We start from the raw sequence: 72,089 nt of genomic DNA, 5'->3' as shown, positions 1-72,089 counted from the left end.
GAGTCGGTAAGATATCCTGGAGAAGGAAATGACAACCCTCTCCAGTATTCTTGCCTGGAGAATCCGATGGACAGAAGTGCCTCGCGGGCTACAGTCCATGGGGTCGCGAAGAGTCCGACATGACTGAAGCGACTTAGCACGCAGGCACGCAACACACTTTCATTCAATTAAAAACTTGAGGATTAAGCCCATCAGTCTGTTCAGAAGTTTTCTAGGTAGTTCTGAACATGTTCAAGTTTGGAAAATGCTGTTAAAAATATATTTATATAGATGCAGGCCACACCAAATTTTGGGAAAATATTTATAAGCAGATAATACATAAATATATGAAAAGAAGTAATAACAGAGTATGATCCCTTGAGAGTTTATGTTTAATGTAAGTAATGGTGAGATCCATTGTATTTCTAAATTGAGGTGGGCTAATTAATAAAGGTATTACTGGAAAAGAGATAAAGAAATCCATATCCCACTGTGTTTTGTGTGATAAATAACTGATGTTTCTTGGTAACATCAACAGTTGGTACAGTAAAGAAATGAGTGATCCAAATACTCCTCAGTGGATGTGGGAAGTAACCAGTATAGGAGAAGATGACAAAGCTGGAGGGAGAGAAGTTAACACTGCAGGTGAACTGAACTTCTGGACGGCAGGGATATTTACCAGAAGTGGGGAGGGCAAAGACTTGGGAGTTGCATTGGGAAGCAAGGAGAACCGCCGTCTATGTGGTGAACTATTTAGAATTTGTATTACAAGTGCTTCAAACTGAGATGGCTTTTAGGAAAAGGTTGATTGAAAAAGACTTAAATGAGGAAAGTTGGATGAAACAATAAAAAATAATGACAATGAAAAATTAAATTTTAATAACCATAAATTCTAATTTCCAGTGGTGTAATACAATTTTTTTATTTAAAAACAAAAAGCAAGGGAGTAGATTATAGGCTGTGTGTAGCACAAGGGAAACCATCGAGTAGAAGATGGAGAAAAAAATGAAGAAGCTTGAAAAGCATGAATGGCATGTTGAGAATCAGAAAAACAAAAATTTGAGTTTATAAAGCTGCTTCTGAAGGAAAAGGAAAACAACTGCATTTATTTTCAGGTGAGGAAGTGAGTCAACAGTTGAAAGAATTGGCTGAAGTGTTCCTTAGTAACTGCAGGCCCTAAAAGTTACAGCAAGTATGCTAACTAGAAGTAAAGAGAAAAGGAGCAGAAGAAGGAGAGTGTTTCAGTGAGGTTAGGAGGGAGGCAGGCACAGAAAGCCTTTGGCAATGGCTAAAGCAAGTCTACACATATTTTCCATAGCATGTTTGGCATTTTTTTAAAATTCACACAGCGTCAACACACTGAACTCCTTCCCAATTGAATTGGTGTCCATGGGGAAAATTTACTTTAAACAAACCAAAAGTAAGATGTATTGAAAACATATGTATGTATTAAAATGTATTAAAATATTGTATGATTGTTATTAGAGTCAGGTTAATGTCCATAGAGCGATGAAGGGATAATACCATAGGCTGTATAATGACTATACGACCTTTTAATTCTAATATATTCCAATATATTAAGCCCTGAATAACAACCATCTCCTCTCCCTGCAACTGTCAACATCTATATTTACTTCTTATGTTGATAGATACAATAATTATAAAATAATTAATCTGTTCATAGACTTAGACTTTAGAATGCAATTTTCATATACGTGTAAGTGTATATATATGTTCTCTTTCTTTTCTTAGAAGTAAAGCTATAATACATAATTTAAATGAAAAAAAAACCCAAGTCCCTCACTTTTGTTATAAATGGTCTATTGCCCCTCTTACACCACACACATTATTTATTACAATAAATTGTACTGTAATTTTTTTTTGCATTATGCACAAATGTTTGAAGAATGAATGAATAAATACCTAAGCAAGCGAATGAATCTTTGCAAATGTGATTTATAACTTAATTGCTGTAATTATAGTGGCTTTGGTCTCTGAATTTCTAATTGGGAATATATATTTTGAAATAAACCTTGAAAATAGGCATTGTGTGGTATATTACTGCCTGGAACGTTCAGTCAATTTAACTTTAATGCCATGGCTGATGATGTAGCTTCCATTTGGTTAAGCAGTTTATTAACTACAATCTCCTTAATTCGAAGGTGTATGCCAAACCTCTCTCTGTCTAGATTTAGGATCGAGTGGGAAAGAGTTAAATGACGTTCAGAAGGAAAAGAAACAAGCTATTCACAATTCAATAAATATTGTTCAGTACAGCTAAAGCAGTTTTTACATGAATGCCTTCAGAATCCACTGTAATAAAAATTATAAAGGATGATTTTAAGTTTGTATGTATTTTCTAACCTAAGGCAGGTCAATATTTTGTAATAAACTTCAGTCACTTGCTTTGTCTTTTAGAAAAAAAAATTCTGAGGATTTTCTAAAACATTATCAGAAAAGTTAGTCACAGAATTAGAACTTTATGTAAACAAAATCTGTAAAAAAAAAAAAACTTTATATAGATCTATTTATAAATTTTAATTATTAATTGTATTAAAAGAATAATTTGAGCATTTGAGCTTTAAAGTCAGGTATTACATTGCCCTTCAAAAAGGGAGGCTTTTTATAAACAAGAGTCTTTGTGAAAAGCAAATTATGTAATACAAACTTACCTTGATTTTTTCTCTTTTTCAGGGGATTGGTGGTATTGCAGTGCTTCCCTGGTGGCTCAGAAGTAAAGAATCTGCCTGCTAATGCAAGAGATGCAGGAGAGGCAGGTTCAATCCCTAGGTCGAGATCACCTGGACGAGGACATGGCAACCCACTCCAGTATTCTTGCCTGGAGAATCCCATGGACAGAGGAGCCTGGCAGGCTAGATATAGTCTATGGGTTGCAAAACAGTACACGACTTAGCGACTAAACAACTTTCTTAAATCAATTATTGACTATTTATAACATACTAAAGTAGTTTAAAAATAATTCTGAAGATTGTTTACTCATTTCTGGCAGGCCACAGTCCATGGGGTCACAAAGAGTCGGACACGACTGAGCGACTAAATCAACCAACCAACCATGGGTTATCACAGTTGGGAAAACAGTCACTCTTCTCCAGAAAACAAGCAATACCTCTTCACTTATTCCGTGTGTTTTATAAAGAACATGACTTATCGGAGAATAGGTGCAGAGGCACAGCAGATGAGATGACTTGCGTGTAGGTAAGGGTTTGAAAAATAAGATGGAACAGAGGAGTCCTGCATCAGTACTGGATCAGAAATGCTGACATAACTCCAGGAGCAGTCTCATGAATTCTACTGTTAGTTCCTTGGAAAAGAGAAATGACTATAATCACTTTTTACCTCATCCAAGAGAGTTTACACCTCTGTCTGTCTTTGACTGTAGCTCCCTGGAGTCAGAGCTCATTATTTCACTGCATGAAAGAAAAAAAAAATGGCTATCTAACTGATGAAATAGGATTCATAATTTATGGCAAAATAAGAAAAAATATAAACCTCAATTTTTCTCTACCCATTTGGGCCTCCTTTTTCCCTTTACTGTGCATTCTGCACCTCCATTAACTAGATTTCTGTAGGAATAGCACTCCTTTGCAATCTTACAAAGGGTCATGATTACCCACTACTCATTTTACACAAGAAGATCTGGATTGTGTAAACTGGAAGTACGTCACTTGATATATAATACTTTGTCTCAAAAACATATGTCACTGTAATTCTACCTGTAATAAGTGAAACAGTCTTCAGAGATTTCTTTTTTTCTTTTTTTTGTAGTTCTAGAGTATAAGATTTTATTTTATTCTTTTTTTTTTTTCCAGAGATTTCTGAAAGACTGTGTCTGGGCTATAATCCACAGGTTACATCAAATAAAATTATCTATATCTTTCTTGGGCTTCCCTGATGGCTCAGTGGTATAGAACACACCTGCTAATGCAGGACATGTGGTTTTGATCCCGGGGTGAGGAAGATCCCCTGGAGAAGGAAGTGGCAACCCACTCCAGTATTCTTGCCTGGGAAATCCCATGGACAGAGGAGCATGGCAGGCTAGATATAGTCTATGGGGTTGCAAAACAGTACACGACTTAGCGACTAAACAACTTTCTTAAATCAATTATTGACTTTATTTATAACATACTAAAGTAGTTTAAAAATAATTCTGAAGATTGTTTACTCATTCCTCAAATATATTTTTCTGATATTGTTTTTTAACATTTTCTAAGAAAAAGTTTTAAGTCAGATTTGGATTTGCCTATCTGGCAATATGATTTAGGCATGCCTATACACAGAAGAACTGTATAAAATAGAACTTCACGACCCAGATAATCATGATAGTGTGATCACTCACCTAGAGTCAGACATCCTGGAATGTGAAGTCAAGTGGGACTTAGGAAGCATCACTACAAACAAAGCTAGTGGAGGTGATGGAATTCCAGTTGAGCTATTTCAAATCCTGAAAGATGATGCTGTGAAGGTGCTGCACTCAATATGCCAGCAAATTTGGAAAACTCAGCAGTGGCCACAGGACTGGAAAAGGTCAGTTTTCATTCCAATCCCAAAGAAAGGCAATACCAAAGAATGCTCAGACTACCACACAATTGCACTCATCTCACATGCTAGTAAAATAATGCTCAAAGTTCTCCAAGCCAGGCTTCAGCAATACGTGAACCATGAACTTCCCGATGTTCAAGCTGGTTTTACAAAAGGCAGAGGAACCAGAGATCAAATTGCCAACATCCACTGGATCATGGAAAAAGCAAGAGAGCTCCAGAAAAACATCTATTTCTGCTTTATTGACTATGCCAAAGCCTTTGACTGTGTGCATCACAATAAACTGTGGAAAATTCTGAAAGAGATGGGAATACCAGATCACCTGACCTACCTCCTGAGAAATCTGTATGCAGGTCAGGAAGCAATAGTTAGAACTGGACATGGAAGAACAGACTGGTTCCAAATAGGAAAAGGAGTATGTCAAGGCTGTATATTGTCACCCTGCTTATTTAACTTATATGCAGAGGACATCATGAGAAATGCTGGACTGGAAGAAGCACAAGCTAGAATCAAGATTGCTGGGAGAAATATCAATAACCTCAGATACGCAGATAACACCACCCTTGTGGCAGAAAGTGAAGAGGAACTAAAAAGCCTCTTGATGAAAGTGAAAGAGAAGAGTGAAAAAGTTGGCTTAAAGCTCAACATTCAGAAAACTAAGATCATGGCATCTGGTCCCATCACTTCATGGCAAATAGATGGGGAAACAGTGTAAACAGTGTCAGACTTAATTTTTTTGGGCTCCAAAATCACTGCAGATGGTGATTGCAGCCATGAAATTTAAAGACACTTACTCCTTGGAAGGAAAGTTATGACCAACATAGACAGAATTTTAAAAAGCAGAGACATTACTTGGCCAAGAAAAGTCCATCTAGTCAAGGCTATGGTTTTTCCAGAGGTCATGTATGGATGTGAGAGTTGGACTGTGAAGAAAGCTGAGCACCAAAAAATTGATGCTTTTGAACTGTGGTGTTGGAGAAGACTCTTGAGAGTCCCTTGGACTGCAAGGAGACCCAGCCAGTCCATCCTAAAGGAGATCAGTCCTGGGTGTTCATTGGAAGGACTGATGCTGAAGCTGAAACTCCAATACTTTGGCCATCTCATGCGAAGAGTTGACTCATTGGAAAAGACCCTGATGCCAGGAGGGATTGGGGCAGGAGGAGAAGGGGACGACAGAGGATGAGATGGCTGGATGGCATCACCAACTTGATTGGCATGAGTTTGAATAAACTCCAGGAGTTGGTGATGGACAGGGAGGCCTGGCGTGCTGCGATTCATGGGGTCACAAAGAGTCTGACATGACTGAGTGACTGAACTGAACTGATGTGCTTTTGCATATAGCATCATTAATTCTTGTAGAATACATATGGAGTGGGTATTGTTAGCACCTGATTTTACAGGCAAAGTAACTAATGCTTAGCGATATTAAGTAAATTGCTTAAAACCAACTTTATTAAAATGTTTTATAAATTCATGTATCTCCATTTTAAACATAAGCCTCATGATTAAGAAGTCTCCCTTTTTCTTTAATATAATTTTGGCTAGTGTTTCACAATTTCATGGAGACAAAGATCTGTGATATTCTGTAAATGAATTTTGATACTTAGAGACAAAATGTATTTATAGTGAGGTGCCAGAGTCATTCAGAGAAGGAAACTACAAGTGTGAAATTAAAATTCAACCCTTTCCTACCCAGGCAAAAACGGTTGAATCACTCTCTACCTGACAGAACACTTAAAAACAGAGTGGCATTGTTCATGACAAAATGATGATGTTTATCTATACTGACTTTGCACATACACATAGTAATTTTTATTTACTCAATGTTTTCCCTTCTGATGATAGAAATTTATTGAAAGTAAAATCACACACATCTTGGTTACTTTTTTTAATTTCACCTAGGTGAAATCTTTGCTGTTTTGCTGTGAATCTCTTCCCATGAGATCCAGTTAAAAAGTACATTATTGCCTAAATGTAAAATATTTTGCATTAAAATAATATCTTTAAAATTTTTTTATTGCTTCTTAAAGACTTTTCAATGTATCCTGTACTAAGCTGTAAACCAGTTTGTTTTAATAAAATGCGTACTTAGTATCATCTGGCAGGACAATTTCTCAGTTGGACCTCTGATTCCTTACATGTTAAGCTCTGCCCAGCTCTGATAACTGCATATTTCCCCACTTTGAAATGCTTTTAATTTTCTTTTCACCAATTTACTTATACTCCCTATTTAACTTCACTTGAAGCTTTACTAATTCAGGCATCCCTTTACTAATTATACCAAATCCATAAACAGTCATTATACTTTACACTACTTGACTCTTGACAAATTAAAGCATTTGTGATTTTTTTTTCTCTTGCTAAACCATATGCTCATTGAAATCAACATGACATCTACATTGTCTTTCTTTGAGGTTACAAAGTTACAAAAGCACTTAATATACAGTAGGGACAAATAACTATTCTCAACAATATGTGTGACCATTATAAATTCTTAATACATGACAGATAATTAATTGGAAACCATATAGATGACATGAATGTGATGTTTAAATATAGGCTCCTGTGTTCATGGAATTTTTCAGGCAAGAATATTGGAGTGGATTGCCATTTCGTATTTCAGGGAATCTTTCTGACCCAGGGATTGAACTCGCGTCTGTTCCATCTCCTGCACTAGCAGATGGATTCTTTACCATGCAACATGGTTGTTCAAATAACTTGGGATTCTGTAGCACTGGGTTACACCCATGGCCTACATTGCATAATTTTTATGATTTACCCATATATTATGTCCAGTTTTTGATCAATAATATAATATTTTCCTCTTTCTTACTATTTCCCCCAAAGTTTCAATCAGACAATATTTATAAAGTGTTTTTCCCAATATAAAAGTAAATTTTCAGTTAATTATTAGTTATTGTCATTGTATTCTAAGAAACATAGATTTATTTTACAATAAGCAGAGAGGAAAGTAGTGCATATGTTATGAAAGTAACTGCATAGATAATAATATCAAAATCTGAAAAAAATTAGTATTAAGGTTTAGCTTATGTTTAAGCAAATTGAGAAGATACTTGGAGCTGATTTTGTCTTGTATTTTTATTTTTGCTCTTTGTTTTTACTTCATTTTGTTTCTTTCGACTCCTTTTTCTCTTTCCCTACTGTCTTGATTTCTTTTAAATCAGAAAAAAATATATATTGATCCTGCAGGGTATCTAAGGAATAAATTATTTGAATTCAATGCATGGCATAGAGAGACCTCCAGCTGATACATGTTATTGCTTCAGGTGAAAAGCTTGATTACTCTCATAAAAAGAATGAAAGGACAATAATGAGGGAATCACTTTCACTGGCAGCCTATGGCTCCCGGGTTTGCATACATAGCATAATATAAAAAAGCAAAAATATAGAAGAATGTTTCAGAATGTGGGTTGGCTTGGAAAGAAGCCAAGGTAAGTGGCAGAAGTAGAACAGAGATGTCAGGCCAGCAGCTTGACCAATTTGCGTCTTCATTTCCCAGTGATATATAGAGTGGATTATAAAGTATATGCTGTGTACACTATACCTACCTTATCTCCCTCACTCACTGTTTTTTAGCTAAGTTAATTAACTTCTTATATTTTCAAACATTAACCAGAAGTATCAAGTTGTTCAAGTACAAGTCACTTGCTCATTTGTAAGTACGGGTTCTTTGACTTACATATTAACTCCTCTTAAGTGGCTTAAGTCACTTAAATTAGCATCATCAGCATGGATATAATGTGTGTGTGTAAGAGAGAGAAAGGTAGATAGAGAGGAAGGGAGAGAGATAAGAAGCTTAGTACCTTGGTTTAGCTGCTGCTGCTGCTAAGTCACTTCAGTTGTGTCCGACTCTGTGCGACCCCATAGAAGGCAGCCCACCAGGCTCCTCTGTCCCTGAGATTCTCCAGGCAAGAACACTGGAGTCGGTTGCCGTTTCCTTCTCCTAGTACCCAATATTTGGCACTACTGGTGAAGAACCTCCTTGCCGATGCAGGAGATGTTTGATCCCTGGAGAATCCCATGGAAAGAGGAGCCTGACAGGCTACAGTCCAAAGGGTTGCATAGTGTCAGACAAAACTGAAGTGAGTTAGCATATATAAAATAGCTCCAAGTTTCATTTAGAAGGCATAATGTAAACATGTTTTCAATTATAATTGCTTTTTAATGGCATAAACTGCTCCAATGTATTACAATAATAAAAATAAATGCTACAAACATATTTATACCAAACAATCCCATTTTTTACACAAGTTAATAGTCACATCTTTTTAAGAGCCTACTACAAAGAGAAACCAATGGACAACTTTGTACAACTTTGTATCCATACAATGATCAAATCTCTACATAAGTGTAGCCTTCACCTTTGATAGAAAGGTAAACTTCAGAAAGATGCTAAAATTACTATTTTTCACTGTGGAACTGAATATTAGCCAGGGCAAACTCACTGAACCTCAACCAACTTGTATATTAGGAAATGAAACTGTCTAAGGCAGTTTTAGGTATTGATAAACAGGCACTGTTACTCTAGGATGAATTTATTGTTCACTCATCTTTTTCCCATTATCCACTGCACACATGTCTCTTATGGCTGTTACTATAGAGTGTCTCAGTTATTTATGCATCTGTATCAACAAAAGTATGATGTGTTCCCCAAGGCTGGAGCTATCATCTGCTTCTGCATCTTCAGTACCTACTTCATTAAGTACCCAGTAAACAGTGCTGTTCAGAGAAAGAGTTTATGTAGATTAGTCAACTAAGAAATTGATTTAGTACATTTCAGGCAATAGACTTGAAGATTGAAAAGTAAGTAAGTAAGTGTTAGTCACTAAGTCGTGCCCGACTCTTTGCGTGCCCATAGACTGCAGCCGACCAGGCTCCTCTGTCCATGAGATTTTCCAGGCAAGGATACTGGAGTGGGTTTCCGTTTCCTTCTTCAGGTATCTTCCAACCCAAGGATCGAACTCAGGTCTCCTACACTGCAGGCAGATTCTTTACCAACTGAGCTACAAGGGAAGCCCCAGGATTTAAAAAAGATGGCCAATTTAGGAAATCAGTCTTGAATATTCAATGGAAGGACTGATGCTGAAGCTGAAGCTCCAATACTTTGGCCACCTGATGCGAAGAATTGACTCATTGGAAAGACCCTGATGCTGGGAAAGATTGAAGACAGGAGGAGGAGACAACAAAGGATGAGATGGTTGGATGACATCATCAACTCAATGGATATGAGTTTGAGCAAGCTCTGGGAGTTGGTGGTGGACAGGGAAGCCTGGTGTGCTGCAGTCCGTGGGGTCGCAAAGCATTGGACATGACTGAGCAACTGAACTGAACTGAGAAGGGAACACTCCATGAGCACTTGCTTTCAGCACTTCCCTCATACTATTACTACTGGGAAACTCAGAAATTAAAGAATAACTGTACCACACACCAACTGGGCTTATTTGATTCTGATGACAAGAAAGATGCACTGTGTAAAACATCTTTGTCAGCATGAGACTGTCTTTTCACAATTTGGCTGTGTTAAGAGTTGTTTCTTTTGAAATGGAAATGAGCTCATTATTTATCAACTCTTGCAGAGTTCTACTTAATTCCAAAAGTTACATCAATGATATTTTCAACTACACTTTGAATTGTCCTTATGAAACCATTTTGTGTTCTTTAGTTCTTTAACCTGAATAATATTTACTCATTTTTCTCTCATGCATAAGTTGCATAAGTTTGTTTCAATTCTGGAAGCAAAAGAGATGCTCAGGTTGAGATTGTTTCCAGGCACCGAATATGTGTCAACTATTGATTAGAATCCATAGATATCTAGTGAAGTTATCTAACTAAGTTTAAAATTTAGTAAGGCATATACATCATTTAAAAGGAGGGCATAGCAACCCACTCCAGTATTCTTGCCTGGGGATCCCCATGGACAGAGGAGACTGGTGGGCTACAGTCCGTGGGGTCACAAAGAGTCGAACACAACCGAGGGACTAAGCACTGCACACATATGTCATTTAAACAACAGTGAAATACATGTGATGCAACCCTAAAGTGATAGATTTAAAGGACTTAGAGTACCACTTCAGGCCAACATGTGATAAAAGGGATTAAATTTATTAATATCCTCCTGACTGATATGAACAAAAATCTAGACAAAATATATGATTACACACTTTTCATGGCATTGGTCTCTGGTTAACAAAGAGTAATGAAACAAACAAGGTGAGCCCTATGATTGGACAGGCACCGATGCTCTGAGAGAATTTGCTAACCATGGCACAGGAGGCGGGACATTAGATGAGCCCAGCCAAGTACCAAATCAGAGTAGATAAAGGTCTGGGGTGACTAAGGTGTATAAAGTCACAAAGCAGAGTAATAAAAAGAAGAAATTTGTACAAAGAGAGAAATCTGGAGATCCATATATGGTCACCCTCCAGAATTCAGTAAAGTACTTGTCATACAATCATATGAAGAAATCACCCAAGACCAAGAGAAGAACATCTAAAATGATTAAAGAACCATCTTATGCATTTGCAAAAGACTACGAACAGCACCTATTCCTCTCAGCCAAAGTAGAGTGGTATATAATTCAAGGCTTATTGAGTAGACTATTTAAACTTAGCCTAGACTAAATTCTTCTCTGTTATTGCCTAACAAAGCTTAATAGCAAGCCCCAGTGTGGGGAAATAACTACTCCCATGCAACTTCCACTGCAGGGGGACACAGGTTTGATCCCTGGTGGGGGAAGTTCCACATGCAATACATTGTGGCCAAAAAAAAAAAAAAGCATAAAGTCCAAATTGAAGTCTGAAGTTACAACTTTAAATTTTAACATATTTGATTGCTTTCTTTGATGTTTTATTTTAATGACCATGTAGACAAAGTAAATTATAGAGTTTAGCTACAGGCTGAGTTTCAGTGGTGACTGAGGAAAAGGGAGACAAGTGACTTCATATAATTGCAGCCAAATAACTGTTGTTATGTTACCAATTTTAGTCTGGACATAGAGGAAAAAAAAGAGTATAATATTAATTTGGGGGGAAAAAAAGGTGTTGGAATCAATGAAAATATATGTTATGATTCTTGTGAGATCTAGTGGTACAATTTTGATAAAGTGACCTGAAAAAAGAGACCTGATAACAGAGCTGACAAAGTGACCCAAAAAGAATAGTATAAACAGTGAGATATTTCAAAGCATACTGTTAAAGAGAGTTTGATTTATTTGATGACAAGATTCATAGTGGAACTATGAAAGAACTGATGAAGTGAACAGAAGAAATAGTCATTAGTTAAGAGGGCAGTTAGCAAAAGAACAGCTGATCCAATTACATGGTTGATGTTACGTGGAAATAACCCATTTGTGGATGAATTTTGAATGGAGATGATTGTGAATGGTTGGAGCTTCTATAGAAGGCAAGTTTTATCTAGTTGAATCGCATGATGGAATTCACTGAGATTGTTGTACAACTAGTCCTCCAGGTTCAAAGTTGAATATTTTTCTCTGGGTGTGTGTATGTGCTCAATCACAGTGCCTCTGCAGCCCCATGGATTGTAGCCCACCAAGCTCCTCTGCTCATGGAATTTTCCAGGCAAGAAAAATTTTATGTTAATTTTATTATTAATTTTAATAATTTATATTATTTATTAATATTATTAATTAATATCATATTGATATTAATATCATTTTAAATAATTTATATTACTATATTGGTTTTTATTCCAACTGCGATTAATCTCTTTTTCCTCTCAGACTTTAAGGATAGCACATAGTGAACTCACTTGCAAATCTACAAACAATTCAAAAGTTGATAAAAACTTTCCAGATGAAATTCCTATGTGATCTGCCAGCACTCAGTGTGAAAGAGCGTTAGTGGCATTTATATGAAAAGTCTTTCAAGTCAATGACAGAACTAGGCCAGAAGCAATGAGAATAAATTAAGTGATAGAGGATGTTCAATGGTCATCTGAAACTATGGTATAAAAGCTGCTAGCAGTTCTTTTCTCTTTCACATGGAGAAACAGAAAACAAAAATCTACTCTTCATTTTTTGAGGATGCAAAACTGTTACATTTGTGCTTTTATCCTATCAGAGTTGATACAGACAAAAATGTGCTTCATATATTTTATTTGATACAAATAAAAGTCTCAAGTTAGATTACAATCATTTGAACATAGTGAAAACTAATGCATAGAAAATAAAACTTGAGATGGTATTCAATATACTTAATTTTTTACTGTTTTATTCTATTGAATAGTTCTAAACTTGGCATCTGAATGTATCCACTCCTTTAGATAGATAGAAACATAGATAAACAGATAAAGTAAAAAAAAAACAAAAACAAAAAACAGATAAAGTATAATGGATCTGACCCAACCCTGAAAAAGCCCACTTAATAACTCATTTATTTGCTTTATGTTTTCCATATATCTTACCCTTTTGCCTTAAGAAAATCCCCTTTTCAGGGAGCTCATTATATAGGGGTTATCCTATCCCTTATGCCTTGTTCCCAACAAATTCTACTACCCTTACATAATTTCTCAAATGTAATTATGCAATTATGTCATCATTTTTCCTTAATTGTTGTAACTGTGAGTTAGATTTCCATCAGCTGGTCCTCTACTTCAGGTTCACAAAATTTTTATACTTTCTTTTTCCTTTATCAATTAGGCATCCATATCTGATATTCACTATATTTTAGCACCTTATCTCACATATTTTTATGCCTTTATGGCCCAATAACCTACATTTACTTTAGTACCAGAGTATTTTCAGGAATTTTTGAGTCATAAATTGGATTGTAACACCAAGTAGTTTGATTTTGATGATATCTGCTTGCTATCTTTGATTATGAAGGCATCAATAAAATATTTTACAACTAATAGTGGCTACAATTTTAGTAAGCTTGTACATGTTTTATGATACATTTCCTAAATATTGCAACATAAGAAAGAAAGGAAATGTTTTATTTTGAATTTTCACATATTAAGGATCACAGGCTCAGAGATATTAAATAATACAATATGCCTAAGTTTATATATATAGCAAGTAGTGGAAAGCAGAGTTGACTCCGATTCATTACTTATGGCCTATGCTTATTTCATGTCTTCATATTGCCTATGAAAATATTTTCAGAAAAGATCATAAAATAGGCACAAAATGTTTTGTTTGCTGATATTCAAAAAATTCATTTTGATTTTTGCTAATGGCTTTTCTAGCACACATTGTGAGTTTATATTATTTATTTATTTATATACCTTTGTCTGTCTTGATTGTGAGCCAACCAAGAGTATTAGATAACCATCAAACAAAACTAAAAAATAATTACTGAAATCATTTCACGGCATTATGCATTTTCTCTGTGTCATATGTTTCTGGTGACTCCCCCTGCCACAGTTTTGCTGAGAGTAATTGCATATAACATTGTATAAGTTTAAGGTGATTTGATACAAATTTGTATAGTGAAATGATTACCACAACAGTGTTAATTAAAGATCACCTCACATAATTACATAATTTTATGTGTGTGTGGTAGGAATATTTAAGATATACTCTCAGCAACTTTCAAGTATATAATACAGTATTATTAATTATAATCACTATGCTATTGATTAAGCCATAAATTTCATTTTTCTTATAACTGGAAACCTCTATTCTTTGACCAATATTTTTCCATTTCCTTCACCTTCCAGTCCCCGATAACCAGTCATTGACTGTTTCTATGAGTCTGGCTACTTTTTATGTTCCCTGTAAAAGAGAGATCACATACACTTCCTCTTTCTGACTGACAACACTGTCTAATGCCCTCAAGATTTATCTATGTTGCTGCAAATGACAGCATTTCTTTCATTTTATGTCGGAATAATTTTTTTTGAAGAACTTTTATATTTTTCATGGTGGTTGCACCAATTTACATTCTCACCAACAATGCACACATTTTTTCTTTCCTCTATATCCTTGCCCACACTTGCTGTAACTTTTCATTTTGATTATAGCCATTCTAATGGGTGTGATGCAAAATGATATGCCATTTGATTTGGATTTGTATTTCCCTGATGATTAGTGATGGTGAGCATTTTATCATGTACCTGTTAGCTATTTGTATATTTTCCTTGGAAAAAATGTCTCTTCATGTTCTCTGCTGGGGGCATTTTTGAATGATGCCACCATCAAGTATGATTATCTGAGGTCTCATCAGTCAATTAAAAAGTCACTTTTCTCCATTATCCTCTATATGTTTAAAATTAACAAAAGACAGTTGTACTGTTTATGCTAGTAACAAGAAATATATGAGCTCCTTTATTTATTCGGATGTACATTAAACTCAGCACAATGATCTCTAAAATGTTATACTATTGTAACAAATGGTCAACTATGCATTCTTGTGGTTCATGCATCTATTTCAGTGAATCATTTCCTCAAACTTACAATACTTGCTCTCTGACTTTTAGGATACTTTTTTTTTTTCAGATGAATTTAATGTTTTAAAATAAAACACTATTTTCCTTGAGGAAAAGCCTAAATAAAATATTTTTATTTTATGTTATTCATCATGCAGATAGTAGGAATTTTTCTTGGTTCTGAAATTTCATAATTTACATATCTGAATGTCAAGGACTTATAATCAAGACTGGTAAACTTTTAAAAATAAGTTGGAATTAGAAAGGGAAGGAAAAGAATGATTTGTGTATATTCCGCTGCTGCTGCTGCTGCTAAGTCACTTCAGTTGTGTCTGACTCTGTGTGATCCCATAGACAGCAGCCCACCAGGCTCCCCCATCCCTGGGATTCTCCAGGCAAGAACACTGGAGTGAGTTGCCATTTCCTTCTCCAATGTGTGAAAGTGAAAAGTGAAAGTGAAGTCGCTCAGTCGTGTCCGACTCTTAGTGACCCCATTGACTACAGCCTACTAGGCTCCTTCATCCATGGGATTTTCCAGGCAAGAGTACTGGAGTGGGATGCCATTGCCTTCTCCGTATATTCCGCTATACTACCCCTAAAACAACAAGAAAAAGTTATATTCAATTGAGGTAATTTAAGAATTACTTACTGAATACTGGGTGCATGCCAACTGTGGTATGAAGTATACAAATACAAACATATAATTTATATCTCCAGATAGCTCAAGTTCTTCCAAGGGACAAAGGCAAGTAAACAATTACAAACCAATTTGAGGGTATCTTTGTTAACTGAGTTAACAAAGCTTTATTAAAGCCTAGGGGAATTTATATTACTTGGTCACATAGAAGTTATTGAGTCAAATGAACAATCTATTTTTTTTCATTTTTTTCACAAGTAAATTGGATTATGTAACTTTTTAAAAATCTGACCCAAAGTATTCACAATTAAAATGCCATATTCAGGGATGGTATAAATTTTTTACTTTTCTTGATGTAACTCACCAGAGTTATTTTTTATATTCAGAATTTGAATCATTACTAATATAGGAAGCATACATATATTTAGGTTTTCTTTTTTTTTTCTTCGTATGTTCTCTCATATGAAATAGTCTCTGAGTAACCCAGGTTAATTAACTAATCACTGCATTGTCAGCTCTCTACTATGTTCTCTGCTGTATCCTATCACTGACTTGTTCTGGGTTATGATTTATCTTGGGAATTGAAAGCCAAGGCTGGAACAAGCTGAACAGAGTGTTCTATTTCTGTATGAAATGATAGATGTTACTCTTGCCCAGAATGACAACACTTTCCACTGCTCCCAATCTGTAAATTGCTCCATTTGCTTGGCATAATAAGTATACTGATGCATTTAATTCTTTCTACCAGGGCCATGCTGTTCAGTTCCTTTCTGCTAGCCAGATATATCAGAAGTCATAAATTACTCATCAATAAGGAGACAATGTGATCTCTTTTATATGTAAAAGCAGTGTTACAGCCCTGCTGTTACAATTTTGAGTTATTATGTTTTTAAGATTCAAGATTAGAAAAAGATTTGTGGTGATATTTTTACTTTTATCAATGACTTTGTCTTAGCCCAGCAAACATCCTGACAAAATAATTGTGTATAATCAGAGGTATGATCTCTGGAAATGCTTTATTGTTAACATAACTACCACTTCTTCTCAAAATGAGCTTTCATTTCTTTCATTTTTTTCATATATTGCAAATAGATAGTGTTTGTTTTAGATTCACATATTACAAAAATAAAATGACTTAAATATTATATTCAGCTGTGGCACCATATATGATTTTGTTTTCTCTTTTACACATTTCTTTTTTTTTTTTTTTTCTTTACTGAGTACAGATTGCTTTTATAGTTCCCCAAAGAGGAGCAGAGTTGGACCATAAAGAAGGCTGAGCACTGACGAATTGATGCTTTCAAACTGTGCTGGGGAAGATGCTTGAGAGTCCCTTGGGCTACAAAGGGATCAAACCAGTCAATCCTAAAAGAAATCAACCCTGAATTTTCATTGGAAGGATTCATGCTGAAATTGTAGCTCCAGTACTCTGGCACCTGATGCAGAGAGCCAACTCATTGGAAAAGACTTTGATGCTGAGAAAGATTGAGAGCAGGAGAAGAGGGTGACAGAGAATAAGGTGGTTCGATGGCATCACCGACTCAATGGACATGAGTTTGAGCAAACTCCAGGAGATAGTGAAGGACAGGGCAAACTGGCCTGCTGCAATCCATGGAGTTGCTGAGAGCCGGACCTGACTTATCGAGTGAACAACAACAAAAAAGGAGAATGCCTCAAGGGAACAAGGTTTGGAGTGTTTAGTACCAAGCATTACCAGTTTCCCTTATAATCATATGACCTGAATCATATCCAATACTTCTAAGTTAGGAGTGCCGAACTATTACCTACTGGATCAATCCAGTCTGGTACTTCATTTTTAAAAATGTTTTATTGGAGCCATGCCCATCTATTTCCATACTGTTACAGCTGCTTTAGTCTGCAGTGTGGTAACTAAAGCAGACTTTAGTTTAGTTGCCACAAAGACTCTACCGCTTGCTGTCTGCTTACTTGCTCAGTTGTGTCTGACTCTGTGACCCCATGGACTGTAGTCCACCAGGCCCCCCTGTCCATGGGATTCTACAGGCAAGAGTACTGCAGTGGATTGCCATGCCCTCCTACAGGGGATCTTCCCGACCCAGGGACTGAACCCAGGTCTCCCGCATTGCAGGTAGATTTTTTACTGTCTGAGCCACCAGGGAAATATTTATTTCTATGGAATTTACTGAGTTTGTTGACACTGATTCAAGTAAGAGTCAGAAATTATCATTGTTCCTGGTGTTTTTTTAATATCATTTACTTTTAGAAATTCATTGAACTATTTCTACTCTTAATACTCATAGGGTTGTTGAGAAGAGCAAATGAATTAAATAAGTCAATATTTGCAAGCAGTTAAAAATACCTGGGTCATAAGAAGGGCCACATAAGTGTTTCATAAAAAATGCAAATTAATTTAGCATATACAGTAATTCAGAGTGCTAGGTCTCTTAATGTGTATTTAACCAAATTGTGGATGCTAGCAGTGTTCAGAGATTCATTATTAAAATCAAGCATAAACTTGACTATATCAGGCAAGTCATGACAAAGCAGAAACTTGTTCTTTTTACTCTAAAGATAATTTATACATTTAAATAAGAGGATGAAAGACTTTTGACAGATTTTTCAGGTACAAACATATCCTAGAGCAAATAATGCATATTTCTGTCAACTAGTTGCTAGAAGACAATGATAGGTTACTTTTGGAGTTTTCTTCAGTAGACAGTTGAATACATTATATCAAAAATTGGTTATTTGGGGAATATTAAGATTGTTTATATCATGTTCAACCTAAGTGTTTATTTAATGTTAAAGTATTATGATGCTGTGCTTACACACAAAAATAAACATTTTAGCCATAACAAGAAGGAACAGAAAAGTTTCTAAATAATTTTTTTCTTCAAGTGTCTCCTCCTGTTACTAAATTAAGAGGAGACTATCTTTATTCACATAGTTTTATGGAAAGTAGTTTAGAAATGGCTGTGTTTTGGTCTTTGGTGCTTACTTGTGTTGATGACGATAACACATTTTGATCAATGAAAAATGATTTTATGCATACTTTAGTTTCCACATATTTCCTATAAACTGCTTTAGAAACACAATTAGCAAAGTTACCTCTGTACTCATAAAAATCTCATGCTTTTTCTTGCAGTTTAGTGATATGGCATACTTAAGAGTACAAACTACTAAAATATCTATGCAACATTTTGATTAGCCAATTATGAATTGGTTTTTATAGCTTCTATAGCATTTATACAAATATAGATCAAAATAAAATATGTAATCATGATAAACAGTTAACATTTTCATTATGTAGCAGTGAATTTAAGGATAGCATAACATAAAGCAGTGGTTTTATATTTCCTTAAGGAGCAGTGCCCTATTTTGAGGAAAATTTTTGGAATTCTAATAAACACAGGTATTAAAGTGGAGATTCTATGGCTGAAATATGTGCTGGTGCCTAGTCTGTCAGCTATTGTCACAAAAATCTTGTAGAGCAAACCATCTTAAAATTCAGCTATTTTAAGTTATAATCATTTATCTTCTCTCCTTTGTCTGCAAATTTGCTATGATAAAATATCAGGACAAATTTTATCAAAGATATTCTCTAGAGAGAATGATCCCTTTATTTGATGGGCTCCTTACATACTCAGATAAGTAAAGTTTTTTTCATGAAAAATAACAGTATATTATCAAGCAATTAAGAAAGTTTGAGTCTCAATGTTGGTATTAAATTAGATTCAATTTAATAACTTTATCTCTATGGATAATGCATTCATTATTTTACTAGGAATTCATATTTTATAATTTGAATTATTTAAGTGAATTGTATTTATATTTAATATCAGTTAAATAAGCAATTGCATTATTATTAAGAATAATACTTTAATATTAATTTGTGTAAATATAAGTTTTCATGAACTATTTTTGATTAAGAAAATTGATGGTAGAGTAAAATGATTCAGTCACTGTAATGAAAACAAGATTATATGAAGTAAACTTTTTAAAAAGAGTAGTCCCATTTGGATATAAAGCAGATTTGTCATTGAATGACTGGGTGTACTTGAACAGAAATGGCTTTAATTTTCTATGATAACCCTGTGGCTATGTGTTGCCAAATAGTTATAGAAATTTCATTTTTTGAGTGACAAAACAATTACAATTGGATCTCTTGTTGGTTGATAGAAAATATGACCTTACAAATGTTAAATAGAAAGTCTCAAAAAGGAGAGCTATCCTTCTTTGTTGATGAATCCTCTAAGGAAAATTGTGCTATTGTATAAAGAACCAATTTTTTTAGTCAAGAAACTGGGACATCTCCGACTAACTTTCCATCTGACCCTGTTATAATTGCATTTTTGTGATGGGGATGGAAGTCTTCTTTCTTCCTTCCATCCACTGACCTAATTTAAGAGGAAAAGAAGTCACAGGGAAAAAATACTGCAAGCACAAACAACTATGAATAAATCTTATGTTTTGAAAAATCAAAGGAAATATAGGAAATTCAAATATTAGAAATACTCTTCAAACATGGTTTAATTGAATTATATAATCTTTTATAAAATTTATCCTTTATAAATTGTCTAAAAATCATTTTATTTATATTATTATTTTTTAAATCACATAACCAAATATCTGTGTTTGTAGATATGTGAATCTTTCTAATGCAATCATAATGCAATTATAATGATAAAATAAAAATCCTTATAGTGCAATTTCATTAAACTATCAGTCAAAACTGGGATTAACCTTCTTTAAGAACCATGTAAATTGAATATTTCTGATTAAGAAATGAGTAAGTGGGCAACAGTACTGATCCTATGGATTTACACAGAGGTTGACAATCCCTGGATCTGCCTTAAACAAAAACAGCAGTCACCTTTTCTTCCAGCTGGTGTATGAAGAATTTAGCTAAGCTGTTTCACCAGCATTGCTGCCCTGGCATCCATTCTGTTTGGCCAAACTGCTTGGGGGACCCTAAACTGACATCAGCTCTCTCATGCAAGCACATGCTTTAGATAGCAGCCCAGTGGCAGAGTCATAAGCAACCATAAATCCCTGATGGGACTTCCTCAACAGGCCTTGTGATCAACAAGCTCCCCAGTCTCCTAACACCTTCCCTTTATGTGTCATTAAATAAGACCTCCATGAGGCTTAACCAAACTCCACTCCTATGGTTTGAATCTTCAAATTTCAATTTTTCTTGCAGTCTGTTATTGAACCATGGCTCACCATCCAGCAATCTGTGCTCCACTTAATAGGTGTTAATTTGACAGATTCATAACAAGGTATGAATGAATATTGTGTACTGCTTGAATGAGAAATCAATTATAATGCAAACTAAATGAGAACCAAAGAATTCCATGATAAAACTATTAATAAGTATGAACATTCAAGGGAGCAATAAAAAGCATGCTCACCTCAGTAAGTACTGCAGTATTTTTAAACCCCCCTGTTGCTTTTAATTTGAAAATCTTATTTATTGCATGCTGGATTTCTATTCTGCCTTTTAGATATGCATTTGCATTCGTTTCTAAGGTGAAATAAATTCCCCATTATAATACTACCTGAAAAATAGTTGTCTCCCTCAGTATAAATGCATAAAATGCACTGCTGACTTCTGATTTTAAAGGATAAGATTAAACATACTGTACTCATTTTTATCACACTCTCCCAAAACTTCACTAAAATGATTTTTTAAAGGTGTGAACCTGAAAGCAAGCAAAAAAGACAAAAAGGGGATAAATGGAAGAGAGAATTTTGGATGTCAAAGAGCAAATGCTTAGATGGTCAGTCACTGCATTAGCAGCCCAGGAAATGTTGCCAACTGAGCTGGCAGTTGGCAAAGTCAAGGCACAACTGAGATTTACACTGAACAAGGATTTGCTAGGTCAGGTATTCAAGCAGAATCACACACTAGATATGCTAAAGAACTCGATGTAGTATTTCCAAACAGTATCTGCCAAAATTAAGAATTAGGATAGATTTCTGGCTCCAGAGTTCTCAACAAACAAAGACAAATCATAAAAGTAGAGGTAAACATGGATTCCAGGAACAAAAACCCAAGCAACCAATGTGATAGCAACAATAAACACAAAGGAAAAAGTAAGGGGGGAAAGACTGAAAGACCTTCGGATAGTCTGGAATAGGAAAATGGCTGAGGTAGTTCCTGGGTTGGAAAGAACCCCTGGAGGAAGAAATGACAACCCTCTCCAGTATTCTTGCCTGGAGAATCCCATAGACAGAGGAGTCTCGCAGTCATGAAGTTGCAAAGAGTTGGACAGGACTGAGTGACTGAAACACACATACACACTGATGGCAAGGTGACCTTAAGAGTTGAAGTTGCAGAAAATTTTTGAAATTTAGGCATTTTCCTCATTTATTTACTATCTTGAACTAAACACTGACAAGCCTATGGAATTTGTTGTAATAGCCTAGACCACCATGATTCTGCATTCAGTTCAGTTCAGTTCAGTCGCTCAGTGGTGTCTGACTCTTTGTGACCCCATGAACCACAGCACGCCAGGCCTCCCTGTCCATCACCAACTCCTGGAGTTCACCCAAACCCATGTCCATTGAGTCGGTGATGCCATCCAGCCATCTCATCCTCTACTGTCCCCTTCTCCTCCTGCCCCCAATCTTTCTTAGCATCAGGGTCTTTTCCAATGAGTCAGCTCTTCGCATGATGTGGCCAAAGTACTGGAGTTTCAGCTTCAGCATCAGACCTTCTGATGAATATTTAGGACTGATTTCCTCTAGGATGCACTGGCTGCATCTCCTTGCAGTCCAAGGGTCTCTCAAGAGTCTTCTCCAACACCACAATTAAAAAGCATCAATTCTTCAGTGCTCAGCTTTCTTTATAGTCCAACTCTCACATCCATACGTGACTACTGGAAAAACCATAGCCTTAACTAGATGGACCTTTGCTGACAAAGTAATGTCTCTGCTTTTTAATATGCTGTCTAGGTTGGTCATAACTTTCCTTCCAAGGAGTAAGTGTCTTTTAATTTCATGGCTGCAATCACCGTCTGCAGTGATTTTCGAGCCCAGAAAAATAAAGTCAGCCACTGTTTCCCCATCTATTTGCTATGAAGTGATGGGACTGGATGCCATGATCTTAGTTTTCTGAATGTTGAGATTTAAGCCAACTTTTTCACTCTTCCTCTTTCACTTTCATCAAGAGGCTCTTTAGTTCTTCTTCACTTTTGGCCATAAAGGTGGCGTCATCTGCATATCTGATGTTATTGATATTTCTCCCTGCAATCTTGATTCCAGCCTGTGCTTCCTCCAGCCCAGCGTTTCTCATGATGTACTCTGCATATAAGTTCAATAAGCAGGGTGACAATATACAGCCTTGACATACTCCTTTTCCTATTTGGAACCAGTCTGTTGTTCCATGTCCAGTTCTAACTGTTACTTCCTGACCTGCATACAGGTTTCTCAAGAGGCAGGTCAGGTGGTCTGGTATTCCCATCTCTTTCAGAATTTTCCACAGTTTATTGTGATGCACACAGTCAAAGGCTTTGGCATAGTCAATGAAGCAGAAACAGATGTTTTTCTGGAACTCTCTTGCTTTTTCAATGATCCATCGGATGTTGGTATTGATCTCTGATTCCTCTGCCTTTTCTAAAACTAGCTTGAACATCGGGAACTTAATGGTTCATGTATTGCTGAAACCTAGCTTGGAGAATTTTAAGCATTACTTTACTAGTGTGTGAGATGAGTGCAATTGTGCAGTAGTTTAAGCATTCTTTGGCACTGCCTTTCTTTGGGATTGGAAAGAAAACTGACCTTTTCCAGTCCTGTGGCCACTGCTGAGTTTTCCAAATTTGCTGGCATATTGAGTGTAGCACTTTCACAGCATCAGGCATACATATATCAAGGTAACATAAAATCACTGGTTGTTGATGTTAAGTGAAACAGTGCAATCTGGCATTCTGGTCTTAGAGATTCAACTGTTTTACTCCATTACCTAGGAGTGAAAGTGAAAGTTGCTCAGTCGTGTCCAACTCAGAGTGACCCCAAGGACTGTAAGTCCAGGCCAGAATACTGGAGTGGGCAGCCTTTCCCTTCTCTGGGGCATCTTCCCAACCCAGGGATTGAAGCCAGGTCTCCCTCATGCATGCAGATTCTTTACCAGCTGATCTACAAGGGAAGCCCAAGAATACTGGAGTGGGTAGCCTATCCCTTACTCCAGTGGATCTTCCCAACCCAGGAATCCAACCGGGGTCTCCTGCATTGCAAGTGGATTCTTTACCAACTGAGCTATCACGGAAGCCTGTTGTAAAGTCATGAGTTTCTTTGTTTCCAGTACAACTTTTCCCTAAGAGTTAAAGTGAAAAACTTACCAGAAGGCTTATCTGCGGAATGACAAACAGTGACCAGCACAGCTTCAATCATTATACAAAGTCTTTTTCATTTGGTATCCTTTGAATTTCATCAAGCTGAAGAGTAACCAGGATTGTCATAGAAAATCTATTTCATTCAGAAACATTTGTGGATAAAATGCTGAATTTAGCGAGAGGGTTAAAAAAATTATTTTCTGTTTCTACAAGATGGTTTTCTTTTAAGCATCTATAAAATACCATACCTATCACTGTTACGTCCTGAGTCAGTCCCAAATAAGCCTCCTTGTGTCCCATGTCTTTTGAGCCAGTAGCGGGTGATGGAGTTCAGTTCAGAAGCAAAAGGAAGCTCTATGCTTTCCTCAAGGAATGGAGAGGTACCAACTCCCACTCTAGAGGACAGCTCTCCCTGACGTGCCGGTGGTCTGGCTGCTCTTCCGTGTTCCTGTCAGGGAGGACAGGGCAGAGTTCTCGCGAGTCAGGGGGTCAGCGCACAGGTCGCTGCGCGCGCAGCTTCAGGCTGACGTGAGGCGCGGAGTCCTTGCGCACAGCGTTGGCGTGGAGTCGGCATCGCCATCTTGAGCTGAGGTACCCTGCGCAGCGTATCTCCACCAGGCTGCTGGCTGAAGTGCCCTGTTGCTCGAAGTGGTTGCTTTGCTGGGAACACCAATCCCATGTGTTAGGTGTGAGGCCTCTGCTCACTGTCCATGACGGGCAAATGAAACTAGACTAACCGCAGAGGAAGAGGTAAGACCTTATCACCCAAGTTCTCTTGTTTTTCCTGTGGACCCCAGGGGGCTTTGTGGGTGCCAGAACAGGTGGGTTTTCACAGTAACCTGGGAAACATTTACATTTCCTAAAGGTTTAAAATTTTGAAAGAATAGGAGAAAGACTCTAATAATTTTGTTCCCTTAAGAAACCCACTGCTGCGGCTGCTGCTGCTAAGTCGCTTCTTTTGGCCAAAGGTAATGAATTGTTACTACATAATGTTAAAATAAATGTGTAATATTAATATGTATTTGCATGCCTATATAGTGTTTTTCACTGGGTTTAAGGGTTTCCTAGGTGGCTCAGCTATTTAAAAAAAAAAAATCTGCCTGCCAATACAGGAGATGCAGATTCAATCCCTGGGTCAGGAAGATCCCCTGGAGGAGCAAATGGCAACCCACCCCAGTATTCTTGCCTGGGAAATCCCATGGACAGGGCTGCCTGGATAGCTACAGTGGAGTGAGGTGGGGCGGGCGGGAGGTGGGTCACAAAAGGATCAGACATGACTTAGCAACTAAACAACAATAACAATAAATAAGTAAACATGTATTTCCATGATATCAAGATTTCCTGAGTGGTACAAGAGTCAGAAATATATTTTTATGTAATAAGTAATTATGCACTCTCCTAATTCATAATTTCAAGCATTAATATATAACTTTAAGCTGTGACTATGATCATAAATATGTTGCATGAATATTTCACAATAGGAGGGCTTGAGATTTACCATCAAATTTATTTCAGTTACAGTAGAACTTTATATTTGAAATGACCAGTTGAGTAATTTAATTGCTAGAATGAGAATTACATTTCTAATATTATACAGGCTATAAATACCTGGATATTGCATTAAAGTAGGCTATGTTAATGACAAAAGTAAATAAAATATACTTTTATAAAAACTTTTATGTCATAATACAGTATTTTTAAAGTGAGCTACATTGTTAGAAATTCCACAATGGCCAATCATAATATAGTTTACAATTTAGCATGTACCTAAACTGCATGAAAGTGAATGTGTTTACATCAGCTCTCTATAAGATCTGTTATAATTCACAGACAAGTGAAACAGGTGCAATTATTCCTTTGATCTATGTAGAAGTATCTTTAGTCCTTAGGAAATGATAAGCTTAAGTGAGCTTAAGTGAAAGTCGCCCAGTCGTGTCCAACTCTTTTCAACCCCATGGACTATGTAGTCCATGGAATTCTCCAGGCCAGAATAGTGGAGTGGGTAGCCTTTCCCTTCTCCAGGGGATCTTCCTAACCCAGGGATCAAACTCAGGTCTCCTGCATTGCAGCTGAATTCTTTACCAGCTGAGCCACAAGGGAAGCAGAGAGTAAACTGATTCATTCAAAACCTTTTATATTTAGCCACTGTAGAAGTAAATATTTTTAGTCAGTGTGTTATATAAGCATTGTTTGGAAAGCGAACTGATTGGTGTCATAAAATGTATAGCACCCTTTCTTTCAGATGTTAAAGAATCTGCCTCCAATGAGGAAAACCTGGGTTATATCCCTGGGTGGGGAAGATCCCTTGGAGAAGGGCATGGCAACGCACTCCAGTATTTCTGCCTGGAGATTTCCACGGACAGAGAGCCTGGTGGGCTACAGTCCATGGGGTCGCAAACAGTTGGACCTGACTGAGCACCTAACACTTTCACTTTCTCTCATTTTCAATATCAGAATTTTTATGAGTCTTAAGAAATGGAAGGTAATCAAACTCAAAAAAAGAACAAAAGATAAAATCTCACTTTTAAATAGAATTTGAAATAACTTTGATATCACATAAAACAATGAATTCTAAATTCTACTTATTTGACACATTTAATAAGTAAATATGTATAATAAATTATATTTATTTTTTCTATGTAAGAACAAATTTTTTAAATGTTATTAAAGAAGTCTTCCATTAATATATTTTCTTGATTACAACAAAGTGTGATCAATTAAAATATATGTATTTTCAGCTATTTGCATCATATCTTATTAAATATGGACAAAAATAAACATATATTGACATATTAAAAAGTATACATAGTTGATCTTGGAGTAGAAATGTGAATAAAAGATAAGATTTGTGTGTATGAACTGAGCACCACAGATATTGACTGTATAAAAAGGGCAATAAACTAGGCATAATCTCCTGCAGTCAAACTTACTGTGAAAAATTCCACATTATATAATGTCTTAAAATAGTTGGTGCTATTGAAACATTTAATTTTCATGAGAGTAATAAATTTTGAATATATTCAGTTGTTTCTATGAAAGTACATTGTCAGACTACTTTATTTGAAAGCTGGATATTTTATTATTCACTGGACACTATTTTCTTCTATGGAGTTTGAAGAATTAATTATTACATAAAAGGAAAGTCAGATGCTTTCAAATATGAATATCTTTTCAAGCAGAGTCTAAAGTTTAGCATCTTAAAAAATGTTCATTAATACTTTTAGTAAATATACATTGATAAGATAAATAAACACTTTATTTTGAGTCTAAATCATAGATAAAAGCATGCAATGCCTAAAATCAAGAACATTGTTTCATTTAAAGAGACTGAAAATTTATTAATGACAGTGCATGCATGCTTAGTCACTTCAGTCCTGTCCAGCTCTTTGCAGCCCCATGATCTGTAGCCTGCCAGGTTCCTCTGTCCATGGGGTTCTCCAGGCAAGAGTACTGGATTGGTTGCCGTTTCCTTCTCCAGGGGATCTTCCAGACTCAGGGATCAAACCCTCATCATTTGTTTTTCATGCATTGTCAGGCAAGTCCTTTACAACTAGCACCACCTACTAATAGCAGTAGGACTCTTTAATAATAAGTTTCTTCACATATTCCAGTTACTAACTGGAATCAAAGTAATGTGTAGAAACTCTATAATTCAAGATTATTGATACAGGTACTAAGGAACAATGGAGAATTTACTTAAAATGTAAAAATTAGGAAAACCAAGCAATGTTTAACATCTACACTAATGGTTTTAACCTTTTGAATATATTAAGTAGCTTTTCAAAATTTTATTTTAGGCCTCATATTTCCACTGTCTAAGAAATAATGATAATGTTGAAATATCATACTAAACTAATTAACTTATTAAAACTCTAGATATGAATATTTTACTAATCTGATGAATAATTGCACAGTTTACCCCTGTCTTTCTTGTGTTAATGCCTTATACTGAAACAATTTTGTGGTGATAATATGGTCTACAGAATGGTTGGATGGCATCAGCTACTCTATGGACATAAGTTTGAGAGGCTCCGAGACTTGGTGATGGACAGGGAAGCCTGGCGTGCTGCAATCCATAGGGTCTCAAAGAGTCGGACATGACTGAGCAACTGAACTGAACTGAATATGGTCTATTATCTGACAATTTATAATGTGATTAATATAAAAAATTTACATTTTATTTATTACATATTTACCTCTGTATCTATAGACTTAGGAAATTTAAAATAATGTATATATACTTGAAGAAGCATAATTTTGCAATTCATTTTTCTATACATAAAAACAGTCATAAGTCGATAAGAAGAGGGTGATATCAGCTTCTATAATGCGACATATACCATCCCTTTGAGTCTGAAGACCAGCTTGAATTTGGAACTAGGAAAAGGGATGGTATACATCCCCTCACTCACCCAAACACACACAGTTGAGTGATAGAGTCTAGGAGATAAGTAACATCCTGCATCAAAGAGCTCCTGTGAATCAATGGACACACCTAAGTTTCATTTTCCTGTTCACTGCATGCTCTGAATTAAAGTCTATTCTGGTTCTGCCTAACATCGTTAAGAATATGACTTCAAAGTTTCAAACTGTTTCCAAGTAATTTAATTGAGTCCCAGAACAAACTAAAGAAAATTTAAAGGAATAAATTTCACAACCGAACAAGAGAAAATTCAGTTTTTTCCATCTAATAAAATGTTACATACATGCAAATAAGCTTGAAAATATAACCCATAATGAGGATTAAAAAAAAAGAAATAGATCCAGAATTAACACAGAAAATAGAATTAGTAAATAAGGATATTAAAAGTTAATATAACTATTTTAAATATGTTAACAATGGCAGAGAAATACAAATTTATTACACAAAGTAGTGAAATAGATATTTTCAGAATAACAAAATTGAAATTCTATGGATGAAATATATAGTTTCTAAGATGACAAATGCACAGAAATTTATTGGCAGCAGATTAGACAATTGTAGGAAAGAAGTCCAATTAGTTAATGTGAAGACAAAATAAATTATCAAATTTAGAACTGGGAATAGAAAAATAGAATTGAAAAAATGTTCTAGTGTACTTTGGGAAATTTTAAGTAGACTGAAATACTTAAATGTACTTAAATGTTTCAGATATAATTGGAGTCCCTGAAAGATTGCAATGAGAAAGAAAGATAACAACAAAAAAATTGAAATAACATTGTCTTAAGAATTTTCCAAATAGATAAGAACTATAAATTTATATAACCAAGAATATTAATAAAAAAACACAAAAATGTTGAAGAGAACTATTACCAAGGTAATTCAAAATCAGATTGCTTAAATGAATGATGAAGAGAATATGTTAAAGATAGCCAGAAAATAAAGACAAATTACACCAAAGGGAACAAAGACGAGGATCAAAGCAGAACTCTCCTCAGAAATGGTGCAAGGCGGAAAACACATTTAAAATGTTAATAGAAAACAAAAACTGGGCTACTTGTATCCTACACACCAGGGATATCTTTCAAATACAAAGGTAATAGAAAGCCTTCTTCAGCATACAAATCTTGAAAGAATTACTGAAGTGAACACCTGCACAACAAGGAAGGTTAGGAAGAGAAAAGATACCAGATAGACATCTAATGCAGATAAAGAAGTGAAGTGTAGCAAAAGTCAGAAATATGTGGAAACATATAAACTGTTTATTGTTCTTATTGTTTAAATGTCTTTAAAATGCAATTGACAGTTAAGCAAAAGTGATAACAGTGCGCAGTGGAATTTGTAATATAGCCAATACTGAAATGCTTACACCAATGATACAATAATACAAACACATTACTAGTGCAAGGTTCTTACTCTAGAGTTTAAGTATTACAATTAATTGAAGGTAAACTAAAAAGTTTAAGATGTTGTGGTAGACAAAATTCCAAGATGGCATCCAAGTTTCCTATCCTTCATTTTATGTGCTCTATAAAATCTCTTTCTGAGTATAGGCTGCTGCCGCACTGATAAGTCACTTCAGTCCTGTCTGACTCTGTGCGACCCCATAGACAGCAGCCCACCAGGCTCCCCCGTCCCTGGGATTCTCCAGGCAAGCATACTGGAGTGGGTTGCCATTTCCTTCTCCAATGCATGAAAGTGAAAAATGAAAGTGAAATCACTCAGTCGTGTCTGACTCTTAGCGACCCCATGGACTGCAGCCTACCAGGCTCCTCTGTCCATGGGATTTTCCAGGCAAGAGTACTGGAGTGGGGTGCCATTGCCTTCTCCTGAGTATAGGCAGGACCTATCAATATGATGGATAGTCTTCTCTTGAATGGGCTACATATGTGGAATTGGTTATTGAGTAGCCATGCCCATGATTGCAATACAGTATATAACTCCTCTGATTAAACAGGTATAAGACTCTCCTTTGACTCTGAAGAAGAAAGCTGCCATGTTGTAAGTAGGATCATGGCTAGGACCAAAGTGTGGTCAGCATCTGGAGATGCTCTAGCAAGCTCTAGCAAGAAAGTAGAGCTTTAGAGCCAAATGTAACTGAATTCTGTGAAAAACCTAAATAAGTTTGAAGAGGACCTGAGTTCCAGAGGAGAATTCAGCCTGGCTAATACCATCTGAGACCCTAAGAAGAGAACCCAGTTATACCACACCCAGATTTCTAGCCTCCAGAAAGTGCAAGCTAATACACTGATGTTGTTTTAAGCAGTGAAGTTTGTGGTATATAAAAGTAGGAAGCTGCCATAATGATTACCTAGCAATGTCTCAAGTGGAACTGGAAGCAGGAAGAAGGTACATACTGAAAGAAATTTGAGAAGCAGAATAGACTAAATCTAAATTGCCTTGTATTTACTGTTGGTAGAAATATGAACTTTAAAGATGCTGTTGGTTTGGGATGAGATGAAAATGAGCAATCCATTATTAGAGACTTGAGGAAGATAGGATCCTTGTGATGTAGTGATGGCGACCTTAGTGAAAATATGTCCTGTGATTATGTGGAAAGCAGAACTTGTATACAAAGGACTTAGATAATTAGTTGAGAGAGTTTTCAAGTTTAGTGTTGAAGATGCATGATTTATTCCTGCTGCTTATAATAAAATGTGAAAGTAGAGAAATAAACTGATGGAATAACCATTAAACAAAATAGAACCTGGACTGGGTAATTTTGAAAACTTTCAACCTCCCAGATGATGTTTTAAGGCAGAAATAGTGCTAAATGGGGCAGAGAGGAAAAAAACCCTTTTTTTATTTTATTTTTATTTTTTTAATTTTATTATGCTTTTTTTGCTGCTATATAACATTAGTTCACAACTTCAGAGTATTTAATCAAAGTGGCCCTTCAGGAGATTAAGGGTGAAATTCAAAGGTTTTCTCAACCAAACCTGAAGGCTCTAGGAAGCTTCAGAACATTTTATCTCAGCCATTTCATTTGTTTTTAGTAAAAATGTATATATTTAAGGTGTACAACATTTTATATAATAATGCTATAATAATCCAAACAGCATAGAATGAGCATAAAAATGGACACATAGATCAATGGAATAGAATAGACAGTCTCCAAATAAAACCAGGCATATAAGTTCAATTAATTTTTGAGAAATGATTGTCTTAAAGTTATCTGTGGGTGTGGATTTTCTCTAATGTGAAGAATTTCAATAAAATGCAAGCAAGACACACAAGGTTCTTGAGAAAATTATATTGACAGAAACACTGTTAGCTTGAAGTGAAAGAATATAAAACGCAAAAGCCTGTCAGACACTCCAGTTTATTGGAAACACGTTCTAACTTTACTTTTGCAAGTAAAGACAACGTAGAGGATAGAGTCAAGAGCTAATGAAACATTATTTCCAGGCTTTAAAACCTGATTAAGAAAAAGTCAGTTTTCCACCATTTACTGGGACAGCTTCAGGTAGATAAAATGTTTCTTCAGGTTCACAGTTCCACAGAGTGAGAACTTGTAATATATCAACTACACTTTATCAGTTTACAGCCTGGAGTTTACCCACATCTGGATCTGATTTAGATTTTGGACTTTGCACTGCTGACCTGATGAGATTTGGTTCAATAGAAGGAGATTATTGGGGCTTTGGGCTGATGCTATACAGAATTCTACTCTTGAGAACTTTGGAAAAAGAGGACAGTATTTTGCATTTTACCGAGAGAACAACTGTGGGTCCACACATTAAGCTGTGGTATGCAGAATTCTAAGGTGGTTCCCAAGATTCCTAGCCCCTACATTCCTAGCACCTTGTTTGATATCCTTCTCTTGAGGGTAGGCAGGACCTGTGAATATGGTGGCACCGTGGCTCACTTCATTTCTTTACCTGGTGTAGCAAAAGTGATGAGATAGTTGTTCGCATGATTAAATAATGTTATATGATGTCTTCATAGCAAACTGAAATGGGAGTCTCCTGTTAGCCCACAAGAAATAAGCTTCCTTGTGATAGGGCCATCTGGCTATGTAGTGAAGGCAGCTGTTGGTAGTTGAGAGAAACCCAAAATGACTGCTGGCAAGAAAATACCTCAGTTCTATAGCCTCTTGGAACTGAATTTTGCCAATAATGTGAACAAGCTTGGAAACTCAAGATGGGAATGTAATCTACATGACAACTTGATTTCCTCCTATTGAGACCCTAAGCGGGTCTCTGCATTACTTGCAGAAATGACAAGATAATAAATGTGTGTGTGTGTGTGTGTATAAAAGAACTCTCTAAACTATGGTTCTTTGTTATGCAGCAAACTAATAAAGATGTGTATTATAACCTAACGACTAAAAACATTGCATAGAAATATAGATTGATTTCTCAGTCTCAGCACTGTTAATATACTGGACCAGATAAATCTTTGTTGAGAAGGGGCTGTCCTGAACCTTGTAGGGTGTACAGCAGCATTCCTTTACCTATCTACCTGCCTATCTTCCATCTATTTATGTTTGGCACTTTAGTTAAATGCTGTCTTTGAACAATCTAATTAACTTGGAGCTTTTATGATCCTTCTGTCATTATTCTATATGTTTTATCATGCTGGCAAACACAGAATATTGATCTTCTAATCTGTATTGGTACAAGAGGTAATTAGAGTAGGTCTTCTTTTAGATCAGTTCCTCTCCTCCCTGTGATGCTCTTCCTCATTCTCCTTAATTCTGAGATAATGATACTAAGTTTTCAAGATATAGTCTGTTCAGTGAACCTCCTTTGAAAGTGAAAGTCGCTCAGTTGTGTCCGACTCTGACTCTCTGCGACCCCATGGACTGTGCAGTCCATGGAATTCTCTAGGCCAGAATACTGGATTGGGTAGTTTCCCTTCTCCAGGGGACCTTCCCCACCCAGAAATCAAACCGAGGTTTCCTGCATTGCAGGCAGATTCTTTACCAACTGAGCTGCCAGGGAAGCCCTATGTTTCTATAAACTACAGAATCTGGAGCTACATCACTAAAGCACAAAGCCTCCATTATTCTAGTAAATATTTGCTAGCTATCTGCATTTGATGAGTCTGTTTTTTCTGCTACTTTTTATCCTTTTTTTTTTTTGGCTAACTTTTGGTTTGGCTAACTTTTAAGATGGTTTGTTCATCTTAATTTTTCTCAGAAGTAACTCTTTAGCTCTGGATTTACTCTGTTATCTTGTACTTTCAGGCACATATATTTTGATGTTTCTATTGTGATGCCACTACATAACTGCTACAGTTTTAAATCTTGCATATTTTAAAATTCTAATCTATTTACTGCTTATACAGTTTATATATTTTTAGAGTTTATTATTCAACAATTCTGTTCAAAAGTATGTTTTTAATTTTCACATTTCCAATACTCAGATTCTGGTAGTGAACAGATCACTTGTGTCTGAGATTTTTCCAAATATCTAACTACATCTTTCTGATTACTTTGAAAGCTGTGCACTCAACCTTAGACTGTAAACATGAATTATGAGAAAAATCGAAGTATAAGATTATATTTTTGGCCATTGTTTAGTGGGAAGTGTATCTAATCATTAGAAACTTATTTTTCACAAGAAAAAAGTATAAAAAATGCATTTTTAATAAGAATTGAAATGGTCATAATTTGTTTTTTTAGGATTGTGATTTGGGATAAATGAGAGAAAGCAAATATAACATGTCAAAATTCAAATATCATTCAATTTTAGGGATGTATGTGTATATATATATATGTGTGTGTGTGTGTGGATATATATTTTAACCCCTTTTCTCTTGAAAATGTTTAGAACTTTTAAAAACAATTTTAATTTAAATCATGTGATTTGTAAGATAGTATATATATGTATAAATATACTCATTGTATTATATATATATTTGTGTGTATATATATATACTTATACTTAATATAGATGTTTAAAACTATATAAGCTGGATGGAGTTAGAAGGCAGAAGGTATTATGAAGTCTGTAGAAGGTATAGCATTAGTTTCAACAAATTCACAGGACAGGAGCCAAATATCAGGGCTTAAATTTTTTAAAGAAGCAAATGATTATGACTTTGATATATACAGTTTCAGTCTTAACCACACACTAAGGAAATATTATCCACCCTCTACACACATACACATACACACACACACACACACACACACACACACACACACACAAAGTAATTGGAAAGAACCTTAAAAGTTTAAATAGCTTGCAGTTCATCCACCTACTTCATACTGCAGTAGAATTTGGATGGACTTCATTTTCTTTAACTGCAAATGCATATTTTCATTTAGGTTTGAATTGCCTACTTGCATTACCATAGCAAGAAGAGATATATATTTTTGTAAAAGAAACAAAACAAACATCTATGAAATACAATATGATAGCACTTTAATCCTAGTTATCATTGAAGTAGGTATATGTGTGTGTGTGTGTGTATACACACACACATTATTTCACAAATACATTTTTTAGACTCTCCCCATAACTTAAGTTAGAATTAGCTAACATTGGCCTACTATCATCAGGCATTATAAAGAGAAATTTAGATATTTGAAAGTTTACAAAAGGTTAATTGAAATAATAAAATTGTAATAATCATTCACTTAATTGGCCTTAAGCAGTTTAAAATTGGAAGCAATTATACAAGCTATAGAACTGAAATATAGCATAAGCTGATTATGTGGAGAGTCACATGTTTCTCCCATGTAGTGAACAGAAAGAGAATTGCCACAAAGGCAATCATTTTTCTTCAGTAAAATGATAACTTAAGGGTTAAAGAATCAGGAGAAATTCATCTCTTATCCTGTAAGTAGAGGTATCAAATTAAAGTTTTAATGCCATTTAATTGACCTACACATAAAATGACTTTCCTCTCTAGGTAATGAATGTAATTACAAAGTAGAGCTGAGAAAAAATGCTTTGGAAAATCTAGTGGCTTTCTTATTTATCTATTTCTGGCTGTACTGGGTCTTCGTTGTTGCATGGGGGCTTTCTCCAGTTGTGGTGCATGGTCTTCTCACTGTGGTGGCTTCTCTTGTTGCAGAGCAAGAGCTCTAGGATGCCTGGGCTTCAGTAGTTGAAGCATGAGGCTCTAGAGTGCAGGCCTCAGTAGCTGGGGCACACGGGCTCAGTTGCTCCGGACCATGTGGAATCTTCCTGGACCAGGGCTCAAACCTGTGTCTGCTTCATTGGCAGGTGGATTCTTAACCACTGGACCACCAGGGGAGTCCACATTTACTTTTAATATTAAATAACTTCCAGACATTGTATCATCACTAGCCCAACAGGTTCACTTTTCTACTTCCTTCCCCTGCCCGGTTTAGAGCAGAACTGTTCTTTCCTTCTTCTTTGACCATGTTGCATTTTATTCATGTTCTTGATTTAGTATCAATCACATTGTACTTTAAGGTCTTCTGACTTCTGATAAATAGTTTGCAAACTTTCCAAAATCAAGACTGTGTACTTAACTTCTATCTGTAACTTAATAAAGAGAAACATACCAGCCTTATAATAGGGTCTTCACAAAAATGTATTAAAATAATTGAATTTACTTAAGTCTCAATAATTTACTGGATTATGCCTGGTCATGGTACTGAATATAAGCATAATTTATGCCCAGCCATTCAGGGAGCCTATTTCCTTAATTATAAATAAGGGCTGTGACTGTAAAATGTAATGTAACAGAAGAACAAGATTAATTCACATTAACGTACATACATGCATATTAATAGTCTCTCATGATTATTTATGGAATTGTCTTTATCTACAGTGTTTTCCCTATTACTGTATAACAAAATTCTACCATCCTTTACAATCACATAAATCATGAAATATTGAGACTTCCTATTGTATTTCTTATGTATATTCTTCCTCTTCACTTATTTTTTTAAATAATATATCCTAGGATCTTACAAATAATACCATCTAAATTAACACTTGATTATTCTTTAAGTTTTCCAAAGATCCTTTGTATTTTTTCTTGTTTTCTCTTTCCAGCTTATTCTCTTATATAGCCAAACCTATTACAGATTCTGCTTATTCTATTAATACTTCTCGATCAAGTGTGTAATGGACCTATCATATGATAGAGCATAGTAAAAAATATTTTAAAACTAGAATAATAAGAGTTATAGCTGGTTATAGTTCTTAAATATTCTTACTTTTCCACCTACTTCAACCACTTGTTGGAGTAACTGTCTTTTCTACTGTCTTTTAAATATTTTTTTTTTCCTGCCTCCAGTTGTTGTCTAGATAAATGATTAAGGCCAGAATTCAGCACACTAAGACTCAGAGATCAATTCTCCTTTTGCTCCATTTGAAAGCTGAGAATAGTCTTTACATTTTTTTTTAAATGATGGGGGAAAAAAAATCAAAAGAAGGATTATACTTAGTGAAACATAGAAACTTTATGAAATTCAAATTTCAGTGTTTGTAGGTAAAGTCTTATTTGAACCCAAGCACACTTATAAACTTATATATTATCTATAGCTAATTTTTTGGCATAACAGCAGAGGTGAAAAGTTGTGGCCGAACAACTCACTGAAGATACACAGATGGCAAATAAGCATATAGAAACATGTTCAGCATCACATGAGTCATTAGAGATTGCAAATTAAAACTATAAGGTGATACCACTATATACCTATTGGAATAACCAAACTCCAAAACACTAAGCACCAAATGTTGACAAGAATGTGGAGCAACTAACACAATGAAAACTCTCTATAAAGTCTGAGATAACTAGGGAGTTAAATATTATTCTAATGCAATGTCTGATAGATAATAGGCAAACATTTTGAATGAATGAATTAGATTCTTCCTGATAGCAATTGTGAAATAACTTTGATACCCTACTTCTGCCCTGATGTTGTCCTTTAGAGCCCTTCTTACCTTGTCTAATATAATAGTCCGTGTGCCTCTTTTATATAATTATTCTTACTTTATTTATATTCTTTACTCAACTTGATGCACTTTATGGAAGTGAACATATGCAGTAATGTTCAGATCCTTGCCAATAGTGTGACATAAAATAGGCTCTCAATAAGTCTTCACTGAATAATTAAATCTATTTTAATTCTCCTGCTTATCCTAACTCTAAAATGAGCGCATTTTATATAGTTTGTCCTCCATAGAGCCAACACAGTGTTATAATTTTAAGAAGATACTCATTAAATGCTTTTCAGTTGTTAAGCAGATAGTGATTATTTAGTTTCCTTTCATCCAGAAATATATCATTTCCATACTTTCTAGTCAACAACGATCCTATTTGTTCTTCCATAGTATAATGGCACCACCACTCTTGGATTTTCTTTTTACTAAAACCTTTAACACTTTTGGCTGTCCGTGCAATATTTTCCTTTTTTAAAATTCCCCTGCTCAATTCAAAGTTATCAAACCTTATGAAACCTTTATATATTCACGATGACTTGGAACTTCAACATATCATGCTTGCATTATTACCACCTGTTTTTCTGATTCCAATAATTCTTATACAAGTGAAACCAGTATAATATTGCAAAACAAATATAGCCAAAGTAAAATTATACTAAATTTCCATAGCTGCCAAATTATTTAAGTCAAGGAATTCAGTCACCCATAACTTGCCTTTACATGTTGACCCATAATTAGATACCACTATTTTTATACTTTATCCTTTTAATCTAGCAAACTCATTTTTAAACCAAAAACACCTTAGTTGTAAAACACTCATACATTTTCTCAATCTTTACTCCTTTGGTGATTCAAAATACTAAATTAAAATATTTTATTCTAGTTAACAATGTTATCCAAATCCTTTAGATATAATATATTAATTTTGAATGATTTTAAATAAAAGTTAGCCCAGAAATGACTTTTTTCTTGCTAACTATACCTCCTTGAATCAAAAATTTTCCATTAGAACCCATTTGAAGATCAAGAGCTCATGATTTGGTAGGAAAGACAAAGCTCTAATTGTCAGACAATAAATGCAGAGGATAAGTGATATATGGATGGTACTTTAGAGTGGTAAGTGCTTTAAAATTTTAAAAAGTAGGTGCTCGGGACTTACCTAGTGGTGCAGTGGTTAAGACTTCATGCTTCCAATGTAGGGGACATGCGTTCTATCCCTGGTTGGAGAATTAAGTTCCCATGTGCCATGTAGTGCTGCCAAAAAAAAAAAGAAAAGTTGATGTTAAAATTAGTTGACTTTTGCACAAGTCTTTGACATGTATTTTCAAAGTTACATTTAAGTAATCTAAGGACAGGCTACAAGTTAAGCAAATTATAATTCTATGCCCTAATATTAAGTTGTATTTGTTTTCATTAATCTGATTGATTAAAATTAATAAAAATTTTTCACCTATTTATCATGTAAAAAACATTTTTTACATTAGAGATTAACTGGCAAATATTTGTCTCCAAAATAATCATAGAAACATTTAACAAGAAAATATAAAAAATAAGAAATATCAAAATATATCTTAAATAGAATTGATTATTTTTACAGAAACCAATGTAGCAAAGACCTTTCTTAGAGAATCAACCAGTTTTTAAAAAATAGTTTCATTTTATGAGATCAACTAAGTAATCATCAGATAAATTTAAAAATCCAAAATATTTCATACAACAGAGTAAACTAATGTATTTTATCTTGAAACAAGATCTCTGACATATGCTGTCAGAGAACTAAATGAACGGTATATGTTTGACTGTTTTTTTCTTTAAAAAAAAAAAAGATTTTATTTAACTTACAGAAAAGTAGCAAGAATCCCTACATACCCTTCCCCCAGGTATCCCATACCACTTTGCCAAATGCCCCAGACATGTTCTTTGTAACAAAAGGACCTCATTTGGGATCATAAGTTGTACCCACTTGCCATAACTTTCTCCCCACCTTGACATGGAGCAGCTACTAAGTCTTTGCTTGAGTTTGATGCCCTTAACTTTCCTGAAGAAGATCAAGAAAACCGGGCAGTTATTTTATAGAATGTGCCTTAGCTTTGGTTTGCCTATTCTTCCTCATGGGCAGATTTGGGATGTACACATTTGGGATATCACATTAGTGATGTGCTCTTTTTATGGATGGTCTCCTGCTGGGTAGCACGTGATATTTATTAGTCAAATTGCAGATGACAACATTGATCTTTTGAGTAAGATGGTGCCTGCTAGGATTCTTCACCATAAATTTCCTATTTTTTTCTTTGTAATTAATAAATATTTGTGTGAAGGTGTTTGGAGAGTATGTAAATATGCTCTTCCCTACCTCACTTTCATCTGCTATGCTTAATACACACATTGATGTTCCTTGGTCAAATAACTTTATTTTTTTCCTATTTTAATTTATGTTTTAATTGTAGGAACATGTTTGATTTTTAAAGCAAAATGACAATTCAGAAGAATATTTAAGTCAGGCAATCATCTTTGTGTTTTGAGTGAACAAAGTTAATAGATATAAAAATTGGAAACTTGAAAAAATTTCATATTTTAAACTGTGTTCTGTATCAGTGTTAACCATTTTGAAAATATTGTGTTCAATATTTTGAAAGTATCAAACCTCAGTGAAATTTTTCTGACAGAAAAGACAGAAGTCAACAAGAAAATGTCCACTTGTGGTTGGTGATCATCTGTCTTTTCTTGACATCGCCTTTGCCTGCAGCACATCCTTTCATCACCTTTCTCTTGGTAAAGGAAATAAAACCAACTTCAGTAAAAGACATTGCACAGCACTTGTTAAAATATACATATCCAGTTCAGCATTATATTTGTGGAAATGAATAAAATATTCCTGAAAAAAGCCTTTATTCTCTAGTTACTCACACAGACTTGAATATACTGTGTTTACAAATAAATGGTATACATTGAAATAATATAATCTAAAATGTTATTAAAATTTATTAATTTTAAACTTATTTTCATAATTCTGAGTACTTTATGAATGCCCCTTTTATGCTATTATGTTTATAAAATATATTACTAATAAACAAATATTTACTATTTTTATGAACACACCACACTTTACACTCTGCCTATAATTTTCCCTTCATTTAAAATGTCAAAATCTGTCACTTCTGACAAATTCTATGATTGCTATCTGTTTAATTTCCCCAAGAAGTCCTCATAAATTGAATTACAGTATATCTTGATGTGAGCATTCAAAATGAGAATTCTAATGTGAACATATTTCAAGGTTACCAGTGTTGATAATGAAAAGACAGAATGAATTGTTCTTTTAATCCTAGTTTTCTTTTAGCAACTACTATTTCATATTTTTCCCAGCCAAAGTAATTTCTGTGTATATCTAATGTTTTACATTCTAATCATTCATCAAGTCAAGTTAGACTCAACTTTGCCTCCAGTAACTCACTAAATGCATTTTTTGGCATAATCACCAATGACTATCATATTGTCATTAATCTAATTAATTCCACATCTACGGTAGTTTGCAATAGTATTTAATACTGTTGATCATTCCTTCCATTTTGAGAAACAACCTTTCCATTTGCTTCTAGAGCACAATCACCTCCAGGTTCCTTCCTACTTTGTTGGCTGTTCATTCTCAATGTCTCTTGCTTCTCTGTCCTCCTTTACTAGACTTGTGAATATTAGGTTGTGTCTATGCTAAATGCCCATCCTCTTTGCTCTCTGAATGATGGGTAGGTGATCTGATTTGCTCCTAAGATGTTACTTATCACCTATAATATCACCAGTAAATCTAAATATGCAACTTTTGCTGAGACTTTGTTTCTGATTCAGAGCTGTGTAATAGCCTTTTCAGTTCAGTTGCTTTTTAGATACCTTCAAATGAGCATCTCACTGCTACTTCAATCTAATATATCCAAAACTGTATTCACAATCTTTTTTATTCATTTAAAATGTCAAAACCTATCATTTCTGATAAACTATGTGCTTGATATCCTTCAAAGATTCATTTTCTTCAAGAAGTCCTCCTGAGTTAAATTATAGTATATCTTAATGTGAATATTAAAAAATGGCGATTCTAATTTAAACATATCTAAAGGCTATTAATGTTAAAAAGACAAAACAAACATCTTTCACCTCTTCCAGTGTTTTCTATTGCAGTAAATGTACCATAATCAACCCAGTTCAACAAGGTTTAGATGTGGTATTTACCTTTCAGACTTGAAGGGTACCCTACTTTTCCTTTTTGCTTTCTGACTGCTTATCCAATTAAATGAAAAATCACTTTGGATTCTCCCTCTAAATACCTCTTGTATCAATTTGCTTCTTAGTTAACCTTGCCATCACTCTGGTCTAACAACGCATCTCCTTACCTGGGCTAGTGCTTCATTAACTAGTGCTAATGTTTCATTCCTTGCCTAGTTAATCTCATGTCTGCTAATCTCAGTAACTAAAGCAAAATTTTAAAATGATATCTGTTTTTGCCATCCTCCCGTCAAACAGTTTCCATTGAACCTGGAAAAAAAGTGCAAGAACAAAAACAAAAAACAAAACTTTAAATATAGTATACTAACAAACCAATGTGTGCATGCATGTGTGGAAACAAAACCAAATGCTTTGGAGATGAACAAAAAAGTCATACATTATCCCTTTGTAAAAACCTCATGAAGTTTTTTGTTTTTTTTTTTCCCCATGAAATGACAATATTACTTTTATGTACTTTATTGTTCTTGTTTAGCTGATAAGTCCTGTCCAACTCTTTTGTGACCCCGTAGACTGTATACTGCTAGGCTCCTCTGTCCATGGGATTTCCCTAGCAAGAATACTGGGGTAGGTTGCCATTTCCTTCTCAAAGGAACTATTCTTATAGAATTCCCCCTTTTTCCCTATTACTATGCACATCTCAGCTTCCATAGGCCTCAGAGACGTGTGGTGTGAAAATAGAAGCAATCTTAAGGGCTGATCCAACTATATACAGGAAAAAAAGGTGTTCAAAATTCATTGTCAATACATTACCTTAAAATATGTACTCTCATTCTGTTAATGTTAAGGGGAACAAATGGCAACTGCCAAAAGTGTTTTGCCCACCATCAAACTCAGGAACACCATTGGTTTTCCCAATTATGTTCCTAAAATATTTAGCTGTTAAGGAAACCAGAAATCCTTGGACAGTTGTTGGTTTTATGTCTTGGAGCAAGAAAAATCAAGATGGATCAGAAATACGCTGTTATCATTAGAACTAGAGATGTTTTGAAGAAAATACAGGCAATTGAAAGAACAAGTAGAATGCTAAAGAGATTCTTTTCAGTAAGATGTAATAATGGGAGCATCAAACAAGAATAATGAAAATGAAGTCAACTTGGAAGAACCTCATGGTTTCACAAAGATATTCTACAGAAAATTGTCAATATATAGATGTAAGGCACTGATAATGCAGAGTTTGATTATAAGCCTGTACTTTTTATTTGATTAAATAGTGAAATGCTATAGGTATTTTTGTTTCCTTTGTAAAATATATGGTAGTTTATGCTTCAATATGTTCTTCCTTTATTACATAAGTAAAAATAATTATATAAGATGTGTGAATAAGCCAGTCAGTTTTAAGGTCCTGACTGGACCTTAAAATATCCTGAAAGAAAGACAGCTTTGCACACTGAACCCCTTATTTTATGAGATGAAATTTTCTAATAGCTCTACAGATTACAATAAATTATTAATGAAGAATGTGTACATCTTAAAGTTTCATAGCTAGGTAGGATAATAATAGGATTAAAGTATACCATTATATTACGAAATTTTGTGACAAAAGATACACAGCCCTCAGGATGTCCTTGAACTGATAAGCAAGTACCTGTGATTAGAGCAAGATCTTACGAGGAATATATCAGATTCTGCATTGTCTGCTATTTTTGTTTTGTTTTTATTTTTGATTTGTGGGAATCTAGGCCTAGGTATACAACAGCAAAACTAAAAGTTAAAAAAAAATTTTAAGGCAAAAATTGGTATATTTATTGAGTTAGAATCAATAATTATTACATTCAGTTAATAATGTTGCAAGTTTACTAGTTCTTATTCATTGTAACATTGCATATAGGTTTTGTGTTTAATAGATATAGAACATTTAGTGGACCAACCATCTTGGACATAATCTTAATGAACACTTTAGAAAATTTTAAGTTTTCAAATAGATTTAAATATTGGAGACACTTATGTTTCTTTATTGTGTAAGTGGGACACATATTTAGAAAATAATCAGTTGTCAGTATTTAAAGAAGTTTATTCTTTCATTTGACAAATGATAGTATTTTTCTTTCTACCTAGATTGGTTTCCCCTTTATTCCTCTGGACTAAGTACTTCTCATCCTTCAAAATCCAGTTCAGCAACACCAAATCCTTCTTGAATCCCCCAAGAAACCAAGTTAACTCTTTTCCTCAATACTTTGATGGCACATTATATATACTAATAGTTTATAACATCACACTATATTATAACTTGTGTTGTATCTTCCAACCTCCTGATAGGCAATATCTTGAAACCAAAAGTGTTACTGCCTTATAATTACAAAGTATTAAAAAAATGCCTAACTCATGTATGTGTTTTAAATATTTATTAAAAGAATGTTTAAAACAAACATTTTAGTATATTAATATATTGAATTCTTTCAGGTTATATTGCTCACAGAAAGCCATTTCAGTTTAAAGTTAAGAAATTCAATGTATTTTGGCTTTATTAAATAGTTTTCCTCTAAAATTTTTAATTGGAGGATCATTGCTTTACAATGTTGTGTTTATTTCTGCCATACAACAATGTGAATCAACCCTAAGCATGCATACACTCCCTTCCTCTTACGCTTCCCTCCCACCTCCCAACAGATTATCGGAGAGCCCCAGGCTGAGCTCCCTGTGTTACACAGCAGCTGCCCACTAGCTATCTGTTTTATACATGGTGCTGTGTATATTTTAATGCTGCTCTCTCAGTTTTTCCCATCCTCTCCTTCCCCTGTTGTGTCACAATTCCATTCTCAATATCTGCGTCTCAATTCCTTCCCTGCAGATAGGTTCATCAGTACCATTTCTCTAGATACCATATATATGTGTTAATATACAATATTATTTTTATCTTTCTGACTTACTTCACTCTGTGTAAGAGGCTCTAGGTTTGTCCACCTCAGTTCAGCTGACTCAAATTTGTTCCTTTCTATTGCTGAGTAATATTCCATTGTTTATATATAACACACTTCTTTACCCATTCATCTGTCGATGGACACCTAGGTTGCTTCCATGTCCTGGCCATTGTAAATAGTGCTGCCATGAACATTGTGGACAGGTGTCATTTTGAATTATGTTTTCTCAGGGTGTATGCCCAGTAGTGTGATTGCTGGGTCATATGGTAGTTTTATTCATAGTTTTTAAAGGAATCTCCATACTGTTCTCCATAGTGACTATACTCATTTACATTCCCACAGGAGGGCAAGAGAGTTCCTTTTTCTACGTATCCTCTCCATTGTGTAGTGTTTGTAGATATTTTGGTGATAGCCATCATGACTAGTGTGAGGTGATGCCCCATTGTAGTTTTGATTTGCATTTCTGTAATGATGAACAATATTGAGCATCTTTTCATGTGTTTGTTATTATGTCATCTTGGGAGAAATGTCTGCTTAGGTCTTCCACTCATTTTTGATTGGGTTGTTTGTTTTTCTGATGTTAAGCTGCATGAGCTGCTTGTATATTCTGAAGAGAAAGCATTTCCTCTAAGATCAGGGACAAGACAGGGGTGCCCACTCTCACCATCATTATTGAACATAGTTTTGGAAGGCCTAGCCACAACAGTCAGAGAAAAACAAAAAGAAGTAAAAGGAATCCAGATTGGAAAAGAAGAAATAAAACTCTCCCTCTTTGCAGATGACATGATGCTATACATAGGAAACTCTAAAGATACCACCAGAAAATTACTAAAACTAAGAAATGAATTTATTAATAGTAACATCACTGGATACAAAATTAATACACAGAAATCCCTTCCATTCCTATACACTAACAACAACAAATCAGAAAGAGAAGAAAACAATCCCATTCACTATCTCAACAAAAATAATAAAATACCCATGAATAAATCTACCTAAGGAGGTAAAAGACACTGTATGTAAAAAACTATGACACTGATGAAGGAAATCAAAGACAATATAAACAGAGAGATATATTGTGTTCTTGGATTGGAACAATCAATATCATGAAAATGATTATACTGCCCAAAACAATCTACAAATTTATTGCAGTCCATGTCAAGTTACAAATGGCATTTTTCACAGAACTAGAACAACAAAAGTAATGTACAGTATTTGGAAACACAAAAGACTCTTAACAACCAAAGCAATCTTGAGAAAGAAAAATGTAGCTGGAGAAATCAGTTTTCCTGACTATAATTTCAAACTATAATACAAAGTAACAGCAGTTAACACAGTACTGTACTGGAGAAGGCAATGGCACCCACTCCAGTACTCTTGCCTGGAAAATCCCATGGACAGAGGAGCCTGGTAGGCTGCAGTCCATGGGTCGTGAAGAGTCAGACATGACTGAGCGACTTCACTTTCACTTTTATGCATTGGAGAAGGAAATGGCAACCCATTCCAGTGTTCTTGCCTGGAGAATTCCAGGGATGGGGTCGCACAGAGTAGGACACGACTAAAGTGATTTAGCAGTACTGGTACTAAAACAGAAATATAAATCAATGGAACAAGATAGAAAGCTCAAAGATAAACCCACACACGTATGGGCACCTTATCTTTGACAAAGAAGGCAAGAATATACAATGGAGAAAAGACAGCCTCTTTAGTAAGTGGTGGTGGGAAAACTGGAAAGCTACATGTAAAAGAATGAAATTAGAATACTTCCTAATTCACACACACCACACACAAAAATAAACTCAGAGTGGATTAAAGACCTAAATGTAAGGCCAGAAACTATAAAGCTCTTAGAGGAAAACATAGACAGAACATTCTTTGACATAAATCACAGCAGGATTCTCCTTGACCCACCTTCATAGTAATGGAAATAAAACCAAAAATAAACAAAAGAAAACTAGTTAAACGCTTTTGAATAGCAAAGAAAACTATAAACAAGATGAAAAGACAATTCTCAGAATGAGAAAAAATAATTGCAAATGAAGCAACTGACCATATATATATATATATATATATATATATATATATAAATAATTTGTTTTGTAACTGTTAAAAGCCGAAATCAGATGAATAAAACAGGCCTTATGTTGTTTAGTTTTAAGTCATGTCTGACTCTTTTGCATCCCTGTATCTGTAACCTGCCTGGCTCCCCTGTCCATGGGATTCTTCAGGCAAGAATACTGGAGTGGATTGCCATAAATGCTGTCAAATAGTTGTATTGTGACATGTAAGTCATTTATTAGATTCTGTTGTTAAAAAGTTTACCTTAGCTAACCTAAATTTAAGATAATTCCTAGTTTTTTGTCCATTCCTCATTTTTGTCATATCATATTTCAAGGATGACCCACATTCATATACATCTAGACTATGAAATAGAGATTTTAAGCTATCCAGTGAGGACTATTCATAGGTGACAGTATCTCCATAACAACGTAATCACTTTGAATGTAATTCTGATAATACATTTTATTTCTTTGCTTATTTGGTCATAGGTGACCCAAGGCAGCTGAGAGTAACAACAAAATGATGTGGTAATAACTCTTCCTACACACTCTAGTCAATGATAGCATTCCTGTTTGTGTAAGAGTGGTCTTCACAGCAACGGCACAATACTCTCAGGTTATTGGAGAGCTGCTTTGTAAGTATATCTTATAAAGTAGACTGTAATTTTTATGTTGAATACCTTCATACTTCAGTGAGTCCTAACCACTAATATATCATGAATGCACAAACAGAGAACAAAGCATTCATATTTCTGTTACTAAAACAGTTAAATGGCAAAATTGCCTAGGTGATAGTTTTCACTATACAGACAATTTATTTAATCTTAAGAAGCAATTTGACTTAACCGCAAAGTATGATATAAAACAAACTTTCAATTAAAACAATCAACTTCTAAATTGTAATGTATATTGTTCAGATATTGTATTCTCACTTAAGGAAATATTTGAAATTTTGAATTATATTTTTTTGTCCTCTAAATGCTTCTTTTTAGTGGCTTTTGCTCTCTTTGTCTCCCTCTTCTTCTCTTTCCTGTATATACATAAAATGCATGTTTCATGTATATATTTTACTAATGAGATAAACTTTTGAGAAATGAAATACAAATCTTTTCACTTACCATAGTTGATGAGGTTTGCTATCATTTTTGAAACTGCATTACAAATCTCTTGTAAAAAAATAAATAAACATCTACAATGTCAGTTTCTGTAATAGAGGTGGGCTTTTTCTTATTATTCAAGGTAATCTTTTCATAATATGTGAAATGACATCACAGATATTTCTTCTCTAAAATTATATCCTCAACAATGCAATCTGTGTTTTTATGTCAGAAAAGAGTCAATTTAGTTTAATATAACATTATTTTAGAAGCTCATTGAGAGATAGATAACATGGAAACTACTAGCAATGTGAAAATACATTTGAAATATTTCAGAGAACCTCTTTAAGACAAATGAAAATGAGTTTAATACTAGAAAGCAAGTTATAGCTTCTCAGTGGAGTGTTGGGTAAGAAAAGGAAATGTCAAATGTAATGGACAAACAGAAAACACTTTCTGAAGATATAATGTGTACTAATATTTTAATATCTAAGACTGTTGAAAGAAAAATAGAAGTGCTGAAGCTTAGACATAAGAAAATTGCAGGATATTTGACATAGAAACCGTATTTATTAAAAATAAAACTAAAAAACTAAAAGCTAAAAAAACTAGAAAAAATCTTGAAGTTATAATAAAATCATATTGGCATGTATATATATACATGTGTATGCAAAAGGGATGCTCATTAGATAGATAAATACAGTTAGATATTCTAAGAAGCAGTTTACATTTACAAGAATTAACTATCTTCTTTTACTAAAATGTACAGTTTTAACTGAAAATTTGCAATGACTCTTGTCCTATTTTAAGGATTCAAAGATGAATCAGGTCAAGTTCTTACTCAGAAAGAAATGACTATTACAAGTAGATGCTTAATACCATATTTAGGAATTATTATAATTCATTATTTTAAAAGATGCCACTGAACTGTAACTAAAATATTATGGTTATAGTCTAATAGATCTAATGGTGAAGAAAATTGGGGGGAGTTTCATAAATAAGTTTCATTTGCAATATCTCTTCACAAAGTAGGACTTCTTATTTGGCAGGTAATGAGAAAAAAGTGTTTAGAAAGTGGAATGAGGTCTGTAGAGGTAACCTTAAAGAATCACAGTTATTTAAAATGTTCAGATAACATAGAGTACCTGAAACACTGCAGAGCTGAAGTTGAATATTCAGGGATCAGACCATGAAAATTTTCATATTTCATGCATGTGTGCTAAGTTGCTTCAGTTATGTCTGACTGTTTGTGACTCTGTGGGCTGTAGCCTGCCAGGATCCTCTATCTATGGGATTCTCCAGGCAAGAATACTGGAGTGGGTTGTCATGCCCTCCTCCAGGGAATCTTCCTAACCCAGGGATTGATGCCGTGTCTCTCATTTCTCCTGAATTGGCAGGCAGGTTCTCTACCACTAGGTGGCACCTGGGAAGCCCTTCATTTTTCATATGCCACAACAAATAATACTATCATGTAGTCAAGGAGATGTCTTTCACAATTTCAAGCACAATCTGTGTATTGGATATTTTAGCCCTGTGGAGGATTTATTTATGAGGCTTGCCAGAAACTTGGAATCATTTGAGAAAATCATGGAGGGAAAGAATTAACGCAAAATATATTTAATAAGAAGGATGGTCAACTTGGAATTAATTAAACATGGTAAATGAAAGAGAAGAAGAATTTAAGGATAACTATGATTGTACATTTGATCTCTCAAGATGACCTGGGGAACTAAGTAAATTATGAATTTTTTTTTCCCCAAGACTTATGAGCAATGAATAGGCACCTCAGGAAATTAATTTGAGTAAATTTATTTTATTTTCCATACTGCTCATTGGTTTTAACATTTTAAACCAGCAGAATAACTTGATTACAAAAGGCTGTAGGTCAGGGCTTGTGGAGTTTCCCTCATTGAAGCAGCATGCAGATAGACTGACTTTGTACCATGTATCTCTTTCTGGCCCATAATGTGAATCCCTTCACATGAATTTATATAATTTTGAGTCAAAATGTACAAGTGGATAGTTTGCACTGTATTACACACATCCCATATACACTGCATTGTATATATTCCCATACATAAATATATATACTTGCATATTATATGTGTGTATGTATGTGTATACACATATATGTATATGTACACACATATATGTATATACATACACATATATGTATATACACACTTATATCCATATGTGTGTATATTATATGTGTGGTATACATATATGTACATGTATATATACACTTATATCCATATATGTGGATCCATATATCTAGACTTCAGTATGGATCAATTACCCTTCTATACACTAAGGCATGTATACATGTACATATACATATATGTATATTTTAAAATTTCATGTGTAATATATATTTATATTCATATTCTTGTACTTTTAAACAAACATATAGTCTCTCTATTGGGTTAAATTACTTATAAGTCACAATTACAAAAATTAGGTCGTATGTTTTTAGTCAGACTAAGATCAGTTCAGACTTTATTAGTATTGACTAACTACTCTTATATACACTAAGACATGGCATCATCCCATTTCATTATTAAATATCTGGCATTAGGTATATTTACTCCTGTTAAGATATAATACTTGTACTCAGTCATTATTTATATAACATCCATACTTTGGGTTAATGATATTTGTTACACAAAATTTCTTTGTAGACAGTACTGTTTCATTGTTATCTATGTTATCTAGTGTTAGCTGTGATGCACATAATTGTAACAAATGAATTTAGTTTGGCATGATTTTATAAGGCCACACAGAAGAGTGAAAGTTGAATTATTCTGTCAGATGAATCAAGCATCAGGTGATGTAGAGTTTACAAGAAATTAATCAGAACAAGAATCTTTTTACCACTTTATACCCATATTATCAGCCAATTCAATTGTGTCAAGCTTTTTGTTTTTCTTATCCATACACCTAGGCCAACACTTTTTAACTGTGCTCACAAATTAATTTTTTGAAGATAGTTTAAGCTTGAATTTTCAAGGTATGATTGATAAATGTACTAAAAATAGTTGCAAACACTCATTAACCAGGAAAACTATTAACAAGTAAATGTCTTAGCTGTTATCATTAGCCATTAAATGAGAAAAGTGATAGTAAATTTCAAGGAATTTTTCTTGTGCTAAGATTAAATCTACATGGAAAGTAATACCTATCTCTTCCAAACATGAGCACAATAATCCTCAGTAAATTTAGTATGTGAGTAAAACATGCTACCTTGTTTTGAAATGAAAAAAAAAAACTTGAGTAATTTGATGACCACAATCATTAAACCTATTTGATTTTTATGTTTTAATCTTGCTTTAAAATTCATTACATGCTGTGGTTATTTCATGTTAAATAAAATTGAGCAGTGCAGCAATTGAGAGCAGAACAATAAAAAAAACACAGTCAAGAAAGTAAAATAAACCCATCCAAATGTCAGACGGCAGCAGCTATTTTCTGTTTACTGATGAAAAATGGTGTATAATTTAGCATAAATATTTGAGAAAAAATTGAATGCCTTTCATATAATGCTGCTTTTATGAGATATATTAGTTTTATAATTCAGTTAAATTCCATGTAAAGGATTTTTATCTAGTATTTAATAGTTGTGCTGTGCTGTGCTTGGTCGCTCAGTCATGTCTGACTCTTTGTGACCCCATGGACTGTAATCTGCCAGGCTCCTCTGTCCACAAGGATTCTCCAGGCAAGAACACTGGAGTGGGTTGTCATATGCCATCCTCCAGGGGATCTTCCCAACCCAGGGATTGAACCCAGGTCTCCTACATTGCAGATGGATTCACCACCATATGAGCCACAGGGAAGCCCAAGAATACTGGAGTGGGTAGCCTATCCCTTCTCCAGGGGATCTTCTCAACCCAGGAATCCAACTGGGATCTCCTGCATTCAGACAGATTCTTTTCTTTTTTTTTTGCAGGCAGATTCTTTACCAGCTGAGCTACCAGGGAGAGGTTCAAAATTATAGATACTTTCTAGTTAACATCCATTCTCCATTCTTTTGCTTATTGAAAATTAAATGATCAATTTTATATATAGTTTTACAATAGACATCATAACTTCATTTCCTTAAGGAATTATAGACTAAATATTTCTGATCACTCGTTTTTAAAAAATAATTTGATACGATTTACATATCGTTTAAAGTAAAAAATACTTACAAAGCTTGTTTTATTTATTTATTTTTTTAAATTTTTTATTTTTTTGTCATACATTGATATGAATCAGCCATAGATTTACACATATTCCCCATCCCGATCCCCCCCCCCCACCTCCCTCTCCACCCGATTCCTCTGGGTCTTCCCAGTGCACCAGGCCCGAGCACTTGTCTCATGCATCCCACCTGGGCTGGTGATCTGTTTCACCATAGATAATATACATGCTGTTCTTTTGAAATATCCCACCCTCACATTCTCCCACAGAGTTCAAAAGTCTATTCTGTATTTCTGTGTCTCTTTTTCTGTTTTGCATATAGGGTTATCGTTACCATCTTTCTCAATTCCATATATATGTGTTAGTATGCTGTAATGTTCTTTATCTTTCTGGCTTACTTCACTCTGTATAAGGGGCTCCAGTTTCATCCATCTCATTAGGACTGGTTCAAATGAATTCTTTTTAACGGCTGAGTAATATTCCATGGTGTATATGTACCACAGCTTCCTTATCCATTCATCTGCTGATGGGCATCTAGGTTGCTTCCATGTCCTGGCTATTATAAACAGTGCCGCGATGAACATTGGGGTGCACGTGTCTCTTTCAGATCTGGTTTCCTCAGTGTGTATGCCCAGAAGTGGGATTGCTGGGTCATATGGCAGTTCTATTTCCAGTTTTAGATTAGTCTGTTACTCAGCTACATATCTGATAAACATAGTAAAAGGTTGATTTTGTATTCCAAATTTTAAAAGACATTAAAGGAAATACTGAGGTAAGGAGATGCAAGGTTGAGATACGAGGTATCAGGCTATCTGTGTTTGCTAATTGGTCTTACCAAAAGAAAGGAACTTTCTCTTATCTTCATGGCAAGAAATACTTTTACAACTGTGCTCGCTTCGGCAGCACATATACAACTTCAAGCAAGACACTCATGGAAATTAGGATTCTACCCTCTCTTAGAGAGGAAAGAATATAGCAGTCTTCCTTAATAACTACATTTCAAGAGATGGCTCCCAGGTGCTTGAGAAAGATAGTCCTGGGTTATGAAACCAGCAAGGTACCTAAGAGATAGTGGGTTGGCCAAAAAGTTTATTCAGGTTCTTCCTTAAGATGTTATGGAAAAACCAGAATGAACTTTTGACCAACGCAGTATTTAAGAAATTGTGATAGTTATAGATATTATTCAGTCTTAAAAAAAAAAGAGAAATCTTGCCATTTGCAGCAATATGATGAACCTGAAAGTATGCTAAGTCAACCAAGGCAGACATAAAAAATAAAGAACTACAGGATCTCACATATTCAGAATTTAAAAATGCTGAATACATAGAAGCAGAGGGTGGAATGGTGGTTACCAAGACAGGGAGGTGGGGGAATCAGGGAGATGTTCGTCATCACAGTAAAAAGGGTTGCAGGATGAATAAATCCAGAGACCTAAGGTACAACACAATGACTACAGTTTATAATACCATACTATATACTGGACATTTGCTAAGATAGATTTCCTGTGCTCTCATCACACATACACACACACAAAGATAAGATAATATGTTAATTAACTTGACTGTATGACTATAAGAATCATTTCATTATGTGCATGTCTATCAAACCATCATGTGGTACATTTGAAATATATATATATATAGATAGATAGATAGATAGTTTTTATTTTAAAGAGTAAAAGAAACCAGGAAGAACAAAAAGGAAGCATGACACAAGATCGTTGCCCTCAAGATGTTTACTGTATAATCAGAGTGAAAGGAAGGACTTACTGATGGTCAAAGACACATGGACCATGGAATTAACTGTAAATTATAAAGTAGAAAATTAGAGTAAACTGGATGTTGCTGGAAAATAGAAAGATTTATATCCCCAAAACGACAGAGAATAAATTATAATTTTAAGTTTTCTATGGTAAATGCTCTTAAAAAAGGGAGAGGGACCTCTGTGGTTCAGGCCATCTGGATTTTGTAAGGGCAGGTGTGAGAGGTAAGTCAGGAGGCTATAAAAGGAAAGAAATCTGTCTGAAGTTTAGTTAAACTTGGGGAAATTAAGGCCGTTTTGGTGAACATATGCTTGTTTTCATTAAACATTTTATGGAGTGATAATGTAATACTAACTGACGCACCCAGTGTCTTGAAAATCATGACTGATTGCCTTGTGGTGATCCATTAGTTCCTTTTTCCTTCCTCTCTTTTCTTTCATAGTTGATCATCAAAACTACTAACTAAATTTAAATACGTTGACAGAGAGTGTGTTTGCTTGGGTTTGTAAAGTGGTAGAGACAATATGTTACTTATTTTGAAAGGTTTTCAAGATAATTTACTGTGGATAATTATTGCTGACAGTATATTAATTTGAATACAAATTCAGATAAATAACTTTTTAAGATACTTACCGAACTCCTCTAAGGGAAAAATAACTGTTTGGATAAAATGATAGAAAATCTTTAAAATCAAATAGACTCTATAGAAATGATTATTTCTGTGATTTGAAAATTACCTCATTGGATTTTAATAAGAAGATTATTTTTTTCAGTGCACAATTCATTATAGTCTTATATACAAACAAAAGACTTTCAAAGTCCAATTACTTGAGCAACTTTTGCTTTTTCCATACAGTTCATAAAGGAAAAGTAAATTTTATTAACATTCTAGTTTAATTTTTGACATATATACATCTTCATCACTGAATGAATGAATGAAAATATTGAAATGTCAAAGCACAAACACATCACACAAATAATTGTAAGTAATTCTGTGCTTTTTTTTCAGACTAAAGTATGAGCGCCCATTCTCAGCTTCTCCCAGCAGGAGTAAAATCTCTTCTTAGTTCTATCTTACTCCAGCTTGTTTTCACCTCAGGAGGCCATAAATACCTCGACAAAACTGTAAACTTCCAGAGAAGGACAGGGCTTGAGGTTATATTATGCACGGCTTTTACAGACCTTTGTGGATCAACTGAAGTTCAGAAAGACTGTAGTGAAGAAAAATTTGGTAAGATGTCAGAGACTGTAAAGTTAGAATGAGATCAGCCACAAAGGATAAGCCTGTTCCTCCTATTCAAGATCTAATCACAGCAGAGCATTCAAACTTAAGCCTGGATATTTTGGTTTGTGTTCTCAGGGTTGCAACACAGGGCTTTATATTATAGATATCATAGCTTAGACGTTCTCAGTGTAATTTTCTATTGATAAGTGGCTTGCGGAAAGTAATTTTCTGATAAAAGGAAATAACCCTTCAAAATCTCTTATGCAGTCATAAGAACTAAGGTTTTTTTAATCAGAAATATACATCCAGGTATTCAGAGGACAAAGGAATAACCAGTCTAAGCAACCCCTCATATACAAGGCAAGATATTTAAGTATTTGCTCCCATGGTATGTGGCAAGCCATACCTACTGTGGAATGCAGTTCTTTAAAACCATTGCTTGGTTCCTTCTGGGTAATGGGTGGGGCGGGAGGAATGCTTGTATTGAAGAAGATTAACTGGTAAAGTATACAGTCATCCTGTGAACAAGCATAAGAGCCAAAGTATGAGACGGGTGTTCAGTGTTATTTTAGAGTCTGTTGTCATTGTGTTTGTGTTCCCTCCACACTTTTGAGTGTACAGATGTTTTATTATTCCCCATTCACTGGGTGATCTCCTCGAAGTTGCATCTTTATAGAGTGGAACCCAGTTTTTTTGATCATTTGCTTCAGTGAGGATAGGTACTAAGTGCTTGTTAAGTTCACCTGTTTCTTTTTAGTAAATTTAGTTTCAGTTCACTTTAGTTCAGTTGCTCAGTCATGTTCAACTATTTGCAACCCCATGGACCACAGCACGCCAGGCCTCCCTGTCCATCACCAACTCCCAGAGTTTATCCCAACTCATGTCCATTGAGTCAGTGATGCCATCCAACCATCTCATCTTCTGTCGTCTCCTTCTCCTCCTGCCTTCAATCCTCCGCAGCATCAGGGTCTTTTCAAATGAGTCAGTTCTTCGCATCAGGTTGCTAACATATTGGAGTTTCAGCTTCAACATCAGTCCTTCCAATGAACACTCAGGACTGATTTCCTTTAGGATGGACTGGTTGGATCTCCCCGCAGTCCAAGGGACTTTCAAAAGTCTTCTCCAACACCACAGTTCAAAAGCATCAATTCTTCGGTCCTCGGCTTTCTGTATAGTCCAACTCTCACATCCATACATGACCACTGGAAAACCCATAGCCTTGACTAGATGGACCTTTGTTGGCAAAGTAATGTCTCTGCTTTTTAATGTGCTGTCTAGGTTGGTCATAACTTTCCTTCCAAGGAGTAAGCGTCTTTTAATTTCTTGGCTGCAGTCACCATCTCAGTGATTTTGGAGCCCCCGAAAATAAAGTCTGTACTATTTCCACTGTTTAGCAGCATATAAAAAGCTTCTGTTATTGATTAAAAAAAGGTTATGACTGTTAAATAATCAAAATATTTGGAATCATAATATTTATCACATATTTTAATTAATTATATTTATGTATGAATATGTAAAATATCATAGTATGGGCTTCATGGTGGCACAGACAGTAAAGAATGTACCTGCAATGCAGGGCACCTGGGTTCAATCCCTGGGTCAGGAAGATACCCTGGAGGAGGAACTTGCAACCCACTTCAGTAGTCTTGCCTGGAGAATTCCATGGACAGAGGAGCCTGGTGGGCTCTAGTCCATGGGGTTGCAAAGAGTCGGACTCAACTGAGTGACTAACACACACGTATCACAGTATACATGTATGAAAGTCTCATGATGTGAGTAGCATTCCTTTATGACAGGTTTTTGTTAAAAAATGAAGTAATCTTAAAAATCATTTAGAAATAAAAGCAGAATGGAGTATTTTGTTTTGTTAACATGTTATGGAGCCAAGTCAAGTAGTGATATTATGACAATCCTCTGAAAATTTTTCTATAGATGTATTACAATAACATCAATATCCTAATAGGCTTTTTTGAAGAAAAAGATTAAGATTTATCTAAATTAATAAATGATCTGTAAGAATCAAAAATTGTTTAAGATCAAATTTGAGGACTTATGCATATTGATTTCATGAAATATTATAAAGCTACAGTAATCAAGGCAGGTGGTATGGGCATAAGAATAGACACATGTATCAGTGGAATGGACTGTAAAAAGAGACTCTGACTTCTGTGGTCTGTTGGTTTTCAAAAAGTCATGGAAGTAATTGCATGAAGAAAAGCACTGAAAATGTTTTGTATAAATATATGAATATCTGCAACCTACCTCCCAAAGATTTTAGATATGTAGATCCAAGTTAAGGCTCCCAGATTTACATTTTCACTTTCCAGGAATACTCATTAAAAAAAAAAAAAAAACTTTTTGGGGGAGGGGGAAGTCAGGGAGAGAAACTAAGGTTTAGTCAAAATAGTATGAGATGCCTTGTGGGTTATTTCAACTATCTTTTATCTTTCATTCCATCCCAAGCACAGCTAAAACAGTCATAAATACAGATGTGTTGTGGGCAGTTTTAGAACTTTCCATAAACTGACTGCACAAACTGGGCTTTGAGTTGTCCCCTGTTCTATCTTTTTATGTTTTTTAGGGTTGAAGTTAGTCTCTCATCTTTCTGGTTCCACATTCATCCAGTTAAGAGTTTATCTTTACATATCAACTCCTGTCTAGATTCATGCAATACTCTCTTTACACATTTAATCCAATCCTTCCCTAAAGTGTTATGGATCCTATTATTCTCCAGATGCTTCAAAGTCTTTTATTTCAGTCACAGGAAAACACAAAATGCTTACGCTGAACCAGAAGACCCTACATGATCTGTCCCCACTCCCTGCGCCCAAGACCCTCCCACACTGTTCTCCCTCCTTCAGCCATACTAGCCTTTCTGTTATTCCTCCAACTTCCACAACATGCTTCACTTGTTATTCCCTCTGGAATGTTCTCAAAGATGTTAAGGAAGTTACTGCTGTATGAAACAGTTCAGAATTATTAAGTGTCTACTCAGATATGCTTTCCTGAACCATTCTGTCTAAAATAATCTCACCTAGAACTGGCTGCATGATTTGCGGAGCTCTAAGTAAAAGTGTAATATGTGGCCCCTTGTTTAAAATGGTTAAGAATTTCAAGACAGTAAAGGGAGAGCATTAAGCCAAACACACAGCCCTTCTGAATTCCTGGCCCTGGTGACTACACAGGTTAAATGGCCATGAAACTGACTGTGCCCTCACCTCATCCCAGTTTTTCTTTTAGCCTCTTACTTTAGTCTGACTCAATCCCCTAGTGGCATAGTGTGTCATTTATGTTATTTATTATCTCCAGTTGTGAGGCCAAAGATATTTCTTTCTCTGTTGCCACATTCATAACACTTTAAGCAGTCCTACAAGTAGTGGACAAACAGAAAATACTTGTAGATTGAATAAGTGAGCCAACAACACACAACTTCTAAATCACACGTTTGTATTACTATTTTTTCCTAGGCTATCATAATTGGGAAAATTCATGGTGGAGATTTTTTTAAGGATTAAGTATAATTTAATGTAAGACAGTAGTGTATCATTCTTCATTAATTGTGGTTAAGACAATATTGTAATTAAGTATCTGAAAATTATTTTATTTAAAAGCTCTCATTTTAGATAGAAATCTGAAATTACACATTGTTATAAAAGATTTAAAATGTCTTCTACTGACATTCAAACGTAAAGTTTCAGGCTAGCCTTTATTTTAACTTTAAAAATTCAAAAGATGTGAGTACTGCAATAGAGTATAAAGTGATACATTCAATTCCCATCGGAATCCAATCTTACAGATCGTAGCTGTAGGGCATTTTTATTAACTTTGCTTGAATACATCTCTTCTGTTGGTTTTAGTCTTTGTGAAAGTTTTTAATTTCATAAGAAAGTAAACCTTTTAGTATTAAAGCGAGTAGACTATATGATTTCTATCAATCCCTTAGGTAATATATTTCTCAAGTTTCTGAATAATTATGACCTTGAAGATGATGATAAACCAGACGGAATCTACAAGGATTTAAAGCTTTTAGAGTTTTATACCCTTGCTCTGGCTGCATGTCTCCATGACAAATCTGCTTGTGGTTTGAATGAAGATTAAATACGTCCTACATTAGAGAGCATTGCTTCTGCTATTCTCATCCAAGTAACAATGAAATGATAGCATAATTTCAATTCTTATGACTATTTCTCATGTAAATCTTAATATAGTAAATTTATATAATTTATATTGGTAAAAGTTTATAAAATCATTAATTTTATGTGTATTAAGTCAGTTAGAATGTTGTATATAGTCTAATATCTGTAGCAAACTTTTAAGGAGTAGACAGGTAGAAAAATGGTTAACTTACACATATATATGTGTGTGTGTATATTAATATATGTATAAATATATGCATATATGTGCATCAGTTCAGCCGCTCAGTTATGTCCAACTCTGCAACTCCATGGACTGCAGCATGCGAGGCTTCCCTGTTGATTACCAACTCCTGGATCTTGCTCAAACTCATATCCTTCGATTGGTGGTGCCATCTAACCGTCTCATCTGCTGTTGTCTCCTCCTCCTGCCTTCAATCTTTGCCAGCATCAGGGTCTTTCCAATGAGTCAGCTCTTCACATCAGGTGCCCAAAGTGTTGGCGCTTCAGCATCAGTCCTTCCAATGAATATTCAGGATTGATTTCCTTTAAGATAGACTGGTTTGATCTCCTTGCAGTCCAAGGGACTCTCAAGAGTCTTCTCCAACACCACAGTTCAAAAGCATCAATTCTTTGGTGCTCAGCTTTCTTTATGGTCCAACTCTCATATCCATACATGACTAATGGAAAAACCAAAGCTTTGACTATATGGGCCTTTGTTGGTAGAGTAATATCTCTGCTTTTTAATATTCTGTCTAGGTCGGTCATAACTTTTCTTCAAAGAAGCAAACGTCTTTTAATTTCATGGCTCCAGTCATCATTTGCAGTGATTTTGGAGCCCTCCAAAATAAAGTCTGTCACTATTTCCATTGTTTCCCCATCTATTTACCATGAACTGGTGGGACTGGATGCCATGATCTTAGTTTCTTGAATATTAAGTTTTAAGCCAAATTTTTCACTCTCCTCTTTCACTTTCATTAAAAGGCTCTTCAGTTCCCCTTTGCTTTCTGACATAAGAGTGATGTCATCTGCACATCTGAGGTTATTGAAGCAAATTTATCTGCCTATGAATAGTATATGTATGTGTGTGTGTATATATATATATATATATACATACACACATATATATGTGTGTGTGTGTGTGTGTGTGTGTATAGGTATATTATTTTCTCCCATTCTGAGGGCTGTCTTTTCACCTTGCTTATAGTTTCCTTCATTGTGCAAAAGCTTTTAAGTTTAATTAGGTCCCATTTGTTTATTTTTGTTTTTATTTCCATTACTCTGGGAGGTGGGTCATAGAAGTTCTTGCTGTGATTTATGTTCGAGAGTGTTCTGCTTATGTTTCCTATGAGTTTTATAGTTCTGGTCTTATATTTAGATCTTTAATCCATTTTGAGTTTGTTTTTGTGTATGGTGTTGTAAAGTGTTCTAGTTTCATTCTTTTACACGTGGTTGACCAGTTTTCTAAAATGTCAACATAATATCTTAATCTCTATTATTCTTCCCATAAAGAATTGATATACATGATCCCAAAAGCTCTGAGTGTGATAAAAGAAGCATATGGCACTGCATCATTGTTCCTTGGTCTTCTCATCCTCAGTTGTTCTGGGGGGAGGGGAGAAGTCTTTATTGTTGTTTGTTTTCCTAACACAGCTACCTATAATCATCTATTGATTTGCTGCTTCTTCGCTTCTTTGTATTAATGTAACACTGGTCAGGGATTTGTTTTCTTTGTGTGACAGGCATACAAAATCTAGCTCTGTCATAAGGATGCACTGATGACTCTTGGAGGGTCTTAGGAAGTCTCCATGAACAGATACTAATGTAGGAAGTATGTCCAGAGCTTAGCTACAATACTTAGAGACATGCTTGGTCACTTTCATTCCATTTGGAATTCAGGCTCTCCTGACCTGGTATATGTCCATATGACTCTGAGGAAAAGTATACATTGCTCATCAGCCAAACATCTACAATGCAAGCAGCTTCACTAGGACTTTCTGTCTCAGCTTAGTTCTCTGTCTTCCTGATTTTTCCACATTTCAGCATTTTTCAGACCAATGATAAACACCAGCACCTTTCTCACAGTTCCATTTTATGCAGTTGAATGACAAAAACTGACAATAAATTCCTTCTTAATGGTGAGGCCAAAGCTAAAGAATCATTTCTATGGCATAATTTCTTTATACATATCATAAGAGTTCTTTCTTACTGTCTGATATGATCATATACTTTTTGATATCATACTAATAGTATTTCTTTAAGCTCTGTCTGGAGAATTTACAATGGAGAATTTAATCGTTTGTTCTCAATACAGTGCTGTCACCAGTATAATCCCTTTACTTTTAACGCAAAAGATAGAAGATGTCTCAAGTGTGTTTATTTATATTCACCTGTTAAAAAAACCTTGCAGTTTCACTTACCTAGTGATTTCATTCAGAATTAAGCATAACCAATTCATAAAGTATGGGAAAATTTGATGGCAATAAAAGTAATATATGTGTACCCTCAAATTATACTTCTGTCATAAGCAACAACAGAGTACAATAGTTACATAGTAAATTACACAAAAAAATTTATTGAAAATCAAAACAGTACCATAATTTCTTAAACGAGAAACCCAGGTCCAATTCAAGACAAAGATACCTAACTGTAGTCGTAAGTTTGGAGGGCAACCCGATAGATCCTCCTGTCAGCTGCACAAAGAGAAAAATTCTGTTCTTTAGACTCCTCTTCATTAATTACCCTGCCCCTGCTATTTAGTTTTTGACTTAATTTTTAAAAATTTTATCTCTGATTACACATCCAGAGATATCGTTGTGTTAGGTAGTTAGAATAGGAAAAAGGAGTGTAGAATGGCGGTGGCTAAAAGACAAGGAAGGGAAAAGCCTGCGAAAATAGAACAAAGAAAAGTCCAAGGACTGGAGTAAGACCTCACGTAGAACAAACAGCACTCCTGGCTAGCCCAATTTTACATAGGCCAGGCCCAGGGGGAGGAAAAAACATATAAAAAGAGGAGCCAAAGGGCTGGGGCTCTCTCTTCGAGTCTTTTGGGTTGGCATGCCCTCAGCATGCCTTGAGGATGTATTTTCCTTTTATTTTTTAAATAAAACTGAGCTGTAACACGGAGCTGTAACACTGATCTGTCCAAGAGCTGTAACCTGTCTGTCCAAGAGCTGAGAGCTGTAACACGTTCTGTCTGAGAACTGAGACATGTTCTCTCTGAGGGCTTTAACATCCGTTGCTTCAAATTTTTGCTGTGACGAGACAGAACCAAGGAAATTACACACTCCCCTGACAATTGTAACGTTACTTAACAGCTGAAAAATGTGTTAAGTGTAAGAAAAATATGTCATTTTTAGAGAATATGGTTGTTATCACTGAGAACTGCATCTTGTAAGTCAATATGGAGTTAACTACTTACAACTAATCAGATAAACTAAAAAGTTACTGAAATGGGTCTTTTATTTAGAGGCTAAAGGTTTACACAAACTAAGTGCATTAAAAACTGCTGACAATTTAATAATATGTGATGATACAAAATTTACATAGACACATGGAAGCAGATAATTACTTAAGCTTCTAAATATTTATGACATTGATGAATGATTTTCTATACATATAATCAGAGCACCCAGTCATTCATTATGTTTTTAATAATTATTTTCTTGTGTATGGATTTTATAACTTGACCCATTTATTTACAACCATAGGTCCATACTGACTGAAGTAACACCTTGCTTCAAATTTGTGGCAATGGGATTGAAATGTTTTGGCATTTTCACATACCTCCATTTGAAATGTTAGATCATAAGATCCTTAGACCTATTAAAATTAAAATTTGAAAGCTCACTTCTCACAGAGTACCAGTTATATATCAGAAATTATAGTAGGCATTAAAATAATTACTTTTGAAAAGTTAAAAATTCAAATTAAATATTTATGTAAGTGAAAATATTCACTAACTCAGCTCTTGCTTCAACTATTATTTTAGTGTGAAAATGCTATTCAATCACATTGGATTTGTTAATTATTAATAAACTGACTATATGCATTCATATATATGAATTTTAAGCTCATTCATTCTGTAAAAGTAATGTTAAGAATGATCCCAGAAAGAAAACATAGCTTAATCAATTATTATACATAATTTATAAATTATATTTTCTGTAGCCATTAAAGTATTCTCTTACTGTTTTGCTTTTTTTTCCCCCCAGAGCATGAAAACAAAAAAAGGTCTTTCTAATTAGTCTTTAAGTAAGCAAAATTTAAACAGAATGTTCGTATTACTCCCTGAAGATTCTATTTAATTAGATCCTACCCTCTAAGGGATTATTCTGATAATGCATGGGAAAAGAGACAAATAAAATTATAAAACTATACTAGATGTAGGACAATTGAAGGGAATTCAATCACCCACTTAAAAATTATATTGAGAGTCTAATTGAATCAAGCCTTAAACAACATACTAGAGTCTATAACTATGTTTACAATGTTTTAGGTTTTGTCTGGATACATTTCTGGAAGGGCTTCTTTTATTATAATATGAAAGAAAAGACTTCATCTGGAAATTAAAATCGGAAGTTATTTCTTTTAAAACATCATCTTGAATTAACATAAAGTATAAATTTCATTGAGATGTCTTTCAATTTTTTGGTCTATTAATAAGGGCAAATTAGAAGATATACTAATGAAATTTTAATTAGACATTTTTGCTTGATCAGAAAAATTCAGACTAGAGGTTCATATAACTGTTGTTATTGGGAGATATATCTCCTCCTGCTTTTAAGTGTGATGGTAATGATTACATTTGCCTTTATAAACAAAATCAAACAACCAACAAACATTTATAGTTAAACTCAAGGACTTATTACACATGAAGGAAACAATGAGTTTAATGTAATGCCATTTTGAAATCAGATTTTATTATTTTGCTCTGTGAGCATAATATCACTAGGTAGAGAACAAAAGGAAGCATAAAAAAGATTGAGATATACTGTTAGCAATAGGCTGTGATTTTATACAGTAACCAGAAAAATGAATCTTTCCTACTACTGCAATGATATATGTCAAAGATTCAACTCAAACTAAAATTTAATACAAAATCATGATATAAATCAGACAATAATTTATAATTAATTAAAAAATAATAAACCAACACTTATAGGATGCAGAAAAATCAGTGCTCAGAGGGAAAATTATAGCTGAAAATGCCTTTGTTAAAAGGAAACAGGTCTTAAGTCAGTAACCAAAACTTCCACCTTAGGAAAACTGGGGAAAAAAAAAAAAACTAAATCCAATGGAAGATAAGATTTAATAAAGTCAAAATAATTTGGATTGATAAAAATGTCTGAGTACTATTAAATGAAATACAGGGCTGGTTTGTCTAATACAAGTGTTAGTGTTAGTCACTTAGTAGCATCTGATCCTTTGCGACCCCTTGGACTGTAGCCTACCAGGCTCCTCTGTCCAAGGGATTTCCCAGGCAAGAACACTGGACTGGGTTGCCATTACCTTCTCCCGGGTATCTTTCCTAACCAGGGATCCAACCATGTCTCCTGGATTGCAGGAGATTCTTTACCATCTGAGCCTCTATTTTAGTATGAATCTTACACATATAATTATTCATTACATTACTATAAGTGGTAAGTGCAGGAAAAATTAAACTTATACATAGTGTTTGGTGAGTGACTTGCTAGAGCTTTTTCCTGGCCTCCAATAGAGTGTCAGAAAAGGCCATCCATTTGTCACTGAATGTTGCCACCAAGACAGACCCGACACTGAGAACTGGCACATTCTAAGCATTGAGAAATGACAGGTATTAGCAAGCTATAAACTTCAAAATAGCCACATTAGTTGGTATATAATCAACAGCCTTGGGTAAACTATTTGGCAGGAGCTTGACTGAAGTAGGTATCCAGTTGGGTATCTTTTGCCTGCAGAGAGTTGAGAGGGTAATGCCAAATTACTATTGTTATTGTTTAGTTCCTAAGTCATGTCTGACTCTTTTGCAACCCTATGGACCATAGCCCACCAGGCTCCTCAGTCCAAGGTATTTCCCAGGCAAGTATACTGAAGTGGATTGCCATTTCCTTCTCCAGAGCATCTTCCTGACCTAGGTTTCAAACTAGCGTCTCCTACATTGGCTGGCAGATTCTTATCACTAACCCAGCAGGGAAGTCTACCAAGTTACTAGAAATACCATAATTAATGCACTCCTTCCTTTATGTTCAGAAGAATGACTCTGACTATGTAAAGCTCCATGTCTCAGTCAAAATTTTGGTAGTAGAATATCCAAAAACAGAAAATTTGAGAGGCTTAAAGACATAGAAGCTTTTTAAATAATAAAAAAATTAGTAATGTCTGGGGAAATTGCTTGTGCATATTTTGTATATTATGTACCTAAACTATGTTTATGAAGTTAGACTTGCTTAGAGTGAAAAGCATTACAAGTAATTTGTAATTTATAGTAGATTCATAGTTGTAAAATCATTTGAACATTAAATCTTAGTGTTTATTCTCAACATATTGAAATATGTGAAGAGGCTTAATGATTTTCTTACTTGTAAGGTTATTTTATCAAAATTTATAGCAGTATTTAGTACTCAGGAAATGTTGTTATTAAGTCAGAAAACTAAAATACCTAAAATGGAATTGAGTTAGTGAATGTATTTTTAAATATTTTAAGATATTTAATTAACTCAATATTTAAATGGGACTAAATACTCTTCAAAGACCTTTTAAACTTAATGTAATAACTTTACATTTATAGAAACAGAAATAATTTTGGAAGCTTATTAAAAGAAAGCTTTAGCTTTCCACTGGCCTGTGGTGTCTTAAGCTTTGGGAAGGAAGGAATATTTTGTGTCATCTCTTAAATATCATGATTTTACATCTTGTAGTACTAAAAGTGTAAGAGGATCAGTGTTACCCTGTTCACCACAAAACAATTCTAAGATGTTGATTATCAGGGCAAATGTTAGTTGAGGTGTGTCTTATTCTAGGCTCTGTGTTTCAACTGCTGTGTTTCTATCCAATTTCAAACATTTTAAAAGTTTTACTTATTTAGGAAATTTTACCTGATCAAGCCTAAAGTATAACTACATGCTGTGAAAAACACTATGTCAAAATAGAAAGAGAGAAAATCAAAGTTAATGGCCTTTCAAATTCAATATTCTGTCTCAAGTAATTAACCAGAGCATCATACACCTGAGGACACTGGAGACTATCAAACAAAGAAGCAAAACGAATCAAACTGATAAAAGGATAACCAGTTTTCAAATTGTTTCAAAATATATCATTACTTTCATCAGCAAGGACTGTGGAAATCTTTAGCATTTTGAAATTCTCATAAAATATCCTTTACAAAATCCAGCAATGATCTTGTGGGAAATGCACTAGAAGGTTTATTGGAATAAGATTTACCTTTAGTTATATCTCTAAATCCAAATGATTCCTTTTTGTCCAATGCAGGTCACAAAATTGAGTTTTTGGTAGTTACTAGAGCAAGTAAATCTATGCAAAATAGATTTCAATTTCTTCATGTCCTTTTTCTTCTGAATTTGTCTAGGATCTTAGTATTTTAACCAATGATACACAATTCAGATTTGAAATAAGTGTTTATACACTTTGTATCTGATCAAAAGTTGTCAGTTTTACTAGTGAATATTTTCAGCTATAATATTTTGTGGTTTGGAACTTTGTCATCGTTTGACACATAAGTCTATCTACATAATGTCTCCTTCTTTGAAAGAGTAGCTCATGACTTTTGAAAATATTATTTTATATAAAATTCTAGTTTGACATATTTTACTAAAAATTTTGTAAAACATGTTGTTGGTCTTCCATATAGAAAGTACTAACACTGTCCCCATGTTCATCAAACTAGTATTAGTATTTTGTTCAAAGTATTAGAAATAGGAGTAAAACTCATTTGACCAAGGCAAACCTTAAATAGCCTAAAAATTTTTTCTTTACTGTAAATTGAGTGCATAATGACTTCAAACAGAAATAACCTAATAAATAAATAACCCTATCATGCTTACAAAGTTGCAATAGGAAGGAGCATGAGATTACTCTCATCCTATCTATAAAGCCGAATAATTAGCAGTGTATGTCTCTTAACGGCAATGTTTCATGTTCCTGCAAAGTTTATGTGAGTTGTTCCTTAGGATTTGCACTTTTATGAGCTAAACTCATATAGTTCAGTCTATAAACCATTCTCAGACACAACCAACAATCTCTGCCATCCACTGTCCAATAACTTTATTCAGATTACAGTACAGCAGAGGTAATTTTCTTAAGACATAGAGACTTTCCTTGATGATGTAAGGACTCACTAGATTCTTCTGATCTATACCACAGTCAAATGCCAAGACATCAGATTCTCAGAAAATCCATCATACCACATCAGGCTATCTGAACTAACCAGTAACCCAGAGGACTAGTCTCCGATTTGTTGGGTCATGATGCAGCCATATAAATAAAAACATAGTTGAAGAAACAGGGTAAACTTGAATAATTTAGACAAAATCATTATGAGAAGTAATCACAAAGGAAGATGGCTTACTTAGGAAAGGACCTAGTTATTTTGGGTCAATTCGAACATAATCTTTAGTCTTAGAAGTGACTGAATGTTCTTCAGCTGCTTGTTAAATCCAATAAAACATGCAGTGAAATCACTTCCCAAGTAATATGGAGATGCAAACCATCTTTTAACTTAACACCTTTGTAATAATGTAGATGGGATGGACAAAAATGAAAGCAGATTAGAAATAAATGAAAAAATATATGACCAAATGATAATTTTATAGTTACTTTATTTTGCAGAATATCTTATAGATATTACAAACTCCTGATATATATATATATATATGTCTCTCATTAGCATTTCTTTTCCTTGGGGATGGTCTTGATCCCTTCTTCCTGTAAAATGTCAGGAACTTCTGTCCATAGTTCATCAGGTACTCTGTCTACCAGATCTAATCCCTTGAATCTATCCGTCACTTCCACTGTATAATCATAAGGGATTTGATTTAGGTCATACCTGGATGGTCAAGTGGTTTTCCCTACTTTATTCAATTTAAGTCTGAATTTTGAAATAAGGAGTTCATGATCTCAGCCACACACAGTCAATTCCCAGTCTTGTTTTTGTTGACTATATAGAGCTTCTCCATGTTTGACTGCACAGAATATAATCAGTCTGATTTCAGTATTGACCATCTGGTGATGTCCATGTGTAGAGTCTTCTCTTGTGTTGCTTGAAAAGGGTGTTTGCTGTGACCAGTGCATTCTCTTGGCTAAACTTTATTAGCCTTTGCCCTGCTTCATTCTGTACTCCAAGGCCAAATTTGCCTGTTACTCCAGGCATTTCTCGACTTCTACTTTTGCGTTCCACCCACTATGATGAAAAGGACATCTTTTTGGGTGTTAGTTCTAGAAGATCTTGTAGGTCTTCATAGAACTGTTCAACTTCAGCTTCTTCAGCATTACTGGTTTGGGCATAGACTTGGATTACTGTGATATCTAATGATTTGCCTTGGAAATGAACAGAGATTGCATCCAAGTATTGCATTTTGGACCCTTTTGTTGACTATGATGGCTACTCCATTTCTTCTAAGGGATTCTTGCCACAGTAGTAGATATAATGGTCATCTGAGTTAAATTCACCCATTCCATTCCATTTTAGTTTGCTGATTCCTAAAATATTGATGTTTACTCTCGCCGTCTCCTGTTTGACCACTTCCAATTTGCCTTGATTCATGGACCTAACATTCCAGGTTCCTATGTAATATTGCTCTTTACATTATCGGACCTTGCTTCTATCACCAGTCCCATCCACCCCTGGGTGGTGGTGTTGCTTTGTCTCCATCTCTTCATTCTTTCTGGAGTTATTTCTCCACCTATCTCCTGTAGCATATTGGGCACCTACCAACCTGGGGAGTTCATCTTTCAGTGTTCTATCTTTTTGCCTTTTCATACTGTTCATGGGGTTCTCAAGGAAAGAATACTGAAGTGGTTTGCCATTCCCTTCTCCATTGGACCATGTTTTGTCACCATGACCTGTCTGTCTTTGGTGGCCCTACACAGCATGACTCATCATTTCACTGAATTAGACAAGGCTGTGTTTCATGTGATCAGACTGGTTAGTTTTTTGTGATTGTGGTTCAGTCTGTCTGCCCTGGATGGAGAAGGATAAGAGGTTTATGGAAGCTTCTTGATGAGAGAGACAGACTGAGGTGGAAACTGGGTCTTGATGGCTGGGGTCATGCTCAGTACATCTTTAATCCAATTTTCTGTTGAGGAGTTGGGCTGTGTTCCCTCTGTTATTTATCTGGGGTCAAACTATAAAGAAAACTGAGCACTGAAGAATTAATGCTTTTGAACTGTGGTGTTGGAGAAGACTCTTGAGAATCCCTTGGATTGCAAGGAGATCCAGTCAGTCCATCCTAAAGGAAATCAATCTTGAATATTCATTGGAAGGACTGATGCTGAAGCTGAAACTCCAGTACTTTGGCCACCTGATGCGAAGAACTGACTCATTTGAAAAGACCCTAATGCTGGGAAAGATTGAAGGCAGGAGGAGAAGGGGGTGACAGAGGATGAGATGGTTGGATGGTATCATCGACGCAATGGACATGAGTTTGAGTAAACTCCAGAAGTTGGTGATGGATAGGGAGGCCTGGCCGCTGTACTTTCATTAAAAGGCTGTTTAATTCTTCTTCGCTTTGTACAGTAAGGGTGCTGTCATCTGCGTATCTGAGGTTATGGATATTTTTATTCGCAATCTTGATTCCAGCTTGTGCTTCATCCAGCCCCTCATTTCACGTGATGTACTCTACATATAAGTTAAATAAGGAAGGTTACAATATGCAGCCTTGACCTTCTCCTTCCCTGATTTGGAACCAGTGTTGTTCCCTGTCAGCCAGGATATACTGAGCCATATATGCATAAATGTTATAATCCCAGACTCACCTTTCCAACACTGTAATCAGGTAACTAGCTTTGGGAGCAGGGATTGACCTGATATTGTTGCAAATCCCTGGCTGGGATTCTAGGATACATCATAGGAATAACCTGCTTGATTCCACATAGAGTAAATGCCCTATGGGAAACTTTTTCTCAAATGAAATGTACTAGTGTTGAAATAAATTTCTCTTGCCCAGGATCCTATATCAGCAAACTAAACTTCTGTGTTTCAATAAATGCTCTGCTAGACCAGAAACACAGTATATTCAGTCAGTCAATCTCCAAACACCAAGAAACCTTGTTTCTTACCTTAAACAAGGCTGATTATGTAGTCCTAACCTAGCAGATATTTTCTATTTTTCCCTTCCTTTTTATATACACTTAATTCTATGGGAAGTCGTCTGCCTTAACTTGCAGTACTGTTTAGGAAGTATTTAATAAATTTTTCATTAACTAAATTGTCTTTATTAATTATTCCTTAATAGCTTTTGGTCAAGAAGATGGGATTCAAAGATAACTGCTAATGGCCTGCGGGAGCATGCTCAGCCAAGGTGCCTTCTGAACCCTTTCAGTTCACTGTTTTCTGGGTAAGTCACTGTTGGATTTGAGTTTCACTCCTTTGTGTGCAGCTCTCCGATCCAAGCAAATGTTGTTTAAAAGAAATTGTTCACAGAAAGGTGCTGGGGCCCCAGGGAATTTTCAAAGTAGCCATAATGGGACTCTGCAGTGAGTGGCAGCCATTTAGGGACTCAAGAAGGAATTCCAATGCCCACAACAAGGGACAGCAGCTAGGGGACTCATACGTCCTCAAAATAAGTCTGCTGCATAAACTGATGGGGTACCCGGTGAAATTAAGATGAAAAATGTAAATATATTAATCATCCAAATAAAAACTTAAGTAGACACAGGTCAGACTATGAAAAGCCACTAGGGCATCCACGTTATAAGGAAATCTGTGGAGGGAATTATCAATCTATTGCTAAAGGGAATCCTGGAAACCAAAGCTGCACATTTGGTGGACACAGATCAAGTACTTAAAAAACTGTGAGAGCATTTGCCATCTGGCTTTAACACTCTTGAGCTAAGAGCTAGGATAGGTTGGTCACAGAACATATTAGATAGACACATGAGGACTTCTGTCATTTTATATCTTTTGCCACAATAACATTTGGAGTGAAATTCCAATTTTTACAATGCCTGAAGACAGATGCCATGTATCACAGGATTCCAATGATCCAGATTTCCGATAGCCAGTTAATTGTGCCATAAATCATAATAAAACTAATAAGTAGCATCTTTGTAATTTTTAACTCATAATTGTCAAGCAGAATATGTTCCAATAGTCAATTTTTTTGAAATAATATGTTAATTTTTCTGTTCCTTTTTCTTCTGGAAGACTGTAAGTATCCCTGTTATTTTCATAGAACCAACAAAAATAACCAGAGAAACAAAGTTTGCATAATTCACAGTACATCATATAGGTTAGTATCAGGAATTAGTGACTCAAATCAGAGTGAAAAATGCTCCAGTGAAAAAATTTCTTCTTCCATCACCAAACACCAAATTCTGAAGGCCCAATAGAAAACATTGTTCTGTCTTCATATATTCTGGTACTACTATTTATTTTAATCTTTTGTTATGTTTCTGCAAATCTGTTTGCTCATTACATTTTATTTCATTTCTAGTTCTCACATTGATTTTCACAGATGTCACAATGATATTTTGACAGAAAGATGCCAAGGGATACAGTCAGAAGAAGCCTAGTTTTCTAGGACAAGGGAGATAGAAAATAATGACAATTTTATGAATCTATGGTTTACAGATTACCCATGTGGAATTATTACTCTGTATGGTAATCAATGGCTGAAAGAGTAACAATTCTACAGGTTAGAGATCGCTTCCTTAGCATGCACGCATGCTTTGGAGAAGGAAATGACAACCCACTCTAGTATTCTTGCCTAGAGAATCCCGTGGACAGAGGAGCCTGGTGGACTGCCTTCTGTGGGGTGCACAGAGTCGGACACGACTGAAGCGACTTAGCAGCTGCAGAGATGGCTTCAATTTTCACAGACAGATTTTTTCCCCATGCTCTTGGGAGCTCCTCATTCTCTTACAGTTTAGAACATACTAACTATATCTTATGGTCATCATTTATAAGCAACTTACGAACACATGCTGAGTGCTTATAGAAATAGCTTAGCTGGATAAGGGAAAAACCATACCTTGGGCATTTTTCAGTTGACCCAAATTTCAAACTTGAATGATGTCTAGTTCTTGTTATTAATCTCAAGCTATGCATTCATATTATTGTCTTATTTGCAACTAAAGGCTACTATGTACA

At 34.9% G+C, this 72,089-nt stretch overlaps 1 long non-coding RNA gene across 2 annotated transcripts; it reads left to right on the top strand.

Annotated features, from left to right (window-relative positions):
* The first annotated feature begins 24,470 nt into the window (after positions 1 to 24,470).
* Positions 24,471 to 70,339, top strand: LOC122687008. 2 transcript variants are annotated; one of them, XR_006338979.1, is made up of 3 exons: positions 24,471 to 24,648; positions 46,877 to 47,022; positions 70,234 to 70,339. It is a non-coding gene; the product is annotated as an uncharacterized LOC122687008 (long non-coding RNA). The 2 variants fall into 2 exon arrangements; XR_006338978.1 differs by lacking the exon at positions 46,877 to 47,022.
* Positions 70,340 to 72,089: the final 1,750 nt, after the last annotated feature.

The sequence above is a fragment of the Cervus elaphus genome, chromosome 30 (assembly GCF_910594005.1).
Source record: "Cervus elaphus chromosome 30, mCerEla1.1, whole genome shotgun sequence".
Classification (NCBI taxonomy): Eukaryota; Metazoa; Chordata; class Mammalia; order Artiodactyla; family Cervidae; genus Cervus; species Cervus elaphus.
This window is presented reverse-complemented; position numbering and strand designations above follow the sequence as displayed.